Source organism: Crassostrea angulata, chromosome 10 (genome assembly GCF_025612915.1).
Source record: "Crassostrea angulata isolate pt1a10 chromosome 10, ASM2561291v2, whole genome shotgun sequence".
In the NCBI taxonomy this organism is placed as follows: domain Eukaryota; kingdom Metazoa; phylum Mollusca; class Bivalvia; order Ostreida; family Ostreidae; genus Magallana; species Magallana angulata.
In genome coordinates this window covers 25,707,318-25,768,285 of record NC_069120.1, presented here as the reverse complement: position 1 = coordinate 25,768,285, position 60,968 = coordinate 25,707,318, and the positions used below count along the sequence as shown (strand labels likewise).

The 60,968-nt window shown below is 33.3% G+C and overlaps 5 protein-coding genes across 7 annotated transcripts; 1 reads left to right on the top strand and 4 right to left on the bottom strand.

The window, feature by feature from the left end:
- Window positions 1–9,713: 9,713 nt before the first annotated feature.
- Window positions 9,714–11,185, bottom strand: LOC128166468 (glutathione peroxidase-like). The gene is made up of 3 exons (XM_052831649.1): window positions 10,831–11,185; window positions 10,527–10,670; window positions 9,714–10,270 (listed from the first exon to the last, which is right to left on the bottom strand). Exons 1-3 carry the CDS (start codon window positions 11,140–11,142, stop codon window positions 10,043–10,045), a joined length of 684 nt encoding a protein of 227 aa, XP_052687609.1. The 5' UTR covers window positions 11,143–11,185; the 3' UTR covers window positions 9,714–10,042.
- An 8,099-nt stretch (window positions 11,186–19,284) lies between these two features.
- LOC128166781 (tRNA wybutosine-synthesizing protein 3 homolog) lies at window positions 19,285–22,768 on the bottom strand. Of its 2 annotated transcripts, XR_008241176.1 has the most exons (8): window positions 22,586–22,768; window positions 21,346–21,429; window positions 20,930–21,028; window positions 20,772–20,843; window positions 20,358–20,426; window positions 20,124–20,188; window positions 19,664–19,957; window positions 19,285–19,465 (listed from the first exon to the last, which is right to left on the bottom strand). XR_008241176.1 is itself a non-coding variant. In XM_052832156.1 (7 exons), the coding sequence occupies exons 1-7, from the start codon at window positions 22,751–22,753 to the stop codon at window positions 19,726–19,728; spliced, it is 789 nt and encodes a 262-aa protein (XP_052688116.1). In that variant the 5' UTR covers window positions 22,754–22,768; the 3' UTR covers window positions 19,652–19,725. The 2 variants fall into 2 exon arrangements, 1 of the variants encoding a protein (XP_052688116.1); XM_052832156.1 differs by lacking the exon at window positions 19,285–19,465 and having other exon boundaries at window positions 19,652–19,957.
- Window positions 22,769–25,733: 2,965 nt separating this feature from the next.
- LOC128166422 (uncharacterized) lies at window positions 25,734–27,418 on the bottom strand. Its single transcript, XM_052831577.1, has one exon. The coding sequence runs from the start codon at window positions 26,942–26,944 to the stop codon at window positions 26,072–26,074; it is 873 nt and encodes a 290-aa protein (XP_052687537.1). The 5' UTR covers window positions 26,945–27,418; the 3' UTR covers window positions 25,734–26,071.
- Window positions 27,419–29,141: 1,723 nt separating this feature from the next.
- Window positions 29,142–42,132, top strand: LOC128167672 (diacylglycerol kinase epsilon-like). Of its 2 annotated transcripts, XM_052833521.1 has the most exons (11): window positions 29,142–29,367; window positions 29,654–29,809; window positions 29,908–30,582; window positions 30,829–30,972; window positions 31,795–31,943; window positions 32,146–32,197; window positions 32,700–32,810; window positions 36,229–36,300; window positions 36,450–36,583; window positions 38,789–38,900; window positions 39,299–42,132. In XM_052833521.1, exons 2-11 carry the CDS (start codon window positions 29,807–29,809, stop codon window positions 39,416–39,418), a joined length of 1,572 nt encoding a protein of 523 aa, XP_052689481.1. In that variant the 5' UTR covers window positions 29,142–29,367; window positions 29,654–29,806; the 3' UTR covers window positions 39,419–42,132. The 2 variants fall into 2 exon arrangements, with proteins under 2 accessions (XP_052689481.1, XP_052689482.1); XM_052833522.1 differs by lacking the exon at window positions 29,654–29,809.
- A 10,764-nt stretch (window positions 42,133–52,896) lies between these two features.
- On the bottom strand, window positions 52,897–59,939 carry LOC128167002 (meteorin-like protein). The gene is made up of 4 exons (XM_052832487.1): window positions 59,659–59,939; window positions 56,966–57,378; window positions 54,137–54,193; window positions 52,897–53,804 (listed from the first exon to the last, which is right to left on the bottom strand). Exons 1-4 carry the CDS (start codon window positions 59,766–59,768, stop codon window positions 53,488–53,490), a joined length of 897 nt encoding a protein of 298 aa, XP_052688447.1. The 5' UTR covers window positions 59,769–59,939; the 3' UTR covers window positions 52,897–53,487.
- Window positions 59,940–60,968: the final 1,029 nt, after the last annotated feature.

Sequence of the window (60,968 nt, the reverse complement as noted above, 5' to 3'; positions counted from 1 at the left end):
CTGCAAAAGAATCAACCAATCATATAAAACATTGGGATGTCCATTTACGTGTTCCATAGACTTATAAGCCTTGTTATCAATATTTCACAGGGAATGGCCTATCTTTTAAAATGGAGAGATTGTGATAGATATATCTAATCCCAGAGTTATGGAATAGTTACTGATGTTTTCAAGTGTAGATTGAATCAACAAATGATATGTTGTTAATATAATTAAAACCACGGAAAACAGTTAAAACATACGGTAATAAAAATAGTGAGTATTAAATAAATACAATTGTTTTAATTAGTTCAAAATCTAGTTTAAGATTTACTAAGAAAATCTGATTTTTAGGCCTATTCAGAATATTAACATAGGCAGAGTTACGCAAATTAGAAAATCATGCTTTTGAATACAGAATTCTAGTAAACAAAATAATTTATAATTAATTCTTTCTCATCTTTCATCATTTTAACTTTGTTTTAGGTCCTACAAATCGTGAAAGTGCCATTTTACGTTTTTCTTTCTATAAAGTTGCGTCATTGTTAAAGTAACAAAGAGGATAACCATTTTCATACATAATTATGTTGATTTAAACAGACTGAACAAAGTTGTATTTGTCTTTCCTAAGTTAAGTTTTTGAGTGTCGTTCTTTTATCAATCATTAAATTTTTTTCGTGCGTTTTGTAACAATTTTACTTCCAACTTAGATATTGAACGCTGTCGGCAAATTTACTTTCAGATATAATACTAATTGGTCTAACAAAACAAAAAAGAATTGTACACAAATTAAGTTCACAATACAGTTGTTTAACCTAAGACAACAGGTTATGTATAAACATATATTATACTAAAAGTAAATCGAAGTGTACTTAGTTCATTTAGCGGCCTTGAGAAGGTTACAGTTATGAAACTTTCTTTTTTAAGCTTGTGGGAGTGTAGCAGGTGGTCAAATAAATGGACTATTTGTTTATTTTTTTTTTTACAATCCACCTAAGCTTAATTAGAAAGTGATGACATTTACCGACTGTAAGTTCATTGGTAATACACAATTTAGTGAAAAAAAAAGGTTTTAATTAACACACACCTAAGACATTAGCAACAGTATGCATTTGAAAAAATACCTTTACATCTTACACAATTTTGGCACAATTACATTATCAAATCGAACCAAAAAACATGTATGTGCAACAGATATATTCTGAGGTTTTGTGGGTTTTCTTGGCCTGAAATAAAATAATTAAAGTCATATAAATTAAGACAAAATATTCTTTATTTCCTGTATCAATGAAGAGTATTCTGTATATAAACATCAATGGAACATTAAACTATAAAACGAAGCAACCATATCATAAACGTATTTACAAATGTACAGCCAGGAGAAAAAAATACTTACAGCATTCGATTTACATTTGTTTACAGTAAGTAATATAATTGTCACAATATACATACATATTCAGATACACTATTCATAACTTTTCCCTATTCATTATAAGTTATTTTATCAAAACTAGTATTTTTAATGCGACCTAATGAACTAAGTATCGAATTTCGGTGTCTTGCAAGTCAAAATGTACATATTTGTATACATCTTATATAATAAAAACAAGCTTCTAACAGCCTGGTTCTTTTTTTCAATATATAATTTAACATTACATTCATTTTACAATTTTCGATTATTTTATCACTTAATTATACTAGTACTTAGTTTTACAGTTTATCTTGCTTTAAAAAAAACTTTGGAGAAGTCACTCATTATTATGTTTTTATGCTTATGTTGATTACTTAACTAAATCAGTTGGATAGTTTAATAGCCAACCATATAAATATTTAAATATCCAGTCGTCAATGATGAAATTGATATCAAAGATATCCAACCAAGCACACATAGAGTGTGTACACAGTTCAGAACAGCCGAACAACATGTAGAGCAATATCTTTCTTAAACAAACTAAATTGAAAGTTTAAAATGACATTGAATATTGACACGACCGAGTATCCAACACAGTATAAAGCTTTTAAATAGAATTTTAAGAGCAATATATTTTTAAAGGAAAAAAATATGACATTTCAACATAACAATTTTTTTCTGACTTTCATCTTTACTTTATGATTATTGAACAACGCTACTTGCATCCTTTCTTTCTTATCATTTTATGAAATTTCTCTCCATACCTCTCTAAATACCAAATATTCAAAATCGAATTAGTATCTTTCTTCCAACTGATACCTCTTTGCCTAAATTCATCTGTAACAGGAAAAAACCTTTCTTTATGTCTTTACTCTACAATTGTCAGAGTTGTTTCGACACACTAATTTTCAAGGTCACTTGACCTAACAAGGTCACTTGACCTAACAATAGAAGTGTTTGTTAGACTTTAAAAAAAAGTAGAATTGGATGAATGCCTCAGGGCTTTCTATAGATTTTAAAGATTATAAATGAGAGAAAAAATATGCAAACACATTTCCGGCTGGCTCTTGGTCCTCCATAGGGACATTGCAACGTTTGTCTATCCATTATCATGTTTTCCCCTGTAAGATATCTCTTATCATTGGGACTTTATATTAAATAATTAAGTTATACATATAGATAAAATGAAAGGTATTAGAATAGCATCCTGTTTTCATTAAAAAAAAATATATTTTTAAAAAAAAACAAAATATTTAAACTGAGAAATATAGTTAGTAAGCACTCTCTTTGCCAATATTGTCATTACTTATAGAAAACATTACAGTAAGAGATTTAAACTTAGATTTTATCAAATTATGTTCACGTTCTTGAGACTAGGTGCAGATGTGTTCAAATCATCACTGAATAAGTTAAATCTGCTGAAAGGCTTTTAATTATTGCAAATAACCAGTGACCATATGCAGTTGATGTAAATTGATCTGTCTTAATTTAGTCACGTTTTTAAAATGAAAACTGGTGTGTAAAGACCGGGAGTGAACACAAAAATCACTATTCATCGGGCTTTCAACTTCTTTTATTTCTATGTTAAGTCCTTAACGTTGATGTATGAGGCAAAACAACACGATTTGACTATTACGTGACAATTATCACCCCCAACAAAAACATGAAACCAAAATATTCCTGCATTGCAATCAGCGGGGAGGGTCGTTAAACATGTATTGGCTGGCAATAAAGGTAATGTTATAATTGTTGGGGATTATTTTCATCCCCAAGCTTACATTGATTATTTTAGTGTTATTGCTTCTGTCGAACTTTTGTCAGCTTTTCATTCGGCATGTTATCACCCCTCTAAATCTGGCGGAAGAATATTAAGAAGCATTCCTTCTCGGATTAACAGCGGACGTAAACTGGTCTTGGAGAAACACAATCAGATTGGGGTTTTATTGATGAAGTGCCCTTTATCCTACAATAATATTGTGGGGATGATTTGATTTTAATATTCAGAAAACTACGTGAAAATCAATTATCAAGCCGATTTGATGTCACTGAGAATATGTTTTAGTGCGAGATCGAACGTGCGATGTACTCGAAAGCGTGACAGCTCATTAATTCAGCTTTTCCACAAAGTGGACATTGGTATAGCTTCTATTTCTACATGACAATGGTTGACGCTGATAGAAAGCTAATATAATATGATGTGGTTTAATTGATTTTGGAACCTGGAGTCAAAGACCTTTTACATTACTGAGCTTGTACCTGGAATTGATTTAATTTTAATCAAACCGAAAAATGGTAGTCTAAATGAAAAGCATACGAAATGAAGATTTGGAGGTCAATTTTGTAAACATTTCTAAAGAAAATGTATTCATTAGAAAAAAAGTTCACTACTACTAACTGATAAAACATTCACAGATAAGCCGAGTCGTTAATATGATTATCAACTCATTGGTTGCATATACGGTATTCGTGAAACTATATTTGTTTCCAAATTCTTGATTTATAGTGCGCAACAACTTTTAAATATGGAAGTTATGAAGCGTTGAACATAAACTTTAAACATTCGCATGTAATGATTAATTGCATCATCAAGACTTACAGTTATTTATAAGAGTTAAATTCGTTATTACATGTGCATTGTCTTCTTATACAATGAAGCCAGACAGTGGAGTAAATATAGCCCAAAAAAAATCCGAAAAACAAACATTCCGTCCCTTAAAAAAAAAAAAATCTAAAAACAAAAAATGAATAAAAAAATAACCAAAATAAAAACACTCCCTCTTTAACCGCTTTTTAAAAGTGAATAAAAAATATAATGCTTTGCATTTGACGTTTATGTGAACTCTTCAATATCAGTAAACATATTTACCCCGAGAACTTTTACAGCGCCCATTAATTATCAATACTGTCCATTCTATAAATAGTTTACGATAAAAATACTATAATTGCGACCATCACATCGTATCTCCCCATGTATGATGTCATTTAATCAAGCTATTAGGTATAGAGCATCTTAGATCTTTATAGATTTCTGAAATCAACAATGGGTTTGGCTCAGAGATAAATTATTAAATATTGAAGGTTGTCGTTGCACTTATAAACTAATAATCATATCAATCGGACACATTAATCTCTAAATTGGTAGGGTGAAGTTATAAAATTTAATTCGTCGTTGTTTACAAAATAACATGACAATAGGGTGGGCTTATTCTTCATTGATATCAAGCTTAAATACCTTGTATTGAGTTAAGTAACGAATTTAAGTCACATAAAAACTTTGTTTAGCTCGTAAAACACCAGATTTATGGTCGTATTAGACCTGTGCGAGACTTGCTCGATAGTTACAAATTTAGAAATGAATACAAAGTAGACTTAAATGTGATGGCACTCTGGATACTAATTACCTCATTTGAAAACCGCGCCCTTTTTATTGGTTTTTCTACACAGATTTTTGTGGACATTTCAATAAATAGAAAATACAGGAATAAATAGAATAATTACAAGCTACAATTAATGAACCGCTGATAATGTGGCATAAACATGTAGAATAAATTTGATGGAGCCATAAATTGATCGATTATCTCCCTAGTATTAAACGATATGATTTGTGGAGTGTCCCAAGATACGTTGAGATAAGAAATACTATTACTAGACAGTAGTATTTACATGGAAATGCCACATTACATTTAAAACATGCGACATAAAATTACTACTACGGAAGCGTATTAGTGCCACATATACACTTCACATTTTTTTATTTTCTACACTTTAAAGTGTAAATTTTACACTTTAATCTGTAAATTTTACACTTTAATCTGTAAATTTTACACTTTAATCTGTAAAACTCACACTTTAATGTGTAAAATTCACACTTTAATCTGTAAAATTCACATTTAAAAGTGTAAAATTCATATTTTAATCTGTAAAATTCACACTTCAATCTGTAAATTTTACACTTTAATCTGTAAATTTTGCACTTTAATGTGTAAAATTCACACTTTAATCTGTAACATTCACACTTTAAAGTGTAAAATTCACACTTTAAAGTGTAAAATTCACACTTTAATCTGTAAATTTTACACTTTAATCTGTAAATTTTGCACTATAATGTGTAAAATTCACACTTTAATCTGTAAAATTCACACTTTAAAGTGTAAAATTCACACTTTAAAGTGTGAAATTTACACTTTAATCTGTAAAATTCACAATTTAATCTGTAAATTTTACACTTTAATCTGTAAATTTTACACTTTAATCTGTAAAATTCACACTTTAAAGTGTAAAATTCACACTTTAAAGTGTAAAATTTACACTTTAATCTGTAAAATTCACAATTTAATCTGTAAATTTTACACTTTAATCTGTAAATTTTACACTTTAATCTGTAAAATTCACACTTTAAAGTGTAAAATTCACACTTTAAAGTGTAAAATTCACACTTTAATCTGTAAAATTCACACTTTAATCTGTAAATTTTACACTTTAATCTGTAAATTTTTCACATTAAACTGTAAAATTCACACTTTAAAGTGTAAATTTCACACTTTAATCTGTAAATTTTACACATATATCTGTAAAAATCACACATTAATCTTTAGAATACTATGTCAACACCACATGGCTGTTTTAATTAGATGTCCGACATTTCTTTGATCTTGCTTTGATAATAAACATTGCAATCGAGAAATGAGTTCTCATTAACAGTATTCAATTTTTTTTCAAAAACTGAAACAGTTATAATTAAATTCTCTTAGACAAAATGTATCAATGTCACATGGCCAAAAAATGTTCAACGCTAAGGGCTTTTTATAATGCAAGCCGTTTCCCTCGTCTCTTTCAATCAGATTAAAATTTTCACAAAAACTGAAAAAAGTGATAATTTTATGGACTAAAAACTAGTGATCACCTCTAATTTATCTGATGGCCAGTCGGCCACCACATAATCATATGGTGGCCGCAATATAAAATGTAGAATTATCTGTAATGATGTTTTGGGGTTTCGGCTTTTTGTTCACTTTTATGCAAATACACAGTCTTCAAGCCTGCTAAATGTATACAAGACTTTTACTAGTAAAGCATCAATTTTATTCATTTGTATACAGAACAATTTTATTTAAAGCTGCTTGGTCCGATTTTATATAAAATTTTATGCACGCTTTTAAACGATGGCTATGCTTAGTATATGTATAATAATAGACATTGCAGTAGTTTTAGCCGTCCAATACATATGGGATAAAAGTGTGAAAATACGTACAAAATTTGCTAACAAAACAAACGACATTAAAAGGTACCGCGTTATTTCGCCTCATGTTAAATTTCACCCCTGACGACGAGACGGATATGGTTGTATTACGACTTTGACATCGCTTTAAATAAAGGTCGAAATGATCAGACAAATTACAAATAAACATGTGTACGTTTTGTTCGTTAATATTTCCAAAGTCTGCTATCTTTTCCATCGATGCATAGCATGCGGGTTGAATAATCCAATCATTCGGGGGACGAAACCAAGCGGTTTCCTTTTGAAAACATTCCCGTGATGCATTTTGGTTTGTTTTTTCGTTTGCCCAAAGAGAAATTATTTTTATTTACTTTGAATATTTCTAACTTTGAAAGGAGACTGATTTTGCTGGTGTAAATAGGAGAAAGCCCATAACTTTCTAAGATAAATGATTTGTATGGAAAAAAATTTGATAATGTAATTACAACAAAATTGGAGCAAGCAGCTTTAATCAAGTGTTTGTAGTACGTACACAACTCAAAGTACTGAACGTACTTATTCTAAATCGAGGTTTAGACAGAATGATACATAATTTTTATTCTTTGAATGATCAGTAATTCAACACTATTTGTTATTTTTATTGTAAAATCATCATTAAAATGTGTGGAAAAAAGCCGAGGCATAAAACCACTTATATCTATTTGAAAAATCCATGGTTTTTTTTTTTTAGATAATCACTGTGTAATGATGTCACTGTATTTAAGACAAAGATTGAAATATTTACTAATTAAAATATTTCAGTCCATAATGCTTCGATCAAACCATCGGAAATAATAAATACTCTCCAATTTATGTGTATATATGTTAAGTGTGAATTTTACACTTTAAAGTGTGAATTTTACAGATTAAAGTGTAAAATTTACAGATTAAAGTGTTAATATTACAGATTAAAGTGTAAATTTTACAGATTAAAGTGTAAAATTTACAGATTACAGTGTAAAACTTACAGATTAAAGTGTGAAATTTACAGATTGAAGTGTGAATTTTACACTTTAAAGTGTGAATTTTACACTTTAAAGTGTGAATTTTACAGATTAAAGTGTAAATTTTACAGATTAAAGTGTGAATTTTACACTTTAAAGTGTGAATTTTACAGATTTAAGTGTAAATTTTACAGATTAAAGTGTAAATTTTACACATTAAAGTGTGAATTTTACACTTAAATGTGTGAATTTTACACTTTAAAGTGTAAATTTTACAGATTAAAGTGTGAATTTTACAGATTAAAGTGTAAAATTTACAGATTAAAGTGTAAAATTTACACTTTAAAGTGTAGAAAATAAAAAAATGTGAAGTGTATATGTGGCACTAATACACTTCCGTATACTACAGATGGTTTGGCTTTAGTCGTCACATTTTAAGGACGACTTTCATTCAATGTATATTTTACATCAATAAACCATTTGTTTAGCGTCAATATGCTTCAATTGTGCACGGATTAATATTTGCAAAATGAAGTTTCCAAGTCTATCAAGTTTTCACAAATGGTTAATTTATATGTATGGTTTTGATTATAAGCAAAATTAATACAGTTCCGTAAAATTGAGGTTCCGGCCGAATTTTTATACAACTTATATTTTCACACAATTAAAAGTCGTGAAAATAAGCTGGATGAATAAGAATGAATAAGAATAGAAGCTTCTATTCATTTTAATTTCATAAATTGGGAACAATGAAATACTTTTTTTTTTAATTTGATAAAACTTACAAGTTTATCAATATACCATTTATTGCACCGTCGACTTTCTTTGGTCTACTAGAATTTTCTTGTTTGAAATGGTTAATTGATTTATAGGTATTCGTTATGTCTCATAAGGGGTTAATTGCTAGTAAATAAATAGCCGAGCGTTTGATCTCTGCGTTTTCCTTCGAATCAGCAACTTTTGACTTTAAAGATGAAAAATACCTCATGAGCCAGTACATGTGAAACAGTAAAATAAGCAGATAAACTGACTACCAGATTATGAAATTTAGCCACATTTTTTTTTCTACATGTACATTGTATTTGCCGTTTCTTCTTCGCCTGCACAGCGGTGTTGCAAAAGTCAAGTTTCATTCAAATAATATAAAAAAAAATCCGGGGACTTTTTAGATGATCAATATGGTAGTTGGTGTTTTTCTGCATGTTTTCATCTGGCAAATATTTTGATTTTATGCGTTTTCACTGAAATTCATTTTTAAAAATGTTTAGTTAACTAGTTATTAGGAAAAAAGAATAAATTTCACATTTACATTTCCCCATGTCTTTGTCTGTGATAACAATACGAATCAAATTTGTAACGCATATAAATATCAAAACATTTCATCAGTGACGCAAATGACGTACTTTTGGGGTGCAAGCGGGGTTTTCATAATATGAAAAAGAAATAATATAAAAATATCAATAAATTAATATTCGATTAATCGTACAGTTGCTGAAAATTATATAAGTAATAAAGAATTGTTTTGAATATTTTGAGGTGAATATCACGGTCGAGGTGTAACCCCTCTATCATAGAGCCATCGTTGGAGCTTTATTGGATTTGATCACGCTTGACCAATAATGATCATCCCTTTATACTCAAAGGATAATTCTTTACTTTTTGAATAAATTACGTTTTATCCAATTTATTCGTTAATCAAAGGCATTTGCTCTCTCTTGATATACCACTTCCTATAGAATACCCCAGTGCAGCCAGAATGAAGTAAGCATTAATATTTTAAAGATGAAATTAAAATTTACATAATTTAACATCATATATATATATATATATATATATATATATATATATATATATATATATATATATATATATATATATATATATATATATATATATATATATAAATTTATGTTGGGAAAGAATGTTTTCCTGCTTTAAATGGAATTTGTTATTAATATTTCTAAAGAAATTTGCTAAAACAAGCAACGAATTACTTTTTCAACCGATATTAAAAACAATGCCCAGTAACCTTTTGCAGCTTAGTTTTACTGATATGATTGAATCAAAATTCTCATGTAACTTAGTCTCATAGCTACTTACAAATAAGAGTCGTGAAAATAAGTTGAATGGATTAAAAATCTTTTATTTGACACATAAATTATCGAGTTAATTTCTAGAAATCGTCACGTATAAGTGAACGTATTTCACACAATGCACAAAGTGATATACGTCACTTAACCATTATTCACTTCCAACAGATTTCACTGTTTCCGGAGGTGAAATCATCAAGTAACGATTTCTATGAACAATTTCCCGAAATTACATCAAGTCATTTATCAAAGATTTTTCATCTGATGTTATAGTAGTCAAATAGTACAAAAATGATAAGTCAACCATGATCTTCATCGGTATAATGCGATAGATTTTACGGTTAACCGAGTTCTTTGTAGTCTATACCATTGGTATTTCGTTACTCATGTTATCCACGGCAGAGTGAGGCAATAATGAAGAAATCACCATTGTGAGATTGAGTGGATTAACATCCGGTGAGAAACGAACGACCGGTTTACCCTGCTGGTTGATGACAAATTGCTCAAAGTTCCATCTGACGTCACTCACGCGGAGGGGTTTGTAATGTAGATCGTCCTGGAACTCATCCGCTGTTGGGCCACAATATTTCTGCAAGAAGGATTGATACATGTTTGCTATTAATATTAATTTATTTCCACCCTCAACTGGTGGAATAAAACTTTTAATTGTTCTTTGTTTTGAGAACAATTTTATTGTCAATTTGAAGTTTTCACTTAAATTCAGATGCTATATTACGGTCCGTAAATTTGGGTTGTCGTCTACGAGATGATGAACTTCTGAAATGAAATATCTCAAGTATGTTTGTAACTTTTTATGACTTGCATTTAACATGTCATTGACTCACCTTCAAATAAGTAAAAAGAGGGTGTTCATCTTCTCCATTGACACCAACTTTGGCAAACATCGGAAAATTCGGCACGTAGCCATTTCCAGGGCGCACATACTTGATGGTATTCAAGATTTCTGTCGCTGTATCGCCTGGTTCTTGCTAAATCAGACAACAGAAGCACATTTATCATTAAAAAAAAAACGTTAACTTAAAATAAATTTCAGCATTCTTAATCACAGGGCACAATTTCGTGCATGCTAAACCGCATGTGTATACAAATTTACTGAAAATTTAGAAACATTATTAAAAACCAACGTACCAAGTTGAACTGATTGCAAGGAAATCCCAAGACCTCGAACTGTTTCCCTGCAAACTTCTGTTTCAGTGCATTGTATCCGAAGTAGTGCATGGGGGTTAGACCTCAGAAGGAGGCCAAGTTGGTGATGACCAACACCTTGCCCCGGTATTCGGAAAGGGAAACGTTCTTCGTCTGGTAAATGTCCGGAGCCGTGAAACTGTACACGGATTCGGAAGAAGATGGAGGCTGATTGCACTTCACTTCCGTACCCGAGACCCGACAGATCACGCCCAGAAACGCCAAAAAGGCGAGGGAGCAACGGGCCCCCGCCATTAGTGAATCAAGGTTAAGAAATAGCGCTCTATCTTGTTATACCCTAATTTATACTGTCATCTATCTTTCCGGCAATCATGGGACAAGTTGTAGGTGTCACGGGGCGGTTTTATCAGGAGATTATTAATAGTACAATAAAGTAGGGTGCATAAGCATTGTCTATTTCCATGTAAATAATGTTTACATTGAAAAAAAAATAAGCAAAAAAAAAAATTACATATGCAGATGGAATTTTGAATGAGTTCAAATACAAAAAAAATTCACTTTGATTTTAAATGCTGGTGCAAGATAAATAAAAAGAAACATTGAACATTCCCTTCCCCCTTACACACACTCGGACACTGATAGCGACCGTTACTCTCACGGTTCGACTGAAAAGTCTTCATCTACGGGAGTCAATATTTTATCGTATAATTTTTTTTAAAAAATACAAATAAGATCAGAATAAAGATTGTACAACCTACAAGTACGAGTTCTTTTCCTTAAAATGTTTAAAAAAATTATTTATTTATCACTCGACTATCATTGAAAAATTAATTCACAAAGAACATGCACAATCATAACGTATTCTTTAGTCAGAGAATACAGTATAATATTAACATCTCAATCTTCTAGTTTCATAAATTAACGAGTAAATTTGTAAAAATATGATTCATCTGAAACATTTTAAACTTTTAAGGACGTAATTGTTTACTCAGGGTTTGAGTTCTCGAATCCGGATTGTTAAAAAGTTTACTGTCATGAGTAAATTTTGTTCTAAACACAAAAAGTTTTCATGAAATGAATTATTATTGACATAACATTTGATATATTTACTATATTGTGGAATTAGGCTCAAACAAAGTTTGACTTTTAGCAAAACAGAGGAAATTCGGACTAAATTTTTCATATTTTGTTTTCCACTAAAATATTTTTGGTAGTACAATAATATTAAAAGTTAAGATTTAAGTTGTTAGTCAACTTAATTTTGCATATTTTGTGTTGGTTTTATCTCGCTTTTTCGTTTAGATAATCGTATGGCACACTCTAAAGAATTATTGAAAATGCTTAAAAATGATAAAAGACACCATATCTCAAAATTTTGATCATTGACCTCATATAAATTTTATGCCAGCAGAGAAAAGTCAAAATACTTAGTTTAATACCATAAATGTTTAAGCATTATCATTATTCAATTTTTTGTTATATTGAATCGAAAATGGGTAGGGATTTGAACACTGATAGAGGAAATTCGGACTTGAATATCTATAAAAATAGTGAATGAAAACCTAATGCTTTGTATCGATTTAATGTCATTGACATTCATAAACTGTATTTCATTTGTCAAAAAGTTAAGCAATTTGTATTATTTTCACAATTAAGAAAATCTCAATCATAGTGTAAAATTTTTAGGGATTTTTCTTAAATTTTCAAAAAATATTTAATGGCCATTAACTAAAAAAGTAGGTCATTGACCTACTTTTTTGAAAGTGAAGAATAACACTACCATGTAAGGTCTAAAACACATAATAGTTGGTTTTTCATTATCATCAGTGGAATTTTTTTCATTCTGAGTAAACGTCATCCTTAACGTGATATCTTAACTTGGCAGGTAAAATTGATTGACAGCTAGGTTGCCAATTGATTGATTAAATGAAGTTAACGTCTTCGTTCTAGAATTCTAAAACTCATTGGACAGACTTGTATTACAAACCGGTGACAATAAATAACTATATGGACTATCAAAAGGATTTGGACACGATTTAAGATCAAAAATTTTATATTTATTTTTTATGTATAAAATGGTTTAATGGTGCATTTTAAATGATTGACCAAAATATTGAATGTTAAAAACAAGATACAAGTGAGATGCAGAGGTAAGAATTGGTTGTTATGTAAACAAAGCTCGAGCCTTATAATTGTTTACAAAATATGTAATGTAGAGATTTACCATTTCTTAGACAAAATGACATATAAAATCAATTTAAACTAACTCAATATCTTCATAAATACTAGTAACAACAAAAGAAAGATACATTTGATTGAAACTTACACCAATACAACATATGTAAAAAATGACAATATTCGAGCTTTGTTTACAAAACAAAGAATTATGAACTCTGTATCTTGCTTTTAACTTGATATTTGACTTTCAAATTTTGACATAGCATTAAAAACTTCTGTATAAACATTGAAAATGGAAAAATCAAAATTTGAAAATTTTAAGTCAAATCGTGTCCATGTAGCTATTTAGTTTTAATAATAGTCGATACAGCAGTTTTTAGTACTTTCATTAGTTTAAAAAGACTTTCCAACTTCCAAAGTAATTAACGTCTGTATATTTTTTTCCTTATTCCCTTTCATAAATATTAATTTCTTTTCCTGGTAGTTCTAATGTAAAGGAAATGTTTCATATTCATCGAGTTTAAACTTTAAAACGTTACGCGAGATATAACAAAAAATAGCTATATATCGTCGGCTTTTATTACTCAAGTCTAAGATAAGATTATATTCTGTTGCAACTTTGATTTTCAACAGAAAAAAGTGTTCATAATTCTTTTGTATAGATTTAGAAGGATAACATGTTTGTAACTTTATTGAAAAAATAATTAAATGCAAGAAATATACATTTATTATACAGAACATGATTAAGTGCTCAGCAGAGTGAATTGAATCTCACGAGAAGATTCGAAAACAAGTTATGCCATTTATATTAATTTGTTTCCTTTCCTTATTAATAATTACTCTTTTGAAATATAAGTAAATGTATAATTTATATCATATATGACTTTGTTATATTATACTAGTATTTTATTGCACGACTTAATTAATCTTTATAAAACGGAGATTGTGTTAAGAATTATATATATAGAGCAGTATAAGAATTAATATATTAAGTTTGATTTTTAGAAATACGCTTAAACAATCAATTACATAACAAGAGGGCATAGTCAACTTTAGTTTGTCATATACTTAATTAACTTATACATGGAATGTTTAATTAAACTGATAATGGGTCAAAGAAAAAAAGTATGCCTCGTCATATTTTGAACAAGATACAAGTAATGAAGGTCATACTTGTGTTAATCATATCATGAAAAACTCTATAAAATCATCATCATTTAGTTTTGCACTAACTGTTTTTGAAGTCTAGTAAATCAACTTCCTTATTAATACTGCGTTTGTTTTTTCTTCTTTAAAACTAACTAAGGGACATGTGCAACTGAACTGAATAAGTGACTTCCATTTAACATTTTGGTAAGCGAAATTCACGCACTTAAGTAATGTTCTTGTGTATATTTGACCGACCATTAATCGATTAGCAATGATGAATACAGCTTTTATTTTGGGACACCCAACTTACCTAATAAAAATAAATTAGGCCAAAACGTTTCTGTACATTATCCCCCCCCCCCCCCTTCGTGCTCTTTCTCTGAATCAAGCTTTGTTCTCTCTGAATGTGCTTATTGAAAAGGTTTTCAAAAGATGTTTTCCGGGAGTTATATTGGAATTCTTTGGGAGGCTATGCGTGGAATCCTTGAAAACATCCCAAGATACACAAAAGAGACAAACAACAAACAGACCCTTGTCATTAATGTGACTGATGAACGAGCCAAAGAGACCCGGATAATCGGTATATTATTCACAATGAAGAAGATTTTAAAAAATACTTATTGGACAGAGATGACGCAAACGGTGTGAAAACTCGATATTGAAAATCATTACACGTTTCACCAAAACCAGCGAAACAACTGAAGGTACAAAGGCTAATTTGTTTAATATGTTTGAATGGCCCGCAACCCTTATTGGAATAAATGACGATTTTACAATCAATAAAATACCTGGAGGGGTCTTACTGCAATCGGAGGAGACGACTTCTAAGCGCTTGGGACTATTAAACAGACAATACCCGGATCAATAGACACACAACTCGACTGTAAACCACGCTTGGCATCATCAAAGTTTTCCGGAATTGATTCCTGATTCAATCTGAAGACTCTAAAAGCATCTCGGGACACCATCGAATTCTTATTTGTTTCAATAGTCTACAATTGATTTCCCAGGAATCCCATATCCCATATATTTTCTTTGATTGGAAATCTTGTGTCCGGTTTAGCGTAGAATTTATAAGTACATGTATAGTTGTTAAAGATTTTTTTTTATTTCTTTTAAGATTTTCCAAAGCTTGAAAGCAATATGATTGTGACGATCTTATAATTTTTTTTGAGTTATTTGAGTGAAAATATACCAGTTTTGGATCTATATTCAGTCTCCTTAGAAATAAACGCTCAATATCCATCAATGTTGAAATAACCTAAAAAAAAACTCAGTCTAGAATTAATCCCAATGTAAATGCATGTTGTTGAATATTTTGCCTTTACAGTGTAAACAGAGTCTATATTTGATGCATATATTGATCGCTATTGTCTGCCAGTGCTGTCTCTAAAGATCGAAAAGAAACTCGATTTTCGTCGAAAAAAATGATAATTTCTATTGTTAATGATGCATATTATGTTTTTGTCGTATTAATTTTGTTGAGTAGGGAGGGGAGGTGTACGCACGACATTTACACCGGGAGCTTATAAATCTCGGCAAAATTAACTCAAAACTTCGGAAGTTAATTTCGCCAGGATGTAGAATGAAATACAAATGTATCAATTTTCAATGATTTTGAACCATTATATGAAAAGTTATAGACATTTTACGTACATTATGGTATACTACAAATCGGCAAGAAAATAGTTTGAGCAACTCTATCTATTTATACATTTTTTTGCACATAGTTACAGAAAACAACAACAATAAGAAGATTCATGAAAAGACTTGTATTAAAACCAAAGACGTGTATGTTCTGACTTACTTTTTTATGCTTACTAGTGGCATTGTCTGATCGAATGTCTGGTACAAACCTGGGTTTTGTGCAGTTGCTTCACTGCTACCTGGCAACTGATGAGTGAAGAGTTGTTCCTCAATTATTTCTGTGTGTAGATGTATCAACGAAGTTCTTTGCTGTCATCTTTACTGCAAAAAGATCTCCCCACCCACACTCAGACGGCAGTCAGAGGGTATAACAGGATTTCTTCTGCTCTCTTCTCATTTAGGTGTTACTCGATCCTTTTCTTTCATTCCTTGAATCAACTGCAACAGTATCATGAGTAGCGTAAGGGGTTTCTTGTACATGTACATACAAGGTACTATATGGGATTGCGCAGATACTTTGTGTTGGTCCTCACTGACTTTTTTCCTCGTTCTTTCTTCTTCCTACAACGTAAGTAATGGTTTACCCATGGCAATCAATCCATTGCAATTCATTGAAATATCCCTTTCAGATGTCTACATGGACTTTTATTAAGTGTTTTTCTATCTCATGTGTTGTGTATCATCGTACCAAATCGCTCTCATTTGAGAAGTTCAGTAATATATGTGTCTTCGGCGAAATTATTCCCTTTCTTAGCCATTTGTGTCTTTCATTTGCTCTACATGCCATTTCCGCAGTCCTTAAACTGTTGACGTCGTCCTACAAATTATCTGCATCTCTCCAATATCTTTTTCCCTATTGTACCTTAAAACTATGTCACGTTCTTTCCTCTATTGCCATAAGATTGCTTTTAGTTGATGTTGCTTCTCTTTTCCTTCTGTACTGAACCTCAAACTGCCAACAGAAAAGGGTGGGTGATGTATGTTTCTGTTCCAAACTGTTTGTGGTGAAAGAGTAAAGTGCCAGCGTTATCAGCGTTTCTTTTCAATGTGTGACTAAGCTTTGTCGTCCTTGTAAGGTCAGTTTATTTACTTTTTAATCTGGTTTCTCAGCCGGCAGGTTGTCATGGCTCCATAAAATGCCACCATCTGAGTCCAAGGCAAGTGTTTCCCAGTGCTATGGTATGACTTCTAACTAGGTTCTGACAGTGTCTTACAAGCTCTGCGTTGTTTGCTACAATCGGCTCACATATGCATAATGGACACATCTAAATCAGGCCAAGTAAATTCACAGGGCTCTATTGGTTTAACAGAAAGAAATGCCTTAACTTTTTGATTGACAGTTTTGAGCCAGTCACAAAGAAAATCTAATCATTCCACCCTTCACAATACATTTCATGATTATATAAAATACACAATGATACATTCTTATTAAGGCATTATTTTCCGTATTCAAGGTTTAAACTATGTAACTAAGTATGTGTAGGAATTCTTACTCATTATTTTCCCTATTCAAGATTTATATTGTTTAACTAAATACAAATAGGAAAGATTCAGCGAGCAGTGCTTATATACATGTACTTATTTGAAGCCAAGCTACGCTCAACATGCAAAGATGTATAAGTAATGGACTTCCGGTCCATTTGTTGCTGATATATTGTTGGCATAATTATGATCTTTATTTTCTTGTAGAATCTCATTAAAACATGGCATGGGTGTAAAAGATAAAAACATTATTAGCACTGGCGTCGGAAGCACATTGAAAGGGGGGGGGCTAGACTAATCCTCAGAAATATTGAGAAAAAAATAATTCCCAAAATCATGGAATTCCTAATCCGTGGGGGGGGGGGGGGGGAATACCTATAGTTCAAAAAAAAAAATACTTACCCAATATTTTTTTTTCCAAAATCATCAAATTCCTAATCCGTGGGGGGGGGGGGGGGGGGGGGGGGGAGCTAGTTTGCTCCTGAATCCAACTTTTCAAGGTAAATTTTCGAACAATAATCTTTCCTGCGAGAAGTGGGGGGGGGGGGGCTGAACCCTCTATCATGCTATGTTTCCAATGGTTAGGTATAACTTTGCAAAAAAAGTGGGGGGGGGGGGGGGCTAAGCCCCCCCTAGCCCCCCCCCGGTTCCGACGCCTATGATTAGTATTGGAATATTGGAATACGCATGACTGGTGTGTGTGTGTGTGTGTGTGTGTGTGTGTGTGTGTGTGTATATATAAATGTTTGTTCTCAGACAATATTCAGTTTTGAAAGTGAAAATATTAGTCAATTTTCTTTTAGAATCTAGCTTGTGGAAAAACTCAAGAGCACAAAAAACCTGTTTTACAAAATTTAAATAAAATGTATGATGTATTTCATATAACCTATAAGAGCAATTCAACGGTCATCCACCCTTGTCCTTTCCTCGTCCCTCATTTAAGTCCAAGTGCCGATAAGTATGAAATTGTTTAGTTTTACCTTTTTTTTATAAATCACAATTAGATGGTTTTTTGGTTTTTTTTTTTAAATAAAATCATGCCATTAGAGTATGCAAATAACGACTGTAGTCCTAGTTAGATAAGCAGTGAAGTGCCTAGATGTCTAGTGTCAAGGGGGACGGCTATATAAAATAAAAAGACAGATACTAGTAAACTAGTAACAGTCCTGCATGGGAATGAGATATGTACTTTAAACGTGTGTATAATTTTAGGGGGGGGGGGTCAGGAGTGTTTATAAATCCAAAACGTACAAAAATGACAAAATGCATTTACACCAAGTGAATTCGAAAATTACATCATGGTGTGTGGCTAAACTGCTACATAAAAAATATATAATCTCTCCAAATTATGTCCAGCCTGGACAAATAACCAAAACACAAATTAAAGCTGAACAGACTTATACATAGGCACCCACCCACGATTCTATGATTCCAATAATACCAGCTAATAGGTATTATATATTTACATCTACCAAGTATTATTCCCTCTATTTCTTAGGAAATTTATAGTAAATTCATAGCTCTATAGAAACAGCCAGACTGAAATCTACACGCCGTGTTTATCGATTAGTCGAAATCTACAACTACCCAAGAAAAATCACGGACTGCACGAAATTAATATAAATCCTGATGATGTCAGACTCAGTCTCACAGGAGACGATATGTCTGTTTCTTTTAGCTCACGTACCTATGTACATTAACAGTAATTTACTGATTTTTTTACTTACTTTACGATCAATTTATTAATTAATTAAAAGAAAGATGTTAATATAAACAATCAATTGCTATCTTTGGCGATTCCTTCGGGTTATGAAGGTAGCGATCATTGCAGAAAATATTAACATAACCCGCGTTTTTCTGCAATGTCGCTACCTTCATATTTCGAATGAATAACGTAGCATTTTATAGTTTAAATAAACCCTTCATATTCGTAATACCCTTGTTGAACACCTGGAAACCATAGCAAACGTGTAGTCTTCCTTACAGTATTTTTGAATCTGCGCTTTATTTCCTTTTTTGAAGTGCAGTTATTCTTTGTTCGTAATACATTGACCTGTATTTGATGTCACTTTTTTCTGGCATGAAATATGCACGTAAATTTGATAATTTCATTGCCACTTAGTAATATGGTGATGTAGAAAAACGTTCATACCAGTGGGATCTACATATATACAGAGAAATACTTCAATATGTTAAAAAGTCAGCTTAAATAGGGGCTGTAAGCATAGGGAATAGGAAAGAGACGTGGAGAGAGAGAGAAACATGGTGGACAACGTCTTATAAATCATGCTCAGCTTTAAATATTCAGTACTGATAATTTAAGACCGGTTATTAAAAAGACATCAAAAATAATACATACATATATAAGCTGACTTCTTATTGAAAAATGTTTAAAACATCTATTTCAAAAGATGAACACAGTCAGGTCACATTGTCAAATAATGAACATTCTGATAAATCGTCAATGATGATTTTGTCACTGGATATTGTTCTGTGTTTTTCAATGGAAGTCCCAGCAGAGTGCTTCACTTTCACTTTTTCATGCTTTTTTCTTTTGTGTTTAGTCACATTCGAATTATTTACTGCCAAGTTGCTATCACAAACATCAGCACTATTTAATGTCTCTAACGTTGATGTGACATTTGCAAAAAATCTGCAATCCAAAAAAAAAGAATTAAAAAATACAGAGGAAACTCTATTCATTCCTTTTTGTAAAGAAAATTACATATGCTTACTTTTCATTTCACAAATATTTTTATCTTGCTACCAGTATATAAAAATCAATGTATGTGTATTTATATTCTTATCACAAAACTTACCTGTCAATTCGTAGAATATTTTCCTGCATCTTTTTATTCGCAATTTGAACAAGTTTTTCAATGTACTGAAATAAAGTATACACAAATATTAAAGAATGGGCAGTTTGGATTTAGAAAATTTATGCAATAGGTTAACAAATGTCATTTTTACATTTTTAGTAAAGTATACACAAATATTAAAGAATGGGCAGTTTGGATTTAGAAAATTTATGCAATAGGTTTTTACATTTTTACCTTATATGTTACCAGGAGTTCTCCATCCAGTGATAAAGGGACCTCCAAACCATGGGTACTTCTTACAGCCTGGAAAGATATATGTATATGTATCAAGTGACTGTTATAATTACCAGGTACACAGGCCAATTCACAGTGTAAATTACTTAAACATTTTTACCCCACATCACCAAATCTTTGTGTAAAGCTTAACAGTCAGAATTAATTAATCAATATCAATATCAGCATGCTGGTTGTGAATTGAATTTGGTTGGAACAGGGGTTGGAACTCTAATTCTCTCAACTTTTCAAAATTCAAGCTGATACAGAAAACTGGTGAATTTTATAAATACATTTCAGAAAAGAGAATTCTTGATTATTGTTCTTTGCTGATCAACATTACAAGAGCTTAACTACCTGTATACTAATAATTACCACAATTATCTTTCCTTTATTTCCAAAACTGATGCCAGAATTTCGAAATCCTGATGCCACAGCACAACTTAGCTGCAATTTAAAAAGTGAAATGATATATAATGCAACTCAAGATAAATTTTAAATGGACAAATTCTGTTTCTGTTGCCTACACTTACCATAGACTGGGCACTACTTAGAGACTTGCACTGAACATGTAAAACAAAGGGCTCAAACTTGAATACCGAATCTCCATTCAAGAACTGAAGTCCTGCAATCTGGAAATGGAATAAACAAAATTGTGTTGAAAATTGCAAAATATCAAATTATTATAATTGAATTACTGCTACCGATAATTATTTTTATAAATCAAGGATTATCTTTGAATATAGATACATATACATTTATTAAAAAGATAAAATTGGTAGTGACTGCTTTAATGGAAATAAATTGATGGGTAATAGCTTCTGCAGGCAAAACATATCCATTCACTAGTATTCTTTAATTTCACAATATTTCCTTTATTATAACATCATCCCTACAAATTACATGTAAAGACAATAAATATACTTTCTCTTCAACAATAGATACTCACAGCTGCATCGTACTCTGCTTCGTCATGTGTTGTATACAACCATTTGCAACCTTTCTTCTTCACAGATGTGTCACCTCCTTTTTTCTAAAATAAGTTACAGGGATAATAAATTAAAAAGGCAGAAAAATATACACTGTAACTTTTTATAAAAATGAAATGTGACGAATAAATATATATATCAACATGATTTGATATTGCCTCGGAGAAATAGCTAGGACTACAGACTAGGAATCAAATACAGCCACTTGAACTACAGTGCCTCCCAAAACAAATCTCCTTCAAAATATGCTTATAGATTTCACTGTAAGAAGCTCAATATACAGTGTTACTGTTTAATTTCTTAAGGTCACAATTAACCCCTTCACGGTAACTGCGGGTACTGCTCTTTTGCAGGGCAAAATGACAGTTTGGTGAAATATGACGTAACGTCAATTGTTTCATTTACGTCATTTAATTATCTAACTACTGAAATTTCGGCAAAGTATATCATTTTGCCCTGCAAGATAGCAGTACCGCAGTTATCGTGAAGGGGTCTATAAGGTGGTATGGGACACCTGTCAATATTAATGTGGATAAAAGATAGTTTATATAATCACAAGACTTTTACCCATTTAATATTTTTAAATATTACAATATTTGACAAAAAAATATGTTTTAAAATTTTTTCGAAATATCCCTAGCTGCAATAATGTAGACCTTTCCAAATTTTTGTATATTCGATGTTTACCTGAGTAAGAAAAAAAAATGGGAGACGGCTACGTTCTTGACACAATTAACATGATTAAGATTTGTTATTCAACATTTTCCATTGTGTTGTAATGCTATAGCCCATAAGGTGTGTTGCATGGGGTGTACATGTAGCTCTTGTAATTATATTTAGATAGTGCAACCGCACTTCCGAGTTTTCGTATTGAGATAAACCTAGGGTTTAAGGGGAGTGGAGTGCCAGTGGACTGAAAACCCTTGGCTACCACTGATGATTTCATCAGAAGTTGCAACATATTTTATCATAGTGAAACGATCATATGACTATTTTTTATTTCTTTTAGATAATAAAAATCATTTCATTGCATTGATCAGTCACAGGGGCTTGTCACGCACTTTTTGTCTTCTTACTATGTGACCACCCCTATACTATAAAATATACATTCATAGTAAAGGGGTGGCCACATTGTTATTAAGAAGACAAAAAGTTCGTGAGGGAATCAGCTGTGCATACATTGTACATGTACATACTTACACTGTCATCAAAAATGATTATTCTACCAGAACAGGAGCTCGTGGTGAAGAAATCAGTCGATGTGTTTAAAAGAGCGACTAGAGCATGTATCTTTTCATCAATTGAACCCTTCCTGCTCAAATCTACCCCACTCAATGCTCTCTCCTTGTCACGATCGAAATTGTTCATGTTCTTCTATCAATGTCAATACACTGTTTTAAAATCCAATATTAAATATAATGAACTAAAGAGTTTTACTGATCAAATATAAAATGCAGATCGGATTAAGGACTATTAAATCCGGGAAAATATGTCAGTGCAATGGATTCTGAATCTCCAAATATCTACGGTTTGTAAATAATCATATCAACATAATCATCAACGTTAAGTATATTTTTAAAAAAATTGTAAGCTGTTGACTTTCATCTGGTTTTGACAAAACTTGCATGTTTTCTGGTGTCGTGCTGGGTTTTTTTTTGTCAGTTCATTGAGATCTTCATCAGGAAGCCAGTCCATGAAATTTTTATGAATTACAAATAGGTTTATTATATAACCTTTGGTGTGGATTTGTATTCGCCATGCAAAGAGGAAGAGAAATCAGTGGGTAAAAGTTAACGGCGAGACAATGATTATTTGTATGTATTTTTTATGCATGCGTGTTTTGACATAAGGTTTGGTTCAATGTCTAGAGATAGCTGTAGTTACTACATTGTAGTATGTCATGCCCCCCCCCCAAAAAAAAAATAAATTCTTTTAACTTGAGTATATGAAGATGATTCATACCTAAATTTTTCTTTATTTTGGTATACACTTAAATTTTCTATTTTATTTCAACTTTTCCCATATTAATATGCAAGTTGTACATCTTTCTGTTCCTGGCCAACAATACTAAGTCTTGTTGATATAACAATTAATTACATAAAGCGCAAATGACTTGGATGATTTAGAAATGATCAAACGGTTGTTGTCTCTCTAAAGAAGGCAACGTTTAATAACTTAAATTTTGCAAATCTTGATTTTCCCTTTTACAACTGGTTAAATTTTCTTTTTGTAATCGTTCTTACCATATATCCACTCATCATTCTTAATGCAAGTAGATGCATAGGAATTTAGAGGTTGCGATCATTTCAGAATAAAATACATTTATACATGTACATGCAGTGGGGTAAAGCTTTCATTGAAGCACGGAAGCACGTGCTTCCACATTGTTTTGTAAAAAAAAAAATTAAAGGCAAATAAAAAAATTACGTACTTAAAATATTATAAATTGAACAGAAATAAATCAATATAAATAAAATTGGTAAAAATTTTGAATAATTTCAAAACGCAGTTAGTTGAGTGTAATGTGACGATTGAAAACTCATGACAGGTCAACCATGCTTTCTACGAGACTTTCAAGTCTCTCGTTACTACATGCGTACAAACAGTGGTCTATAGACACAAAGTCATTGACTCTTTTGCGTTAAAGAAAACACGAAGACTGGGCTTCCTCTTTGATAAAGATAATTAAAGTTATACAATAAATTTTGTCATGTACAAATGTTTTTTTTATTTTTTTATTTTTTTATTTGTTTCGTGAAATGAATAAAAAGATATTTATTGGCATTAGTCTAAAGAAATTAACAATGCTAAATTACATATACGCTGCATAATTTTTAAAGAAAAATATCGCATGAAAAGCTTTAATTTTGCACAAAAATATATTTACAATTGAAGAAATGTATATTGGAGAAATTAAAAAAACCTATTGATATTAATTGTGAAAAATACGTCAGCTTCTACCCTGGACCATTGGGGGCCTCAGGGCGGCCCCCAAAACCCCTGCCCTGCTGTGACACAGTGCTTCCATATTATTCTACCCTATGCTACGCCATTGACATATTGTTACACATGTTGGCATCCGTAACAGTTTATACCCATAAGAAACACTACAATGTATTAGGTTTGTTTCTGACTGCCTACAGAATTATGTCCGGATGTTAAAGTTCATCGAAGGTGAGGTGGACCTTTGTATATACGGGGGTGCATTTTAAAAAAAAAAGTCTTCTTCTTAAAGTAATTTAGCATAAATCATCCTTATGGAAAGGAAAATATATAATTATGTTCAAAATTTCAGCTACAACGTCGAACTAATCCGACATGTAAATGTCTACAATGACATTGCATGGTGATAATCTAGCCGCTCTCGAAGTTCGACAGTGCTAGTCATGCAACAATTTCAGCCAGGTGGTTTAGAGTATGCTAGATGAGTTAAATATTTTGTACTTTCCGTTTGTTATAGAAACGTCTCTAGACTAGACTTCTGAAGTATTCCCGAGCAACATTCATATGCTGTTTGGTATGTGTATTTGAGGGAGTAAATCTGCTAATATATATACACATATTTATAAATCAATTTTTCTTTTTAACTCTGCCTGCGTTTATGATGAATCATATACATTGTATATTAATTTCTCTCTATTTTGGTAAACCCTTAAATCAATGGGAACACGTAATGGCTCTCTGATGTAATGAAGTGATTGTCTATACCCCCAGTTCGTTCTGTCTGTCCCGATCATCTGCAGATTTACTGCCTCAAATACTGGTACCTACACGTATAGCCTCAGCTCCCTGGGTTTCTTATCTAATTGTTATTTTTTTAAAAACCTTTATTCAATTCGTTTCTTTAAATATCTATCTGTTCACTATCAACTTTCAGACATATCTTTAATTCAATCCTTATTTTTTTTTTACATGTACATAGAGAAAAGTACAATTTACTCTTCATTATGCAAATTCGTTTCTATGTTCATAAAAATTACACTATTTTGAGATGCATGTACGTCTAAAATTCTTACATTCTTTACTTCTTTTAACTGACGAAAGGATTAAAGAGAAGGTTACTGAACACACACATAGAGAGAGAGAGAGAGAGAGAGAGAGAGAGAGAAAGAGAGAGAGAGAGAGAGAGAGAGAGAGAGAGTTGGCATTTGATACTTTTGAATACAATAAATTGAAAATTTAAATGCACCCGTTCAATAACGAACGCTCTTATAAGACAATATATGCAATTCAGCCACGAAGGAAACGCTAGTTAAATGTCATTTAATTAATATAATCCAGACTGGTTTGTTCAGTGTCGGTAACCCGTTGCAGTCTACTGGGCTATTGGAAACACAATGATCAAACTTGTGTGATTTAGTTTAATCCATAACAAGATATATACACTTATAAAACGTACAATGGATAAAAGCATCGCGTAATACATACACATGTTACTTCTAATGTATATAATCTACAAGACTTAGTCCATTTTTTTTCACTTATACAGAGCTAGTATACACAACTGAAGAGATCAAAGCCACGTAGCATTGTAGCCATTGTAGGTACTGGGAGTCATTAACTGTAATACTGAAATGCATTGTTACCAGTTCTGTTTAACCACTTTTTTTGGAACACATGATTTCAAATTGCTAGAAGTAACGCGTGTTATGAGTTTCAAAAGAGTTTATACTTCATGTCGAACCGTTATATCGAAACCTGAAGTGGTTCTTCTTTGGCACTGTCGGTTTGGGGGACTAGTTGGTCACCAGAGGGTGCGGACTGCACCTCCTTCCGGTCATGCAACGTTTTAGTTGTTCCCGTCAACATCTCGTGGAATGTCAGCGTCTTCTCGGGAAACGTCACGTGTCTGTTGACACTTGACGCTTTTTTCATGCCGTCTGCTTCTTGCGAATCGCCAAGAACATGACCAGCTACGGAGGTGCTTTTGAAGCTATAGGAAAACATAGTATTACTTCGGTCTTCTCGGTCAAAAAGTGTCCTTCTAGTATGCAGAATTCTCGGATTTACCGAGTTTGTAAAATTACGACGAGAGTGGCGACTTGTTACATCGGAAGTTGCGCGTGATATACCCTTACTCTTGGTTGACACTAAACTAGTTGCTGAATTCTGCTCCGGGCGATCTTTGTCGATTTCGCGATCTTTTCCAACAATGAATTTCTGTTGTTCTTCGGTTAAAGTCGGCTTGGGGAAATATCTTCCTGGAACTTGCTTGCTCTGTTGCAGTGCGGGGCGGAGTACCAAGGATCCTTTTTTGTCCTTATCTCTAGTTAAGGTCGTCCTTCCGTCGGAAAATACTGTGATGTTCACTGGGGTGCATGACGCGTTGAAGGTTGAATCCCTGGTTTCTGGCCTTGGGGTTGGCCCCATGTTCTTCGTGTAAGAGTCCACAAGCTTCGGAGGACCTTTGATTTTAACCAATATCGACAACGGAAGAAGCCGCTTCTCCTTGGTATTACCCTTCCGGAATTCACTGTTCTGTGGTCGTTTTTGTAAAATATCCCAATTCCTTGGAGTCCGCAGTGGTATACACGTAGTCAGATCTAAAACAGAGGTCATTTTTTTTTTACCACGAAAGTTTCTTGTTAAATATAAAAATCCATTGGCTCAAAGCCGTACATTTTCGTTGACTTTAAAAACTGTGAAACGAGGTGTAAGAATTTAACAAAACTGAATTCTTGGGCGAGGATTGTCTAGAAATTCTCGCTGTTTCCATGCTGTTTTTGGCTGCTCTGCGCCAAGACGATTCGTTTGTGTATGGCCCTCTAATCCTAATCCCCTGACCTCAAAAACTGGTGCAATGAAATTCAACAGACGAAAATCACTAACAATTAATCCTGTCGGAATAAAGAACAACTCTTACAATTCGAACAATACAGCGAGTTAAATAAGAAATATCGATAGGCGAGAAGAGATACTAAGGTTGGAACAGAACACTTTCATTAATATATCCAAAACGTCTAACCGGCTCTCCAAAACACATATATCACTATCCAAAGATACTAAACCCTGACCAAAAAAATAGCTTTGAATTGAATTTATTCTTTAAATTTTTATTTCTAGTATTATGTCTACTCTTATTATTGGAGATTTAAATTTACTTATTGAAAGCGTGTCGCAATTGTTGCGCGCCACTATTATCAAAAACAGAAAAAACCCATTCACTCTTTCATATCATTAATGGTATTTCGAGGTTTGTCAATATTGTTCCAAGAGAGAAAAAGAATGAAATGAGCTTGCTTTTTTCTCCTTTTGTTTCCTTGCCTAGTTATTATGGCGGACGTGTGGCTGTTGGACGTGCATCTACTAAAATTTTGGCAACACATATATGTAAATCGTGCATGCATACAAATATATGTAAAGGCTATGAATCATTTTGGTATTGAAATTAATATACATTTTTAGCTATAGTGACAGTGTCTCTGAAACAACTTTCATATAGATCTTTATATTTATGTTACGTTATATCTGTTCATAATTGAGATTAGTCGAGATCGGGAATGTATTTTTCTTGTTGCTTTTAATAAATATATATAAACATATAAGTATGTAAGGCCATTTTGATTGAGTTTGGGAGAGGGTCCAACTGACCGTTATTAAGATTGAACGCTGATCTTTGAACAACGGTATCATACAGCAATGATTTTCAGACTCATAGAGAGAGAGAGAGAGAGAGAGAGAGAGAGAGAGAGAGAGAGAGAGAGAGAGGGGGGGGGGGCTTTTTTGTGAGGAAATGACAACAATTCTTTTTAAACATACCCCTTTCTCTTCTCCTATTCTCAACCATTGCTGCTTCTTGTGGTGTCGGTGGGGGGGGGGGGCATCCAATGTCCATGCGTTTAACACGTATTTGACTTGTTCTGGAAACACTGTCAATATTCATCAAATCTCTAAAGAATTTATCGTATTGTTTATTGCAGCAGCTGACAAGTTCTTCTTAGGATGTAATTTACTAATTATCACTGATTTATTCGCTCGACGAATTACATGTAGACCTAGATATATGAACATAATTACTAAAGACCTTGAAAAAATAATTATTTTGGTAAACAAGTTTATTTTTTGGGTCTTTTTCTTCTTTTCGCAACTGATGTACAAAGAACACCCACGACCAAAATTCGTATATAGGCCTACATGTACAAGTTTGCTGAATAAAATTCATTCACTTTTTCTTTTCAAATTTCAATCTGGGCGTCAATTTGTATTCATTGGAAATGTTAACAGAATATTTCCTTTTAACATGTTCAAGGGCTGTACAAAGTCGGCTCATGGGGAAAGTGGAGGGGAGCATTTTCATTTCTCTCAACTTGTAGCACTCTCGGACCCCATGTTAGAACTTGAACTGTATTATTTATCATACTTCATTAGAGAAACAAGAGCTTGTGGAGATGGGGGCGGGGGGGGGGGGGGGAGGTAGAGGCTACGTTTGCGACTGCTTTCGGAAATCTGTAAACTTTATTTGAAAAATTTAAACGTTTTTAATGTACATAATGTGCACGGGCACCTGACGTATTACATTTTTCTCATGATATAAAAAATACTCCCCTTACCTATAAATAAACACTTGTATTATTAGGTAAGCGGAGTAATTTTTATATTAAAATTTTATGAAGTTAGATGCCTTTGATTATGTGTGATTTTGTTATTTTCATAACGTTATGTTTAATATTGTAATATTGTTCATAACGTATGCAGTTTTTACGGAAAAAAGTCTTCCGACAATTACTTTGTTTACACTTCGCATTGAGTGATCCGGTATATAGGCGCTCAAAAATATTAGCGATGATTTCACCAATATTGTAAATAATCAGTATATTTCGCAAGAATGTTTTTAATTTGAATTGATCAGATTGTTTTTTAAACAGATGAACTTACGAATATTGCCACTGAAACTTTTAGCAATCGAAGTCCATAGCAGACGACATCATCTTACCGACAGTGACGTAAATAATTCAGACCTGGAGGGAGTGTAATGAAGTCAGGTAATTGTACACGTGTATACATGATTAATGAAAAAAGTTGGGTTTAAAATGCTGTACGTAAAATTATTTAGTATGTATTGAATATCATTATTGTAGATGGATTTTTCCATTCAAACAGGCATGCATTGTATATGTTATGTTTACCACTTCTATAGATCCATACTTTTTCACAGAGTATGGACAAGGAGTGGTAAACATGTGACCGTCCCAGTTTATATTTGTATTCATTTTTGTATGTCTTGATATTCATAAATATGTATGATTGAAGAACAATACATTGATTTAGGGAAAATGAATGAATTTCTTCATACCTAGTCCTGGAAAAGAATATGACAAGAATTGCAACTAATTTCTTACCTGGATTAAACTTGAAAGATTTAAATTGACTTCTTAGGACCATTCAGAGTTTTGTGGAACACCTTTCACAACTTAATGGGACATGGTGAATTTGATGATTTGGTGTTTAATTTTGATGTTTTTTCTATTATTGTACATGTTGTAAGTGTTTGAATTTTATGATTTTTTTTTTGTCTTCCTCAGGAAATGGATTCCTTACTCTTACTTGGAATTTTAGTTGCAATATTGGTCATAATATTTCTTCTGATGCAAATGTACCGACACTACCGGCTACAGCACTATGAGGTTCCAGCAAGAGACATCACAAAGGGACACAAGTTCTTCATGGTGGACCAGTTTCCAGAGCAGACCTATTGCAATGTGGATCACAATAAAATCAAACATGGTGCTTGCTGTGACAGTTGTGGTATTTGTGTCGACGATCACAACATGAAGGAGGCCAATAAAAAGATCCCTTGCAAACCAGTGGCCGTTGCAGGTTCTAAGCTTGAACATCACTGGGTGCAAGGTAATCTCCCTTTGTACAGCAAATGTGCAACGTGTGGGGAAGACTGTGGTACAATGCCTCATATCTGTGATAAAAAATGTGCTTGGTGCCAACAAACTATCCATGAAGGGTGCTCTCCTAAGTCAGACTTTTGTGATTTAGGACCAAACAAAACTGCCATCATCCCCCCAACCTGTATCAAGTTGAAGAGTGTGGGAATAAAAGGAAGGAAACATCTAGTCATCAAAGAAGCCTCCATTCCTGATATTGAGAACTGGAGTCCTCTTATTGTGATAGGCAATAGAAAAAGTGGCAATAATGATGGAGATTACATACTACGTTCTTTCAAGACTCTTTTGAATCCCACCCAGGTGAATATATACAAATGTACTTTGATTGAAAAATAGAATTATGCCTACTGGTGCATTGAAAAACCTAGATATTTACCAGTACATGTACTAACTTTTGAAAAAAGTGTAATCACTATATAAATATACTACATTATAATACTGTAGTTAAAATTTAGAAAGTTTACAACTGTTACATGAATCTTGTTTGTATGAGATATTATGTATTGAGAAAATGTGATGAATTTGATTTGATGTGCTATCCTACAGGTGATAGATCTGAATGACGATTCCCCAGAAAATGCATTAGAATGGTGTCGACTACTCCCGACCGTCACATTCAGGGTGTTGGTCTGTGGTGGAGATGGGACCATTGGCTGGGTGCTGAATGCAATAGAATCCTTAAAATTACAGGTAATGCTACATGTCATTGGTATTAGTTTAAGGTACTGTATGCAGGTTTATTTCCCCCTGTGTCATATTTAATTTCTCACGTATTGTTGTTCTGTGGTTTCATCAGTATTTGTCGGTCGACATCCATTTTTGTGGATTTAATGAAAATTGCAGTTTCAAGGATACATAAATTTATGGACATTGATCCTATCAATACTATGTACTAATAAAATCAGTACTATGTATTAATAAAAATTGCAACAAAAAATCAACCACAAAATACACAAAAATTGGTATTCAGTTGATATCGATGAAGATACAGTATTTTAAATTCACCCTTAAAATGATGTGTCAAAAAAGATCAAATATGTAACATATAAAATCAAGTTACAGAATACTGTATATTCATTTTTTTTTTGTTGGGGGGGGGGGGGGGGACCGTGTCACAAAATTGTGAAAATAGAAAAAAAAAGTGTAACTTTTTTATTTGCATCAGTCATTTTTTGTGATTTTAAAAGTTCCTAATAGCAAACAATACCAGATTTAAGTCCTTGGAGTTGAACTTTAATTCAAACAATTTGAAGAAAATTTCTCAAATATTCATCAGTTATTCAACTGATTTTATTTTATTTAAGCAGTTAATAGTTCAGAATACATATTTATACAGCATACAACAAATTAAAGATTTATCTGTATATCACCAACAGTTATTATTTCATTTTATAGATTGATTGATGTAAATTTTGATTAGAAGGTTTCAGAACATGAAGATTCATTTTAGTGGAATGATAATTGATAATTTCAAGCAAATATGAAATGATATTTGAATTGTTTGATTTGCAGATTCCACCACAAGTCGCCATCTTGCCACTTGGGACTGGAAACGATCTGTCACGTGTGTTGGGTTGGGGGGAGGGATACACTCATGAAGATCTAGATGTCAATGATTTCATGAGGCAACTACAGCAGGCAAAGCCTGTGAAACTGGATAGGTAAATCATTTATGAAACACAATTTTATAAAATTTCATATCTCTAAGTGTTTACAAAGAAATGAATTCTAACTTCAACCAAAAAAATGTCTTAACTCTGCTGTAACTTAAGTATGAATAAAAAATCAAGATCTTCTGTTGTTAGTTTAGAATAAGAATGTAATGGGGTATTTATTAATTGAGATTTTTTTCTTTTATTTCAGATGGGCTGTTCGAGTTATCAATACAAAGAAAGTGATAGGAAAAACAAAGAAAGTATGTGTTTAATTTGTGTGCCATGTTTTTGCTCATTGACTTTATTTTATCGGTAATCAAAGCATAGAACATATTCAAGGTGAAAATTTACTCAAAAGTAACCATGACAAATATTACTCATATATGATACCTTTATCAGAGAATATGTTGAGAGCCTTAAGGAATATAGAAGCATAAATGTTGGTGATCTTACAACATGTTATGAAGGTGTTGATACTTACACGTAAAAGGAAGTTATCTACACTTTCCACTTAATTTAAGATCAGACGATGAAGCATCAGTACAAACCAGTAGTTTTTCTGTGAAATGCAATGATATGTTTTGATTAATCAAATTCATTGATTTGATAGATAATTAAAATTAATTAGGATTAATAGGTGTGTTTTGTGGGTGTGTTTTCTATGTACATGTATGTTATTTAGAAATGCACAACACATCTTGATTGTCAGCGACATATATTTATATGCTGATTTTGATTGACATTTCCTGAATCACTTTGTAGATGATAATGAATAACTATTGCTCTATGGGTGTGGATGCACTAGTGACTTTGAACTTTCACAGACAGAGGGAATCCAAACCATGGCTATTTGCACACAGACTCATTAATAAGGTACCTCTCTCTCTTTCTCTCTCTCTCTCTCTCTCTCTCTCTCTCTCTCTCTCTCTCTCTCTCTCTCTATTAAATGACATACTAACTTTTGAAATGAATTTCAATGTAATACATTTCTTTAAAATTGTGATAAGGGACATTGCTCAGGTAATAATTTAATGTAGATGAAAGTACTTCTTATTAAAAAAAAAAAAAAATTACCATTAAAAAAATTGCAGACCAGAATCAGTCACTTTTTTCTGTTGTATCATGCTGTTACACAACATTATCATGAAAATTAAATTGTATTAGATTATAGTTTATTTAATTGTTTACTATAAACATGGAGTTGTCATATACTGTAGTGAAAGCCCATTGTTAAATTTACCAATTCGAGTTATCTCTCTTTGTTTAATACCCATTTCAACTCATACGACTGCCTCTGGGTACTTTTCAACATGTATAGGCTAACATTTTTCTAGAAATATTAAATATTAGATAATTTTCAGAGAAAAAAATTGATAAGCATTTCAATCATTATTTAAAAAGCTAAGATTCTTGAATACTTTCAAGTACACATGGAATCATGCATTGTTTCTACATAATGAACCCGATTGAATTTCATGATTTTTCAGACACGAGGTAAAATCAGGTCTTGATTCTATATGTACATGTAGTAATTGATTAGATAAGTAATTAGAATAGTATTTGCGTTAAAATAATATCTTTTTGTCAGTCATATTGTTATTATAATGATCTCCAAATTGGACAAAGAACAAAGAATAGCCCTGTCTTAAAATAGATACTAGTACATTTACTTAATTTCTTCAGTTAAAAAAACATAATAATGTTTGTTAGATATCCAAACTTTTAAATAAATCTTTGACATTTAATGGCATTGTTTTGATCATTTTTTTTATCAACCAATAAATACGTTGCAGATGTGTATATACTAAAGATTTTGAGGACAAATGTTTTGCATACACACACACACTATAGTTTACAGTTATTTTCAGTTCGATTCTTCAAAAGAATATCCATTTCGCTGTTTATGTTCCGTCTTGAAACTCTAATGAATATCTTTCAAACATAATAAACCCTGTTACTTGTAACGATAAGGTCTGTTGAAACTAAAGAGAAAAAGTTCTCACAGTGGTGAAGTATGGAGATGACAGTTATAACGCGAGTAAAGTCGGTTAAACCTCGGACCACCATTGTCATCTCCCGCCAAAATCCGGAGTGGAACGTTCGAACGGAACTCTGTGAACTCTCACTTAGCCATCGATACTTAATGTTTATTTACCGTTCTTAATTGAAAGCATAACCTACTCGGCGGGAAATTGTACCACATTATGACAGAATAAAAAATGAAGTAGCGTTTTATGATGTGATGTGTATTAAAAGGGGGCGGATTTGTCCTGCAAACAAACTAATAAAAAATATTCGAACTCTTAATGTTGGGGGTGGAGTGACGATTTTATTCCCATTATCAGATTCTTCCGCTGTAGAAAGTACTGTTTTGCACCCATTTTACAAATTGGTTTAAGAACTTTCTTTGTTTTTTGAGCTTTTTCTGTGTGTTTAATTTTAGAATTGGGTTGGAGAATAGTACTTGAAGTGTAAAAAGTCACATAATTCATGTAATTGTTTCGGGAGGGGGTGTTTGGTTTGTAACTTTTTATATACTCTGCCGCAAAAAAGTAAGGAAGTCTTTCTTTCTCGTCTCACTTATTTCCATGATACAAAACAGGCTGAGAAAGTTTGAATTGGTTTACAGCTGAGATTTTAATCGGACGATATTTCAAGCCATGTTTCCATATTTTCCTATTAATCGCCGTAATTTGGATTCGGAGTACATCATTAAAATCCAGAAAAAATCCAGCCGTAACACATTCGTGAAATAAAACAGATACACAAAGTTCGCGTCGTCCGGATCGCGAAATACTGGAAACTGACCTTATAACTAATATATCAAAGGCAAGCCTAATAACCCATTTTCATATTATTTCAATTAAATTTGGATTTGAATATTTCTGCACCGTTCCTGTGCATTTTTTCGGCCTGCGTTTGTATATACATATGGTTTATATAACGGTTAGCACAAGCGTAAACATCAGGCGCATGTTTTCGATGACACCGACAACCCTCACTGCAAGTTCTCAAGGAAGATGACACGAAAATGAGGGGTTTTGAAGAAAAACTGTTCCATCGGTGATTGTGGGTTGTCATTTTTTTTTTTACTGTGCTCAGATCTAGAACTTCAAGGCCCCGGCGAGAGACGGCTGGGAGAGGCTGGTGACAGATGGATGGGTTTCGGGGGGAGTTGCCCGTCGTTAGAAGCTGGCAAATTTCACTTATTAAGAAGCCGGTGGGGGGTTTCAATTTTGATGCGATTTGCAGAGAACTACTTTTTTTTTTGCACGTTCTACCACATATTTTTAAAAAACCACAGAAAAGCACAACAAATTAATATGAAAAGAAAAATAACAGTAATCTACTTTTGGTTGATTTTTATTTTAGAATGACTTTTCATCTTTTTTATTATAATTTTTTTCTTTTGATTTGCAAATAAAGTTAAGCGCTCCTTAAAATATGATTGAGCGTAATGGACTATGATTGAACGTAATTTACAGCAAAGCTAATATTCTTTGACTGACTACATAAAAGAGATACATGTACATGCACAAACACCGTCACCTGTGTGAAACAGAGCAGCCCTTGGACCGCACGAATCCATAATGACAATTACTGCTTTTGTTTATTTCTTTTTTTTTTACCAACAATTAGACCATGTCTTTGATGTGACCCCCCATCCCATAGATCTATATCTCTCACCCCACAGAATCAAACAAAAACTCGCTGCTTCCCTCGATGCTATCTATGCTGTCGAAGCGACTTCGTGTAAATGAAAGTGGTTTCAAGGGGAGATAAGATTCCAATAATCTTGTATATACTTCGATGAAGGGTTTGCTGAAAAAAATGAGTGATTTTTTTCCCACAAGAAATATGACTTTGTCACTATAGTGTACGTGCGAGGGAATCAGATCTCGCGAATTCTTGATCTTGGTGATATTTCTGAAGGACGTATAGCATCTGTTCTTGTTTGCATTTCAAGAAATTTATCAGCGACCAAATAAAAATTAGAACATTTCTAAGAGATTCATTGAACTAAACATAATTTTTTGAAAGGAAAAAATCATAATTTTAGAAATGGTATGCTCTCTCATTCAAATGCATGTAAATGTTCATTATTTTATAGAATATCAGAGATTATTATACAGCACGTGTCTTATTCCTTATACATGTATAACGAGATCCTGAATGGACGTTTTGTCGATACAAGTAGTTTTTGGGGGGGGAGGAAATGATACAAACTGCACTATCAACTAACTTAACTGTCTTTTTCAATGTTATTACTATAACATTTTCTCTCTTATAGCTGTGCTACTTTTACTATGGGACCAAGGATGTTTTAGAAAATGAGTGTAAAAACTTGCATAAAAAAATTAAGGTAACTACTGCCTGAAACGTATATGGATTTATAAGTGCATCATAAAAATAATAATTTGAAATGCAAATAGTCTTTATTACAATTTTGTATATGTACATGTAGATACTTAAGATATTCACCATGGATATAATTTGTATTTTGTTGATCAGGTGGAACTGGACGGACAACTGATTGAGCTGCCAGAGATTGAAGCGATAGTCATCCTGAACATCAGTAGCTGGGGCGGGGGATGCCAGCCCTGGGGGGCTGGCCATGACGAAAACAATCAATTAAAACCGGCAAGGTATGGAAAATAAGTGTATGCTCTGTGGGCAGACCTTACGCAAGTGATGAGGTCTTTAAAACCATTGGCTTTTGTACCTTTATGTTTTTTATTAAACGAGAGAGAGAGAGAGAGAATAATCGCGACTTCTATCAAGAAAAATGACTAGTTATTTGTGATAGGACTAGACTGGACAGCGTAACCACAGGGAAAAAACACGAAAACAAAACAGCAGAATGAATGAACATGTTCTAAATGATTGGGATTATATACGACATATAAAAAGAAAAAAATGCTATAACTTCGACTCTGATTACAAGAAATGTCTCATATTTGCATATTGACCTTGAAATTAATCAGGAAGCATTATTCCGAGGTATTTAGTCCGGGTTTTTTCTTTTTGCACAGAGACCATAAATTTGACTACATAAACAATTGCCACATTGATGTAGAATAAACAGTTTATGCAACATCTGTGTTGGGGCACTTAATTTATGTCCCAAACTGAAATATCTACACCATATGTCCTTCGCTGATAGAAGGGAAATTCCCATCCCCGTCAACCTCGGCGTGTCGGGGTTGCGATTCTCACTGGTATCAAATAATACTTTTCTCTCTATCTGATAAACAGATAAATGGCTTTATCTTGAGACTGCAACTGCACTGCATCTCAAAGCTCTTTGTCTCCTTTACCCAGCCTTCTATTTTTCTTTACTACAAATCCTTGAGAAATTTCAACATGAGTAATGATATTTGACAATGGTAATGGGATTTGGGAAAAAAAGACGATTTGTTAAAGCTGCTCAAAAGTGACATTACTGGAAATGATGGAGACGTCAGAGCTTCAACTTATTTGATAATCTGCTGCAAGGAAACGGGTTTATTTGATAATCTGTCGCAATCAGGAATCTACAGATAAAACTGTATGTATGTCGGCAATATGACAACACTAGGGAATAAAGAGCAGCCCCTTCTAAGGGACTCTTAAAATAATAACACTGGAAGATTGTACATGTCCGTGACACGCGAACTGCACTATTTAAGATTCGGGTCTCGTAGCACGTAAAGTGTTAAATCATGGCGGGAGTTAGTTTATAGTCCTAGATTCCGACGGTTTGTTATATAAATCTTTAGATATTGTGCAGAAGTAGCCATATTTTTTTGCGAGCGTAAATACTTTTGACTTTTGAATGGCATTTGAACAAGATTTTCCCAGGCCCAGAGAGAACGTAAAGACGGTGGGAAACTTTCACGTGTCATGCCGACCTGATATATACTCTGATTCTTATTTATGTCATTTCTATAAGTCAGTGAGATTCGGGTCCTTAAGTCGGACCCCCGGGGCCTGTCATAACACTCGACGGAAAAGTAATATACAGTGTATGTATACTGGGTCATGAGGAAAACGGGGTTAGGAAAACACCCGGTGCGAATTTGCATGTCTCTATAATTTTGCCAATTTATACAAAGTGCAAACCAAAGTTTATCCAGTTTTTATGGACGTTCAAAAATATTATTTAAAACTTACCACGTAGATTACGAAAATTCATTTTTATTTTCCGAAGATTTCCTGGAGCACGTATATAAATTTTGCTCTTTTTTTATTTCAAAAGGTGTCATTCACAAAAAAATTAGCATTGATAAGAATAAGAGCTTTTCAGATGAAATAAAATGCTCTTAAAGAGAAGTCCCACCTTTTGTTTAACAAATTGTGTAAAGTTAATATAAAAAATTGAATAATTTGTATGAATTACAGCATGTACATTGTACAAGTTTTTTTTTAAATAAAGATTTAGTGACATTACTTTTTAATTTATTCATTCATGTTGTAGTAAATTATACTATTCACGTCTTAAAAGTTGCAATTCTATGCTTCAAAAAATCAAGAAGGATGTTGATTTAAATTATTCCCTTTGACTTGTGAGAAATACGAGATGAAGACAGCTTAGTGGCCTCAAAGTTCAAGGTCAAAGGAATGTGATTTGTAATGTTCAAGGTCATTTATAAAAAGCAGTGTAATATTCTAGGTCATTTTGCATTACTCAAGGTCAGTTATCAAGAAAGTTCAAGGTCAAAATCATCATAATAGTTGTCATTGGTAGTGTTCAATATAACTAAACTTGGGGTATTATTAATTTAGCGTTTCGCCTAATATGAATCTTGATATGACGTTAAAAAAATTGATCAATCATAATGTCTAACAACCTCGTCTTGTTTGTGCTACAGTTTCAACGATGGTATGCTGGAGGTGATGGGCATATACTCGTCCTTTCACATCGCCCAGCTTCAGGTGGGCCTAGCTGACCCTATCAGACTCGGTCAGGCCAAGATTGTCAAGGTAAGAGCACACAGTGTTTATTAAAAATATCTGCAAGGCAGCGTTGTGGGAAAGTGCAAAAGTATTACAGGTAAAAAGAAAACAGGTGTGATATTTTTATCCAGGTGTTAGTCACACCCCCGTAAACCTACTTGTCCACCAGGACCTATGTGGTTTTGTTTGGATTTATTTTGGTTTGTTTTATAGAAATTTCCCACAAGGGCGCCTCGTAAATTAAATATTCCACACAAAAAAAATAGCAATGAACAAATTTATGTTAAGTTTTTGGTTTTGCAATCCCTATGTTTAGGTGGATAGGGGGTTGTAGACATATTGAAATAAAAATTAGTATTATTTCATGTATAATTTCTATTTTTATTAGGTTAGAAAATGACAAGTTTGTGTATCTTTACCTGTAGATTAGTTTGAGCGGGGGTAAGGTACCGATGCAGGTGGATGGAGAGCCGTGGGAGCAGCCCCACCCCGCCGAGTTAATCCTGACCCCCCACAGCCAGGCCACCATGCTGTCCACTGCCTAGGAATAATACTCCTCTGTGATTAGTCCCATTTGATGTTAATTGTTAATTTATTAGCATGTACTGTATAAGACAAATCATTCGTGGCTTTTTTGGGGTTGTAATAACGATTACCGTGATAAAACGCAGGTGATGATTACGACCAGGTGACTCATGTTAAAGGATATGGAACAATTTTTTGGGTTATTTCCCTTAGGAAGTTCCAGCTACGTTGACCAACGGCAGAATGACTGGTCTGTCTTTTAAGGAGGTCGGTTAATCAACAATTTAACCATCAAATCTTCCTTGAATTTTTCTAAAGGAATTTTAAGCTGTAAACTGTTATTTGGTAAAGAAAAATTCCATATACTTTCGCTTTGAAATTTATAGTTTTTAATACTTTTATCTTTAAATAGAGCTCTTCTTTTTAGGGAGACCAATGTAGTCTTAATATAGCCACGACTGTCCAGCCCTCTTAATAGAGTAAAACGATGCGTGCATTTTTTTTCATTTATGAACTATAAAGTATTAAATATGAAAAAAATAAATATCCGTAAGGAGTATAAGTGTATAATTATAATCTATGAAGATTCCGTCACTTAAAAAAAAATATGTCCACGTATTTTATTTTATTTTTAATGAAATACTAGTACCGCAGGAGCAAAAAGCCTTTCATTGTCGATCTCGTATTACTTAATGTGTTGTCTGTCCTCAATGGAGAAATGTCTTCTTTTTACATGAAAAGGCGAACGAGAAGAAAGATGCCATTTATCATTATAGTCCTCTGTCGTGTAATTATATGGCATGAAATGGAGCATCCTCGGTGTGTTAAAATGACTAGACAATTTTTACCTTACTTTTATAGATGTACTTTAACAATAAATGAAATATTTTCAGATTGAACATTGAAACGGCAAGGTCACGATTATGGTCAAAATTTATGTATCCGTTTTTAATGTTCACATTGCTCTTGTAAGGCATTTTTAGTTGTCAATCAATAAAAACGATAGTTTTTAGATTCCTGCACTTTGAATTCAAAGGTATTTAATGTATATGTATAGTCGCTATCTTGGTGCAACAAAGCGTGCCCTGAATTGAAAAAATTCTAGTAAGTTTTGTCGCATTTTTTGACACCATCTAAAAATTTTAAACTTTCATATTTCAATACCTCTCTTTGACACTACATACTTCGTGTTTATGTAATCGACATTTTATTGTCTGATGTTTTTGTATTTTAAATCTGAATAGTTACTTCATGTACGTACATAAAATTGTTCTTAACAATTTTCTTTTTCCATAACATTTTTTTGTCTTAATTTTATTTTATTTTTAAAGAATGTATTTTATTTTATTCATATCTCCATGGACACCCACCATTAGACTATGAACTGCACAGTCTCTGTTTGAAAGAGCAGTATTATTTAAGTTATAGTATACTAGTTTTTAATTGCATTGTTCATGTGTCCCTTGGATACCATTATTCCTTTTATATTTTGTATATTTATTTAATCATTATTTATTTAACACATTCCTATTTTATGGTTTTTATTTTTCTCTTTTATTATATTTATCTTTTATTTTTCGTATTTGCAATATGTACACGTTCACAGTCCTTGTTGAGACGATAAATCAATGGCTCTATCCAATATTCCGCATTGGCAATAGGAAATTAGTTCACTTTTATTTGTTTTGTATTTCAATAAAATATCATTACAATTGCCTGCCATTGCTGTTATAATACTCTTGGGTTTTTCGTCATTTAAAATAAACCATGTTTTATAGTATTGGTTAATGCGAACAGTTTTGTTTCGTGTAGACTTTCAGTGAATCAGGACCTTTTTAATGCACAATGTGCACGTGATAATCACAAACCATATATCCAAGAAATGGAAAATGTTTTAAACAGCCACACATATTTTCATGGAAGTTTGAAGGCTTTCACAATTGAAAAGACAAAACTGCGTAACACTTGTCTACCTTACTTATTAATTAATATACGTATTTTATACTTATGTCACAATGTATTTTACTCTAGTCTCGCACGATTGATCTCCTGATTAAGATACCATTAAGTGTCCAATCCTGTAGTATAACATATTCTGTATAACGTCTTAAATTTTTTTAAAATACTTACTGTCGTATATAATGGAAGTAATATTCATATACCCTTCATTCATAATTGATACTCTTAAACAACAGTGTTTTGTCTATAATTTTTCATGTTAAATCCAGCCTTTGTTCCCATATATGTAGATTAAGTAATCATCTAGTTGTTACTTCAACATGTAATTGAATTTGTACTTTTATTCACGGATATTTCAACTTCAATTTTTCCCTCTTTAACCTTTTTATCCATTTTAAATTTATTTCAATTGGAATTCTCTACGGCGGGTTTCCGACGAGCTCTGTGTTATCAGTTTTTATCTCGAACTGCATTTGATTATCTTTGAAAATGACGGAAGCAAAGTTATAGAAGAGATAACAAATCTGCTAGCAATTGGCCTCTCTTTTTGTTTTTATTTTTTATTTGCAAATGAACACATTTCGAAAATTAATCTGGTCGTTAGGGTTGACTTATTGCAGTAATTCATGTTCTCTCCTCTCCTCCTATGGTCTCTGTTACACTTTCTGACAGTTTACTGGCGTTGGGATGGAAAGGCTAAAGGCTATACTGTCATGGTTATGCTCTTATTGCTTGAAGTGGACTGCTAAAGATAGAAGAATTATGGTCAAGAAAATTTTTTCTCGAGATTATGTTTCATTATTTTTTTCATGTTATCTTTATGATCGAGATACTTTGATTTTCCTCTTCAAAACTCTTTGTTCACGTTGAAAATTGACTTTGAACTTTTGACTTTGCATTGATTACCGACTATTTGGGGGGGGGGGGGGGGGAGGTGGAAGGGGGGTCATAGTTAACTTGGATACTAGTATAGTACCATGATACCTTGTCAGATTTATATACATGTATCTATGTAATTATCATGCTAATACGTTGTCATGACATGTATGTAAATGTTGATTGTGAAATTGTTATGTTTCATACGTTATAGCTGCGTGAATTAGAAAATAAAAGTAAGAGAAACTACCAAGCATTGCAGTCTTTCTATATTTTTTTTATATTTTCCACCCAAAAAATTGTTTGAATGTCTTCATACTTGTGTCATATTAAAGCTGGATGTCCATTAAGCTTTCTTTGGTTTGTGAACAATATTCTTTTGAATGAACTTCGATTAAAACGATAAACAATCTAAAATGTATTTATTGAAGATTTACAAGTGAGAAAAATGTAGAACTTACATTTAAAGTGATATTGTTTTAAGCTATAAAAGGGTATAGAAATAAAGATAACTTCTACATGTACACTGTATATAAGGCTTCAACGTTACGGTAGAATCAATTATATTGAAGTAGCGTTGTTTTCTCAATCGCTATGGGGTTATTTTTAGCTCGCCCGAGCTGAAAGCTCAGGTTTTCTGATCACTTTTTGTCCGCTGTCCGTCTGTCTGTCTGTAAACTTTTTACATTTTCGACTTCTCCAGAACCACTGGGCCAGTTTTAATCAAACTTGGCACAAAGCATCATTGGGTGAAGGGGATTCAAGTTTGTTAAAATGAAGGACCATGCTCTCTTTCAAGGGGAGATAATTAGGATTTATTGAAAATTTGTTGATATTTTTCAAAAATCTTCTTCTCAAAAACCCTTGGCCAGAAAAGCTGAAACTTGTGTTGAAGCATCCTCAGATAGTGTTGATTAAAGTATGTTCAAGTTATGGTCCACGGGGGTAGGATGGGGTCACAACGTTGGGGGGGGGGCGGGAAAAATTTACATAAGAAAATGTTTGTTATCTTTTTCTAAACACCACTTGCCTAGAAAAGCTTTAACTTTACTGAAAGCAACCTCAGATAATGCAGATTTAAATTCTTTCAAATCAAAATCTTTAGAAGTAGGTTGGGGCCTTATTTGGGGTTCCAATTTTACAAAGGAAAATATTTTGATTATTCACAAAAAATGAAATGTTATGATATATAATGGTTTTACTTAAATGCAAGCCTTTTGACATATTGTTGATTCTTTTAAATTGTTTAGACTTTGGCCCTTGGACGATTTTTGGGCCACACAAGGGGTTCAGAGTTTGATGTATATCCCATATATGAACAATTGTTTAGGATCTTTTTTGAGAACTGCAGTGTTCAACGATGTGGCTCATGGGCCTTTTGTTCATTTTATATTCTATGATTTTGGTCTAATAGCTATGGCATATCGACTTAAAAAAAAATTAAAATATAAAAAGCTATGATGTAACAAAGATTAGTAAAACTATGTAGTGTCGGTGATTAGGCAAACTATAGTCTGTAAATTGTTTCACTGTGTATCAATGATTGGAGACAGAATACTTAACAATCATGTTTATTTTTTTATCGATCATTTTGAATTACCAATAATGCTTTTATTGCCATACAGTATAACTATTCTTGTGAAATTTGCAATGTCATTATGATATCAATATTTATGACCTTTATGTATTGTTTTAAATTTGCTTGCAACGGAAATGGTAGAGACCTCCTTCTAAAATCAAAGGAAAATTTGATCAGCTGAAAATAAGGTTCGTCGTTGCTTTTAACTCTCATTTTATTTCATGGTATTTTTATGTAAATAGATAATTGTTCTTGTAGTATTGAACTACATATGATTTATTAGGATATTAGACTATGAAATAAAAACAACAAAGTGGTGCATTCTGAACCTGAATCATCTCTATTTTACAATTGTGAATTCTGCATCCAACTTTATCTATATCCGGTTCAGCGCCACCTTAGCAGAATCAGAAATTAATTCGCCCCCAAACAATTTAGGACCATCTTATTTCATATACAAATTTACTTTCATGACAGGATACAACGTTAAAGTACATGAAATATGATTACACATTGTATAAAGTCATGTTATTGGTAACAATAGTTTTTATTTTATATTCATCAACCAACACTACCACCAACTTCTTCCAACTTTTAATATCCAATGTATTTTGACGAATTAGAACCATCTTAAAAAGACCTTGGGCTTTCGGTAGGATGTAAGTATCTATTTCTTGCATCACAACAAGTTAAACTGACGCTGGTTTCAGGCGAAGAATACACAGATCGCGTAGTCTTTGCTAGAAAGCCAGACAAATCTTGTTGATTTCAAAGAGCCATGGCTGAGTGGCCAGCAATGAAATAGACAGGCCTACGTCATTGCTGTTTGACACAACTACCCAAAGTCCAAGCTCCTGTTAAAATGCTTTTATGAAATTGGCCAGTATACCCCTATCTTCTTGACTTAAAGCAAGTAATTATTCCAGGATATGCACGATAGTAAATAAATATCAAAGGAGATGATACATTGTATTATATGAGATGGAAGGGGAGGGAGAACTTTTGTAAGAGATGCATTAATCTGAGGGACCGGTCGTTGTATCTGTTCTGACATATACAATGAAATAATTTGTCATTTTAAGACCATTTGTCATATGAATTTCGGAATAAAATTGCTGCGCATTAAGGGATTTTCGCGGTCTCTGAACGGTGGTGACTCGGTTTAATGTCTCTCTGATTTGATGTCGGTCAGAGATTTTTATCCACTGTAGTATGAATTAACGAAGATAATCCAATTTAATTAAATCCCAACGGAACAAAACTTGGCAAAAGATATTCAATGAAAGATTTGTCCATTTTGATTTGAACTATAATTGGATCTTGAAGGAAAAGTTTGCTTTGGTTAAGATAATACTCGCTAATTAATCAACGTTGAATAAATTGTTGCCAAATTGTGCTTTGTGATCTTCAACAAACGGCATCGCCAGCAAATTTTTCAAGCCTTTTCATGCGTTTATGTTGTTTTAAGGTTGCGTTAAAACTTTAACGTTAAACTTTACATGCAATTAGTCGTCTATTTGCAAAATGTATTGAACGAGAAACTGTTTAATATTAATTCATAAAACGAAATTTTTAAGATTATCAAATTTAAAAATACTACTCTTCTTTATTTCTTTTTTCTTTCCTTTTTATGATTTGTTTTACTTTTAAATATGTTCACGAACTGACATCGATAAGTACGAACATGCGAAAATCAAAAACGTTAGCATGCTATTGCTAAATACATAAATCAGATACATGCGAACAGCCGCGGTGTCCTAGCGCTTTCTCCGTGATTCACCGCCGCGGCAGGTCCCCGTCGTATGATATTCCTCCCTGAAGTGCTTATTATATAATGAGACAATTAGGGAGAGTTGTAGTTGTCATATTGTATATTCTATATTTACGCCCATCATGTAAATTAAAATTTTTCAACAATTATGAAAGTTTTCATGTATACCATAAGATGGGACTTTCAAATAGGTATCACACTAAGTGTTTTTATTGCTTGATGGCTCTGAGAGCCATTCATAGCTCTAAGTTTGAACCCCTTACAAGCATCACGGTATGAAAACTGGGCCATATATCTTGGATTAACTTAATTCTGATCTCAGTCTTACTTTGTAAGTTCATTATATGACGCCTGCCCAGCTAGTAGCAAAGGTACATACATAAATGATCAAAATTGTATTAAATGTTTAAGTGCTGTTTTACATCTCATCGAGATTCTATTCTTTCTATACTGAGAGTCATTTGACTGAATTAGACTTCATATTGTAATTTTAAGTAACACTAGAATTAGACGTCAGTTCGTCTAATTCAGTCAAATGACTCTCAGTATAGAAAAAAATAAAATCTCGATGAGATCTAAAACAGCACACAAACATTTAGTACAATTTTGATCACTTATGCTTGTTCCTTTGCTACTAGCTGGGCAGGCGTCATACACCCTGACCAACATTGCTTTATATGTTCAGAGCTTCTATTTCTTGTTCAGTTGTAAAGGTGTTTTCCAGTTTTACGTCATTCGCAAGGTATACAATACTTTCTTCTCCAAAATGCATACACTTAAGCTTATCTATATGTACATACTGTATTATAATATAGATTCTTCTGTCCTAATATTTTTGTTCAAATTTTCATCATATCCTATAAACGCTAACCATATATCTATCTGTGCATGCCAACATTGTAAATATATGCTTGTATTATGCAACTAATTTTTGTTTGCATGCTTTTCTTCGCTGACATCGTACCATTTTATAAGTATAATATGCCACTTTTTTTTTTTTTTACATAAACTAATACCCGTACTTATTTCACACGTAATTTCAACAACCCGATAAATTCCCAAATCCTTCTCAATGTTTTTTAAAAATTGGTCTTGCCCTCAAATTTCTATGATTAATTTTTCTTTCTCATGTCAAAAATACATATAAATCATAGGCTTAAAAAGAAATACTTTTAAGAAATAAGAATTCGTTCAGGTGGAATTAATTTTGAGAAAACATTTAACGTTCCTTAGATCACTTTTAAAACGTGTCTTAATGGGGAAAAAATGTCACAAATGTTAATGTGTCTAATTTGTTAGTTACTTGTCGGTTCGTATCAATAGAGGGCAGTGAAATATGATATTACTCCATTTTGAACTGTTCGATGCTGTTCAATGGTTTTTTTATTTTGTGACAAAAGCCCTGAGAAGGTGTTAGCGTGCTTTGATATGATCAAGTTATTATTTTTCCTTGTAATATTTAGGTACATTAACATCATACGTGTACTTGTATCTACCCGTGAGCTGTTTATATTTGCTAGGAGGTTTACCATAATCGACTTCTGGGTTATTATATCATTTTCTCGGCCACTGCCTTATCATAACATTCCGTTCCATAACTTTGCTGAAAGTTCTATTGAACTGTTATAATGAATGAAGATAAAATCTAAATTTTCAGAGAGAAATTTTGGATGCTGGGTTGTTGTTTGTTGGGGGTTTTGTTTATTTTTTTTTGTCTACCCAAGTATGTTGTTATTTGACATTGCATTTGCTGTCGTTGAACGTTTTTGTTCAGCCTGCAGAGAGGTGGGTGTCTTGCTTGCGAAAACCCATCATAGTATCTCCACTCGCCTGTTCAATGAAGAGACATTTTACCGAATTTTATTTGATAAGATTATAAAAATGTACATACATATACATAATAATTTTATGACAATGTACCCATGATTTCCATCTATTATTCTGTAGTTTGTACATACTGTAAATAAGTATTTTCAATTCTCTACAGTGTAATTTCAGTTATGATAATAAAGTTCATTGTCATAATCTTATGAAGTGGTATCACAGAACTTGCACTCACGTTGTTTAAAATTAAATGAAAACAATCAATAGTAGGTACATGTACATTGTAATGACCACAGTGTGAAATGAGACTGAATTGACGCCAATCATTCTATTACTTGCATATACATGTACATATACATTTAAACTGTGCTTGTGCTACACATGCAAGTACAATTTCAAAATTTATGTAAATTTAAAAAAAAAAAATTAAAGAAAAATTTGACAGTTGATATAACTATGAATGTATAATTAGAGGTAGCTTCAGATACAGAGTTTGATCTCGATTATCTTGATACTATAGGGCAGGTGTAAGTTTTTTAATAGTAAAATGCAGATTTGAAAGTTGAGAAAAAATGCTTTCCTGGCCAACTTTCATGGTTCGTGTAACTTTTATTTGGATTTGAAACATATAAGGGTAGTTTCAGAAATAGAGCCTGATCTTGTCGATCCTACCTCACTCAAACTTGCGATAACCTTACGAAAACTAACACTGGAGTAACTGTTCATAGCACTAATTAGCTAGGTGCATTGTACATATTAGCACACCAGCGAGCGTCCCTTAATGACTGTGGCTGGGGGACTTCTGAAGGTGACCGAGTAGTACTTTGGATAAGAATACGAGAAGAAATTTATGTAGGCAAAATTTACAAAATTGTATGGAAACTTGAAACCGGAATTCAGAATAATTGATAAATTATTCCACCCATCTCTCTCTCTCTTTTTTTCTCTCTCTCTCTCTCTCTCTCTCTCTCTCTCTCTCTCTCTCTCTCTCTCTCTCTCTGAATTTTAAAGTTTGTATTTTATAGAAATCATTTTTAAAAGAGGTACTACAGAGAGTTTTAAAGAAACTAAATCGATGGTATTTGTTGAAAAACCTTTGATTATTTCAAAAGCCAAAAAAAAAAAAAAAAGAAAAGAAAAACGATTTCTTGATAAATAAAAAAAGAAATTTTAAGTCGATACATTGTACTTCTAAAACATCCTAAGAAATATAAAGATCCATATCTTTATATATAATCCGCATAATATCAAAAAGATTCAGTCTTAAACTGAAATGGCGAACAAATCGTTCAAGCTATTAAAACAGGCATGCAATTACACCTTTGGCGTGTTTAATCTTCTCTGGCTGAGGAAAATTAAATTTTATATCATTTTAAAAGCAATATAATTTATTAGCTCCTCTGATAACAGATTATTTTTCTTCACAACAATAACTAGAAACGTAACCTTCAAACCATATACTAACATTTTGACAAATTCAAACACATTTTGAAATTGCTTTGAAAATGTTACGTATTTGATGTGCAGTCATTTTTGTTACAATTATCATTAAATGGCAATAATTGCACAAATTTGAAACAATTTCTGAAATAAAAGGACAATTTTTTTTTCGTTTTTGTATTGCAGATAGGTATGCAATGATAGTAGAACATAAGCTGGGGCTCTAAGCAAGTGAGATTAGTTAAAAGAAAACAAACATGAACTTTTGACAAGTTTGTTAGACCCTCGTCCAAATCACAAAAACAATATTTGGTCAAGGTTTACCCTCTGAAAACCCACATAATTTGTTTAGACAATACGGTGGCCACAGATATATCGGTATATACGTGTAAGTGTGTACAAACAGACCTAGATTACTTCTCTGCTATCTTGTTATCATCATACTGAGCTCTTCAAAAACAGATATAAAGGCTTTACGAAACGACTTTTTACAGATATCAAAGGTGAAGCCTTCAGCTAATTACTACCCTAACAAGTCAATTCATCAGACGGCCATGCTGGTATCCGACAACGCCATGATAAGATAAGGATGGCTGGAGCTCTGAACCGTACAGTGGCCCCAGTAATTGGTGACATCGTCAGGAGGGTGGAAAAGGAAAAAAGTTCGAATCGGGTCGGACGAGAATCGTATCATCTTGATGTGAGATGAAGTCACTGGAACTATCTTGTCAGAAGATCGTTTTCCGCGAGCATTGTCGTGTGGCGTGTTAACTTTAACTTTCCTTCTCAATTTTTATCTTTTGGTCTGGAGAACGAATTCGCCGTGGTTGACTTGTTTTGTTAACATATAGGTAAAAGGAATGTTGGACGTCTAAGTAACCTTTTTATTCCAGGATACAGCAAGACTTTCATTACCCCCCCCTCGAGTCGAATTTCCTGTGTCCGTCCGCATACACCTCCCCACTCTCTCTTTACTGTCTCCCTTGTTGAATTCAGTACTCTTACATGAGTACTGTCACTTCTTCTCTATTTGACTATACTATATGCATCGATTAAAATTTCACTGGAAAGCAACAATTTATAGTGTGCATGTCTATAATGTTCCCTTCTTTAGCATGCTTGAGACTCAGCGCGAAATACTTTTGACTTGGCGCCGCGCAAACTATAGCATCCATTGTTAAAATTTTCCGAGGTCCAAAGGAGTCTAGAGTCGGTAACCGATGCTCTCACTTGTATGAGCATAATGTCCCCCAGTTTTTAAGAAAGAGGTCAAGATCCGACTGTTTCATAATTCAATGAGCTACTTGATACCATACTAGACCAATCAGTACCCGGCTTTTTGTTGTTTATGATGCTAGTTTTTATTTCCCTCTTTTAATAACTATTTCATGTCCTTTATTTTGCTTTGCGAATACCGATCATTGACTTGTACTACTTGTACTAGCAACTTATTCTTAATATGCTTCTAAGGGTGTCACTGGTAACAACAAAAAGGCACACACTTGGGGAAGAATTTGAAGGTATCAACTTTCAGATACCCTCCAGATCCAATTCAACATCTCTCAAGGTCAAACAGATGTAAATAGCATGCAATACATAATGAGCAATCTGAACATAGATATGAAACGTTACGTCATCGTCATTGCATTTCGGTTCAAAAATACGAGATAATGCGCGAATTGAAAATTGGAACTGCCAAGAATAAAGGTTTCACAATTTCTTCGAATGACTTGTAAATGTAATCGTAAAATGTGGAATTGCTATGCGGAACATAGCCTCTTTATGAGTCAGTCTTAATAACTCGTGTTTATTTTCAATTAGAAAGATTCAAATAGTAAGATCGAAATTATACCAAACACGAAGGGAATTCGATACATAGATTGTTTGTGCTGATCTGACACAAATGAGTCACGGAAAAATAAAAGTAGATACTCTGTAATTTTGTAGTAACCCAATTACGGGTCATTTTCTTGAGTAAAATTATCGATTTTCCAATTCTTTTCCTTTTCTCTCTTAACTCGGGCAAGATTTAAAAAGCATTCTAATTTCAGACATAAAATGTCAATACAGAGAATTGAAAAGACATAGATTACTCGGCGAACTGAAATCTCTGAAAGTGTCGGGAATGAATGCGTCTAGTGTTTGTACAAGTAAGATTAAAGGAAATCTGGATATCATGCACACAAAAAACCCTTTCTATGATTCTCTTGACAGCGAGGTTTCGAGGAGATTTCTGAAGATTTGGTTATTGACATTGAAGGGCTTCTGATGTTTATTTTACACGTTGAATTTCAAGTTTATCTGAGTTTTTGATGTCAACAAACATGGCAATGATTAATATCCCGTAACATTTGTTCTCAGTTTTTTTTTCATTTTGAAATCTCGAAAATTAATTCCAAAAATAAGGTGGCGAAAAGGATATTTCTTCCCTATGCATGAACTTTTCAAAACTTGCACTGCTATGGTGTCTTTTTACTGTCTTTTGGTATTCATGTTTTCAAAACATGACAAAAAGGGCTTTGCCATCCCTATAGGTTTCTAACCTTTCTATCGTTTCGAATGTAAATTCGCCCCGGTTCTGGCAGAATTTTGCGTTTTGTCAGCACTAAAACTACGGCGATGAGACGGACTCAAGAGCTAGGCAAATTAAAATAATGCGGCAAAAATTCGGTATCGTATCACTTTCCTCCTGGCTGAAGAGTTCTGCACTTGAAAAATATAGAGAACAATAATGAAAACGCCATTTGCATGTGTTTTTAATAAAATTCGACGGCTAAACGCTTGTTTCTTGAAGTGGAGAGATTGTGTATCTATGAAATGTTTTTATTGTCAAATAAAGATCACTTTTCTGAAGAGACTCCTACCTTGATTTTGGTTTTTACTGGATGAGGAGGAATTCGTTATGAATCTTAAGCTTTCTAGTTGGACGCCTTCAATGTTATTAGAGACAAGATAGTAAATTCTATCCACATTTATATTCGTTTCTTCATGTGGACCGAGAATACGTATGGCTCGTTTGACTTTCATTCACCCTGACTTCATTTTTCACTCGGGTGACTATCGTTCCATCGGAAACTATATTGAAGGGTCAGCGAAATGTGTCAGCTGCTTTTCTCTACATATACCTCAACCATATATTCCTTAGAATTTCATTTTATAATCACTTGAAAAATACTCAATTTTACGAATAAAAGGCATATATTTCTCGCTAGATTTGATTTTTCCCTCTTTTTTAGTTACCTATTTCGTATTGAATTAATATTTATTCTCTAGATGAAAAGAATTGCTTATATATAGATAGAATTTAAACCGGTAGAAGATCTATATTAATATGTAGATTTATAAACCTTTATTTTTTCACTCGGCTCTCTATAATACGCCAATGAAGATTATACTGTTCTTTAATAATACGTGCGTAAAGTCCCGGGGCGTTTTTAAAAAAATCCCTGTTTCAACCAGACAAACGCACTCACGAAAGTCCACGTGGTTCTGCGCGTAGAGGCAATGCATGTATATTTTGATATCTGTTTTTACAAACATTTCTGTTTTGGTTAGAGTGCAAACCTAGTAGAATAGTTCTTTAGAACTGATCGGTGTTTGTTTATTATTGCCAGTTTCACGGACAACCAAAAGCACTGTAAGCCCTTTATATGTACGAACTGAAAGGAATGTCAACATACTATTTACAATCAACTATTATTGTAACAAAATTAAAAAAAAAAAAGGATTATTTATTTAATATCACTTGGTCATTTCTTGCACGTTGTTTGCCTTGCTTTGTATTCAATGCCTAAAGAATCTCAATGGTTCTGTCCCAAATCATTGCATATTTTGGATAAGTTAAAATTCATAACGGTTTAATACTTTCAACCGTTGGTGATTTTTTTTTCTTTGTCATTAACTTTAGAGAATGCATATTTTGCTCCTTACAAATGTGGAACTTTATATCCCAATATCACCAGTATAAAATTATCATAGATCTGCAAATGTTTTTTTTTCTAATGACAAAGAAAGAAAATTACAATGTTTAATGATCACAAACATTATGATATTTTTAATAATTTTATTTCTCCTTTAAAACAATATAACAAAATTTTAACAATAGATATCAGCACAATGTGGAATGTAAACAATTAACCTTTTTTTCAAAGTTCATGTATAATACTGAAAATGTCATAAGCAAACAACACTGATTTCTCAGTCCATACGTGTAATTTTCATATTTGAACGAGAAGCCACTGTTTTATGGATGAATTTAGCATTTATAGACAATGATTTGAACACATTACAGAGAAAAACGAGATCGTCATTATGTGAAGTGAAATTGCGATTATTTTCAGTTGTCTTTTAGACGGTTACAAGTCGGGTTTTCTTTTCTCTTTTTGTTAAGTCATGTACATGTTTACATCAAGCAGTAAACAGGTTGTAGTTGGTCCATTGCACCAATACGCAGTATCACAGTCAGAAGCCTTATATGGTATGAATCAAAATGTGGTCCCTTTTCGCCTTGTATATTTTGACTTTGCATTCTTCACGAATGTCTTTTTGAACTATATTTCACTCCTATGCATTGCACAATGCCATTTGTATTGTCTGAGATCATTATAGCATAATGTATGTATGGAGTCCATATGACCACGTCACAGGACTAGCGGACATTCCATTCTGCCTTCGCGAAGAGCAATATTTGCGATATTTTCCCAATCTGACAAGTATGGAGAACAGGTCTTAGCCAGTTCGCCAAACCTGACACTGCCGGTAATGAGGAAAATTCCTCGTCCATTTCTCACTTGACACTTCTTCGGGACTACTATTTTGCCATATTGCTGCTGAATGTCTGTATTGGTCCGGAAGTGTAGTGCGCCCAACTTCCGGACAACGCGTGTCACCTTAAATTCTACTTCCGATTTTTCATCCTCGTCTCTGTTTCTGACTTGTCCCATTTCACCAATGAAGACTACAATTAATAAAGAATTCATTATTATATGAAAGATGTATTTTATACAAAAACAAATCAACTCAAGTAAAATGGAATTAAACTGTGTTTATTACATATGTAGTTCCGCTTGATGCGAGTGAATTTATAAATAATTGTACAATTTCAGAACTTTGATGGTTAGATGATATTCAGGGTGATTAAATCTTGCAAACATGTGAAAATGACAGTGTTTCTATATGAACTGTTTGCTAGTATCATATTGTACGTATTTGTTTATAGTATTTCATGAAATGTTAACTCAAATGAAAATTTTAATGTAATAGTTTTCAAAACTGGATATATGCGCTTACCAAAATCACTGGTGCAGTAGGACCTGATTAGCTCTTCAGTATCACATGGTCTACAGTCTGTAAAAGAAACAAAAGTCGAATTATGAAAGAGTTTAACAGGCGGAAAACATGATAGAAGGGTCTGGTTCAAAGATGACCCCGTGATTGTAAGTATTGTGGAACGTTATCTTTGTCTGCAAAATTGAGCAAACTTATTGAGATCTGGACAAGCGGGTGTGTTTGACTAGCATAGGAACAAAATCTCGTTTTTTAAAGATCCTTTTTAAAGATTTGAAGGTACTTAAACAAACCAAGGCCGTTCGTTACAAACTTTCTTATTCACTGTTATATTGAAAGGTGTTCGAGATTAGACGGATAAGAGGGCAGAAGGGCTTATCAGCGGGGACATCGCTTTATAATCTCGGTTTTGTTTTCAAAGTCCTTTTTTCTTGATTTCCCCTTGTCCTGCTTCACTAGCTTGGGATTACGTGCAAGCACCGTCAGAAAGTCGTCAAATGTTGTTGAACAAAAAAGAAACAGAAAAAACCCATTTGATTTGTTTTAGGCGATAAGAGGTCTGTTTTGTTCTCCTGGACTTTCCACGAAGCACAGTTGGAGGCTTGTCGAGTTCAAACAAACAGAAGCCAAGGGGGAAAATCACTTTTTCTTTCGCTGTCATGTGTCATGTTTTGCTTTAATTATCAGATGAGGACACATAACAATTTTCTACCCACAATGAAGTTGTTTTCGTGCCTCTATTTGTTTACGTTCCTGTCTCGTTGCTATCAGTTGTTTTTTTTTTTTTTGCTCAAAACAAGTATCATTTTACTGAGTTTTCTGGTTCAACTTATGCATTAATTATGAAAACTCCTTTTCAGCTCACAAGAGATTTTCGGACACCCAATTTTACTTCTGTCTGCGAATTGATACTTTGCTTTGTTAAGTTGTTTAAAAGCCGTGTATCACTTAACATAATTTACATTCCATGTCTGGGGCTATACCCGTCTTAATAAGTTTTTTGCGCGAAAGAAGATAATGATTTCTGTACTTTTTTCAGTTTCTTTTTAAAGTGGATACCACCTGGGTTAAAGGTTTAAGCGGCCATATTGCTCAACCAAGGTACATATCAATTATTAGCTATCTTGTGTTGGACGAAACATATGCCTGAACTACAAGTGTTACCAGATAGGGGAAAATTACGTAATTAAAAAAGATCTATCTAGTCTCGTTAAAACAGCTCAAGCGCAAAAACTGTGTGTTGTTGGTCCTTACACACAAAGACGCCTTTTCGATAAACGAATTCTCCCCATCATTAAAAAGGTATCAAATAGCCAGTAGGGTTGTGCCAAAGAAGACATAAAAATAAGCTGGAGTTATCAAGGTTACCAAATGCAACGGTGTTTGTTTAATGTTGCACAGCCCAAAAGCTCTTTTAGACGGTACCTAAAGACGTGTGGCAACAAGAAATTCTTCATAACGGAACTGTGTAATACAGCCAAAGAAATCACTCTGCAAAAAATAAATATTGGTACTTTTGAATCTCCCAGAGTGTTTCCTTTCAGCTTAAGGACTATCAGTATCATGAATTTTAATTCAACTCCCCCAAAAAATCCGCTTGCTTGTTTGATGATTTTCTATTGCAGCCCCTGACACTGTTTTTGTTGTCTGTTTGATCGCCGTGTGACAATATTTGCACACTGACTTGACAAAGTTCGCAATACGTAGCCCCCCAGAGCACAGATTCACAATTGCTGATTAAATACTCATGTAAGATTAGCTCTAGCGAAGCCGAAACAAGATCCCCTTCATCCCAAAAGAATGATTTGCTAATGTATTGACTTTGTTACATGCTTATCCCATTAGCATAGGTTGTTACGCCAAAGGTTTCACAATTTTCTGTATAATGGCATAATGTTTCTTTTACTCGATTAATTCGCCGCAAATTCTATTGAAAAATGTACACACAGTCAGAAAATTGGATGAAATTTGATTCTCTTTGAGTATCTTGGCTTTTGCTCGAAATGAGCTAAATTCTGTGCCAAAATGATCGACTTTAGCAATGGTAAAAACCCGACAAAAGTGAATAAGGTGTCGACTTTCCAAACACAAAATTGGTCATTTGTATGAAGAAAGGTCCATAGAGGAAATCTAATCTGACTGGGCGCAGGTCGATTTATTGTCCATCAGAGTAAACCTTTGTATTGTCCTATACACGGCTGCGTATGGCAGGTCGCACCTCTCGCGCTGATAACTTCTTGATTTGTGTTTCTTACAAGGTTGCTTATACACCTGAGCGCGGAGGAAGTCGGACAATAAAGTGGACCACTGGGTATCTCTTCCCCCTACTTGCGTGTCAAGACCTGAAACACTTTTCATAATATACAAAGAAAAGGGTCGATTTTTCTATCCCTATTCATCTTTTTGTCAACAAATGATCAATAAGACCTCGCTCCCTTCCTTTTTACCTATACAGCAACAAGTCAAGGCCCGAGCTAGAGAGGAGAGAGACACAGGTACTCGTCCCTAGGTTATATTTATCGCGTCACAGGGGTCTGGACCCCCTCTACTGATGCGTTATAGAAGTCCTACTGATTAGACTGTCTACTGTAATCCACTTTATCAAACTTTGTAACGAACGGTATGCTAGGTTTTTATCTTTTTGTTTGCTAATAAAAGAAACGCCGATACTAGGATACTTGTAAATACGAGACTGGATGTATTCAAGTTACTAGAGGAATTGAGTTTTAAGGCCAGGATTATGATGATGACTCACGGGGGTCAAAGAATTCCACATTTGACACCGAATTTACAATAGTGATCCTTTGAGATACATCTAAAAGCAATCCTTACCCTCCAGGCTATTTTGTAAATGCTGCGGAGTCTTTCTCTCTAACACATACTCTAACTTCATTCTAGGAAATCCAGACATGTCATGTGTTCTCTCTGGTTCTAAATATAGCAGGACGGGAGTGTTCGAATACGTGCAATACTCGTTAGTCCTGCCATTGACACTAAATAATGGCTTGAGCAATGATGACTGAGGCAGACTGCCTGCAAAATGAGATTTAGTGTTCTTCCACGACTCTTGAGACACTTTAATTTTCACATTTTCTGTCTGTATTTTGAAGCAGGCTTCATACAGTCCGCCAGTCGTATAACTTAGTTCAACACGTAAAGCTCCATAAGGGCTGATCCATTCGATGCTCCCCGCGTTGCAGAGAGTGTTGATATTCCTCACCCCTGGTACTTCTGTATCCAAGTCACTGAAAAAGAAAGAAAAGGAATGTTTAAATCTATTCTTTACATCTAACATATTTTCAATAGAATTATATTTAGAAAATCTATAATGCACAACATTTTATATGACGCTTACAAATCAAATGTAAATGTACAAAAACAGATAATTTGGTAACGAAACAAATGCTTAATATCTATACAAAATTCATGCACGCTGAACCCGAGTTTTGTTCTTTTAAAAAAAACAGGTGTTTAGGTTTATATGTTTTGCAGACAGAATGTGACTAGATATTCTGACGTTTGAAATTGTAGACGATGCATCAAAAAATGAAAAGGCGTATGGAAATCAGTGTCGCATCTTCCCTTTTCTTTGTGCTATATACCATCAATATCCCTAGGTGCGTTGGGCCGTCAAATCTTGAATATATACATCTAAGGTATATATAATGATATACTTCTCGCATTCCTCTTTTCACTTTTTGAATCCATATGATATATTGTGGTTTGTCTGACGGGTTCCTGATTTAGCCTAATTTGCATGTTCTTTGTGTAATCGCCACATCTTCCTTAGACTTCCTACACGTACCGATAATAGGAATTTATATATGGCCCCCAGAAATATCCCGTCTGTCACGAGTTTTTTTTTCTTTCTCGTCATCTTAACCTGATGCTTACCCCGAGAAAACGTTAAAACGAGATAAAACTCAATTAGATGGGAGAGTTACATTGGACTACTCCCTCATTAAGGTGGTAAATTCTTTCTTTTCAAATTGCAGAGAACACTTAAGTTGCCATGTCTGATTACCAGGCGCGGCGGGATTTGGATGTACCCGTATGTAAAAGGTCGACCACACAAATGCTGCCGATGATAAGTAGGTACATTACGAAAGGGGGGCTCTTCCCGTGATAAGGGACCTTAATAATACCGTCCCCTAGAGATTAATGACAATAAAATCATCAACACACAGCAATGCCGATTAAACTGCAAATCTCTCCTATTGACAAGACTCGATGCATACCTAAGGCACCGGCTTTGCGGGCCGCAAGAGGATTTGCGATTTGGACTCGAAACTTTTCATTTGAAATGTGAAAAATTGAAATTCTATTATGCTACATAGCATAAGGGGGATAAGGGAGGAAGGGTTGCCGTGATATCGAGATGTTAGGGTTGTTACGTTGCATGAATCTGGGAGAGTAATTTGTTGCCTTCATATTCAGGGTTCCCTTAGATTGGCTGTCACTTCAATAGGGTTTTGTGTTGACATGAGAACAGGACTCCCATCAAGACGTGTTGTTTAATATGTCCGGCTACAATTTGTGTTTCTATAGGCCTCTTGTTTTATCAACAAGCTCATGATTTATCAAGTTTGAACTCATTGTTTGCTCAGAGGAGCTTACACAATTTACAATATGACGTTCAAAAGATTCAAATCTGGTGTGTGAATCATTGGACTGAAATCGATTTCATTTCCCTTTCTGCAAGAAAGAAATAAATTCTCTGCCGAACCCTAGGAGTACCTGTTGTAAGGGTATTTTAATATTACAATGTTATCGCAAAATCCGCTTGCATTTCTCCCTGTAATTGTCAATGCTCGTGGCAGATAATCAACTACTAAGGTAAAATTATGACGATGACTTACTAGTATATGATTTGATTTAAAATATATGGGTTATAATTATCTTAAAACTCTACAAAATTTGGCTCTGTGTCCTGCACTTGATAGAATATTTTAAATGTCATAACTGTGTAGACTCAACACATTAATAATATCTGAAGGATCAAAGGACTTGATGTTTTAGCAATATGCGTTATGTAAATCAGATCAAGATTTAAAACCGAAATAAAAATGTAATGCTCTAACGATCGTCATGCGCCGGGGACCCTTTGCAAGCACCTGAGAGGATTTAATTAGAATTGCCAATATACACCTCGCCATTAAAATGAAATAACAAATAAGTATTCTACATGCGTGCCCGCCTGTCTGAAGTTTGGCGAACTGCCCAGCGTATTGTCAGCGAGACCAAACGAAGAAAAATTTAATTTTTTTTTCGTAATTTACCTACTTAATTTACATACAAATTAACATATTTTGGTTTATATGTACATTCCATACGAGAACTGCCTTTTTCCACATGTATTTTTTTTTTAATTCAATAAATGAAATTAAAGGGAAGTTGTATGCAGAAAAATTGCAGCCACAAAATTACCCAAATTTCTAGTATCCAAAAGGTCGGGATTCGAGCGTGCAAATGAGAAGTAATGAGAGAGGCGTGAAAATGAATTTTGTCAAATTGGGATGAATTACCTGATAGAACAGTCACACAGGTCACACACTTTAGCAAGACATCCTTGAAGATATACAATTACTGTACACAGTAAGTAACGTTGGAACTCGTAAACCGAGAACAACCGCATCGTGAAATCCAAATCACACTTTATATTAACAAGGCACCATTATCCACTGAAGATTCTGCACATTTTCATGAAAACAAAACAATTTTGTACTCTTGTATATTGGTGTATATCCAGATCTGTGAAAGACGGTGTACGCATTCAGGCTTATTTACCTAAAATCCGACAAGTGGTTTTTCAATACTTACTACTATAGTGATGACAGCCAATCGTAGCGCGGCTTGACACGCGCAATCACTGAAGTGGGCGGAGTTAACGAGTTTAGATACGCCCGCTTCACCTGATGCGCACTTACCTGAGTGACATGTCTTTGGCATTTTGAGTGAATAATATTATTCCCTGTCAAGAATATTAGAAAATGTAATCACTCACACAAACAATTTGGGCAATACACAGAACTGCAGGTGTAAAACGCTTTAGAAATTACGAGCTTCAGCAGTTTTGTCGAAACAAAAATTTAATTTATTACACATATTTTTTCTATCAATTCATATATGATAAATGTGATACACTGGCTAATGAATTATTTCTTTAAATATGTTATGCAAAAAGCAAGAACTAGAATACATACGTTACGTATATAAACATTCATCATCATCATAGTATTGTTTGTCGTTTCTTTTTTGGTAATTTCGGGTGGTTTTTTTTTTTATTTTCCGGAGGACCTGTGGTTTTTCATCTACAGTGGACGAAGTTAAAATTTAATTAAAAAGCTAGGGTGCGTTTCGTGCGGATGGGTGTTTCTGTGTATTTTGTACTGTGATATTTTCGGTTCATATGACATAATTCTTTAGTCGCCATTGCTCGCGTGTTCTCTAAATCGTCGCGCCTAATGTCATCCAAACCTTCCCTCCTTAAACGCAAATCAGCAGGGCGTGACTGGAAATAAAGATCTTGTGTATATATCTACAAAAAATAAACAAAATTAATATTGCCATGCCATTTGTAATTACTTATTACAACATACAGGTTGCTCCATCTGGTGGTTTTGTCCTCCATTTTTTACTGGCGAGACTATATATTTTGACCTTCAAAATTTCTAAAGATCATTGTACATCACATGGTTTTCATTCCTTTTTTCCACCTTTTTTTTTTTTTTAAATTTCTTTCTCTCTTTTTTTTTGGTATCATACATTTACCACTAAACATTTTGCACCTGTCGTTAATTTCCTAAACGCAGATTTTACGCCCTGAATTTGATAC

Excerpts from the sequence above, each read along its gene's own strand:
- LOC128167002 (XM_052832487.1), bottom strand. The coding sequence starts at position 59,768 with ATGCGGTTGTTCTCGGTTTACGAGTTCCAACGTTACTTACTGTGTACA. Across the intron at positions 57,379-59,658 it reads CTGTGTGACTGTTCTATCAG|TGACTTGGATACAGAAGTAC; the intron begins GTAATTCATCCC and ends TTTCTTTTTCAG. Across the intron at positions 53,805-54,136 it reads CTACTGCACCAGTGATTTTG|TCTTCATTGGTGAAATGGGA; the intron begins GTAAGCGCATAT and ends TATTAATTGTAG.
- LOC128166422 (XM_052831577.1), bottom strand. The coding sequence starts at position 26,944 with ATGACCTCTGTTTTAGATCTGACTACGTGTATACCACTGCGGACTCCA.
- LOC128166781 (XM_052832156.1), bottom strand. The coding sequence starts at position 22,753 with ATGAACAATTTCGATCGTGACAAGGAGAGAGCATTGAGTGGGGTAGAT. Across the intron at positions 21,430-22,585 it reads TAATCATTTTTGATGACAGT|AAAAAAGGAGGTGACACATC; the intron begins GTAAGTATGTAC and ends AACTTATTTTAG. Across the intron at positions 19,958-20,123 it reads AATATTCTACGAATTGACAG|ATTTTTTGCAAATGTCACAT; the intron begins GTAAGTTTTGTG and ends TTTGGATTGCAG.
- LOC128167672 (XM_052833521.1), top strand. Across the intron at positions 30,973-31,794 it reads TAGAATCCTTAAAATTACAG|ATTCCACCACAAGTCGCCAT; the intron begins GTAATGCTACAT and ends TTTGATTTGCAG. Across the intron at positions 32,811-36,228 it reads CACACAGACTCATTAATAAG|CTGTGCTACTTTTACTATGG; the intron begins GTACCTCTCTCT and ends TCTCTCTTATAG.